Source organism: Thunnus thynnus, chromosome 9, assembly GCF_963924715.1.
Source record: "Thunnus thynnus chromosome 9, fThuThy2.1, whole genome shotgun sequence".
Taxonomy (NCBI): Eukaryota; Metazoa; Chordata; class Actinopteri; order Scombriformes; family Scombridae; genus Thunnus; species Thunnus thynnus.
In genome coordinates this window covers 6,363,803-6,435,891 of record NC_089525.1, presented here as the reverse complement: position 1 = coordinate 6,435,891, position 72,089 = coordinate 6,363,803, and the positions used below count along the sequence as shown (strand labels likewise).

Here is a 72,089-nt window from a genome sequence, read left to right as displayed (position 1 = left end):
AACTCCTGCTCCATGCACAATGAATTGACTGATATCGTGCCTTTCATCTCATGCTTTGAACAAAAACGATTAAGCCTTTTCACCAAAAGGTTGAACTATAGGTACTTTACCCACACTAGAAGAAGAGGCTGCTGGTAGAAATCCATACCTTTTAGGACTACAAAAGTTTCTACAACATTCTTGCACACCAAGAAGTCTTATCGACAGGTGCTCCAGATCAAAACTATGACTGTGAAGAAGAGAAAAAAAAATTCTGCACACTGGTGATCACTTGTACTCTTTTTATTTATACCATTTCAGTCCTTAGATCATCATCAGATAGTTCTTTCACAAGACCAAGAAAATGGGGCCAGTAAAGAACTGGAAAACATGCCTTCAGTAACGTGCATCACAAAATCTCATTTTTATTTGTCCTAGCAGGAAAGGAACAGGCATTAGTAATAACATGTAAGCCGGAGCAGTGTGACAGTGAGCCAGCATGCACAATAGCAGGACCCTTAAACTCAAGCAGAGTTAGATAGAATAGAATTCAGCCCTCATCCATTTCATTATTGACACCTGTGCTTTTCCTAGTGCAATACATATAGAGCCTACTCCACACCACAGCTGCTGAATGTATGCACATTGATGATGGAAACCTAATCGTCCTTTTATCACCTCATAAGCCTGATCATCTATTGTCCCGTCTGTGCCATACATGAGACAATATATGCAGCGGCATCTGTGTATACTGACACTTCTAACAGCACAACATTCCAATAATTACCATTTGGCTCTTACAAGATAAATGAGTTATGTGAATGACATTATGGAGCTGTGCCATATGTCACTGTGATGCATATTGGAATTTCCTTTATTATCTCATGGAATTTCTGCCCATGCATTGCTGGTGATTTACAGCAGTGCAGCCTCATACATTACCATCAGCAAGTGGGTTTTGAAGCTGCTGTAATTGCAGCACAGACTAACCTCCCGGGTGTTATTTCATTATATAGCTCATATACAACAATTATCAAAGCATATGTGCTGTGTCAAAAGTTTTCTCCATAACTGTTGCCTGCTTCAGCTCCAGCACAGGGTAGAAAAACTAAAAAAGATTAATTAGGTTTAACAGTGGATTTATTAGTCATCTTGTTTCTTGTATTAACTTTTTATTCACACAGTGGATTTCAATTTGAGGCTGCTTTTAGGCACTTTTGAATAAACTTTATGGTAATTTCTGGCTGAACATAATCATCATCATGAGTCACTTATTTTCTTTGAATTTGGGATGTATTGCTGACGCACAGCGTTGCAAACAACAGAAGGTCCCTCACTTTAGTTTATGACTGGTATGACTTGTGTGTGTGTGCGCACGTGTTGCTTATGGTTCCCGACGGATTGTCTACGCGCAGATATATAGACTTTGCTGAGTGCTATGTGGGCGCATATTCTGTGAGGAACAACATATCAGACCCTGCGTTCTGTGTGAAAAGCTGTTTATTCAGACAGAAGCAGCCACCGTGACTCCTTCCATTGGGGACCTTTTTTTTTTCAAATCTTCACAGCATCTTCAGGTGTATTTCACTTAATGAAAGAAAGTGCAAGGAACAAAACAACAGATGTGCTTGTGTTAATATGAAAATATTAACAAGCCAATGGCTTTTTAAACTTCATTCAACCCACTGTGTATTTACAACCAATGCCCTTCTGCCACCTCCCAGTGTAACAAGGCAGAAAAGATCACAGATGGAGTAATTGTTTTAATTGTTGTCTCGTGACCACTAATTTAGTGTTCTAATATAATTCCAATTTGATGAAACAGAAAAAAATAGAAACTGAGCTATATTTTTAATTTGCCTCTGAATCACATCCCTCTTTAAGCATTACCACTGCTGAAGCTTTGCGTGGCATACATCAACTGAGATACCGAATCCTCTTTTTTTTTTTTTTTTTTTTTTTTTTTTAAAAACCTCTGAATGTAAATCTTGCAGTAATGTGTATGCAACATGATTTCTCATTGATGGACTTGCCATATTCCCCCGATCTTGACGGTGACACTAATAGAATTCACACCTCTTTTGTAGGTCTTTCATTTCCATACTAATGCATTACCATGTCTCACACTGATTCGTGCTATTCCTTTGGTGATACTGACATTACAAAACTGCTCCGACATCTCACACGACAATGGAAAGACCTGCTTATAAAGTTGTATTACTCAAATCAAGTCCTTTAAATGGAGTCACATCAAGACATTCCTTTTTTTGCATTCCCTCTTCAAGTTTTTCTGGAACTTTTAATTGATTTTCATACTTTTTCTCAAATATTGGGCTATTTTGGAACAGGAGTTGGTCCCAGGATCTTCTAACATCTTGTAGAGATGTGGTCTACCCCAGCAGGTCGCTACAAAACTGACAGATACAGGTAGCAATGGGGCCATATCTCCCTCAGACACAAGTTGATCTTAGTTTGGGCCTCACTCAGGGGCCATGCTTGTGACACAGTATCAGTCAGAATTTGATATAATACTATGATTAGAGCCTATGATCCACTGGGGGTAGTTTTATTGGTGTGTGTAAAAGAAAGAGATCGAGAGGCTGTGAACTTTTTCTGCACTCAGTCCTCTGAGAGAGAAATTGAGATATAAAAAGAAACAGGGGGAGATAGAAAAGTTGATAGAAGGAATCAGAGGAGGTTAGATGATTGACAGAAAGAGAGAGAAGAAAGGAAAGGAGGTTTGAGAGATGAAATGACATTTCCTAATCCACACTGATAAGTTTCCTCTGCTGCAAACCTGTGCAATCTTTCACTTCGCTTGCTTGTGTGTGAGACTTTTGTGTCCAAAAGTGTGTGTAAGAGAGTCCATGTCAATTTGTCCTTTTCTCTCTTGTTAATCAGGTCTGGTTGGCACTCTAAATGCCCTTTCACACACGCAGTCTATCCCTGAAATGTTCAGAAACATTTCCTGCATGGGGTCATGTGTGAATGGGAGCAGGGATCAATATTCAGGGAAATCTGTACTGCCAATTTCCCACCTCACGACCTAGTAACATTTCAGGGAAAATGCCAGTAAGGCTGTGTTGTGAATGAAAGCAGTAACATTGCAGGGACAAGCACGTAAAGGGTTACGTCTGTCTCACGAAAGAGCGAAGCGTGAGCGAAGCAATCTCAAGAATTATGATGAATCCGCGTCTTGCTTACAGTTGCCTTGCCAATGCTTTCGTAGGTGATTTGTCTCACAAACTTGTTGAATATTAAATACATTACAAGAACACCGGCACCAGACAAAAACAACTCCTCGCCTGCCATGTTCCTGATAATAATCAGAGACGTCTTCTGCCGTGTACATGTACATGTGGCCTTGCCCCATCTGCTTTTTCAACTATTGGATGAGTTGCCATGAAGTTTTGTACAGACATTGATGCTCCACAGAGGATGAATAAGTGAATTATCTAGGCAATATTGGATAGACAGACATGGAATTTGGTAGACATTCATGTCCCCCACAAGATTAATTGTAATAACACTGCTGATCTCTGAACCTTTCCTCTGGATTCACCATCTGGTCAAAATTCACATTGTTCTATTACTTTGGTCAAATACTAGCAAAACAAAACTGATGGGACATTCCCATCAGCCTCAGCTGTACTTTGTGTTTGGTACTAGTTAGTAACTGTTAGCATGCTAACACGCTAAACTTAAGTGTTGAACATGGTAAACTGTACACTTGCTGTACATCAGCATGTTAACATTGTCATTGTGAGCATGTTAGATGGCTGATGTTACCATTTAGCTCAACCCACAGCTGTGCCTTTTCTATGCCTACGCCATTCTCTTAGTAAATTTGGCCCTGAGTCTTGTTTTTCATCCATGACAAAAAACTTTTTTTTCTGATAATTATCCATAAATCTTTAACCTAACCTTAAAAGCTATATTCAGACCAACAACAGAGCTGCAATCATTAATTTCAACAAGACTACTGGCGCTGACGGCTCCAGCAAAAACATGCTGATTTTCCGTCAAAAAAGGCTGAATCTCAACACCAGCGACATCTTCTGGCAAGGCACAGCATTGGTCAATCAAATACGTGCAAGCTAATGGCGTACTTCTATGGTTTACCTCGATCATCAAGACACACACACGACTGTCATCATGATAACTTTGACAACAAAGTTGTAAAATCCTGACTCATTATTTTAAATTGCTATGCAGTGTTCAAACTCAGTGAAGTGTTACTCAATGAGGATTTCCTGATAAGTATAATCACACTAACCCCTGTACAGTTGCCTAAACCCAGTCCTCACCATAACTAGAGCTGTGTAAGTACCCTGAACTTAACCCTCATCTCAACATTGACATGTAAATTTGATTCTGTCTTTTGCAACATTTGTGATAAAGGAGCATAATTTTTACATCATTTGGAGTGCATTATCTGCTTCTCAGATGGTGCTAATTTTTGAGAATATGTTTTTCCAATTTAAAGCCCCTGATTTGAAAAGACTCCTACCATTAGTACCCAAAACTGTGGGTCACTGAGATAAATGTACTGAAAGGAATGCATACACATAATGCACATAGTTTTCACTGGCATTTTTTTTTTACAAACATTCATGCAAAAGATGTTATAATCACAAAACCTGCACATAGTGAATTTCAATAAAATGACATTCACATCCTCTCAGTAAGTTTAGCTTAGTACAGTGGCTACAATCTAGCCAATTAACTTTGTCACTAATGCACAAAATGCATCTGCATGACTTCATGCACGACTACAAGTTAGTATAAGTGTAAGACCAAGATAAGGTACGTATACCATGTTTCTACTAAATAATAGAAACTAATCTGCTACATACTGTATGCATCTTTGCCCCGATCAGTATTTGACAACGCCTGCCTGCTCACAGCTACCCCCCATCACTGTACAATAACCATTATTTATCAAAAGCATTTTAAATATAATCAATTATTCACCATCACATGATATATTTAACACATGATATCGACACTTCTGCAACATTTAAATGCTCTTATGTCCCAATGAGCACCTGTAATCATGCATGAGCATATGTGTAATTGGATCGTGTTCTTGTGAATTTTATGTCTTGAGGGCATAAAAATAATCTATGATGTAACACTGCACAAGGTGTAATGGTGGTTCTCTTGCTTGAGACGTAACACTGTATAGATCCCATGGACTGCAGATTAATCTTTATTATTGAGTACTTAATGTGCTATGAATGTGTGGGTGTAAGAGAGGGAAACAAATGTCTGCTCCTATACCTGACAGACTCATCATGCTGATTACACAGATTATTCCACTGTGCCATTAAACAAAGTAATGGTATGTTTCATTAGACTGCTTTAAGTGACGAGAAAGAGGAGAGCAAGTTTATCTTTGCACATGTGGCATACTGTCACTGTCATTGCCATTAATGTTGTAGCGTTGAGAACCACACACTTCACTTCTCTCCTGCACTGTTTACTGGACTGTTGTGAACACCACACATTTTGTCTGATGTAGATAATGCATCAGTGTTAATGTAGTCCAGTAAATATGTTTTCAGGAGAGAAATGTGTGATCCTTAACACTTTAATTTGATTTCATGGACCATTGGCTCGCACTGAACTACTGAGTGCGTTCACATTTTATTTTAATTAATTTTACATTTCAAATGAGCACTTTGGTCGAGTCTGGCTTGCTTTTTTTTTTAATCAAAGTTCATCTTGACATCTAGAAAACAATTACAAATATTTACTTTTTACTGAGTTTAATATAATTTAAGCAAAGCAAAATTCAACTATTAACCATGATTCTTAGCACCTTATACTATATGTCAGTAAACAGACATATACCAATAACTCTTCTTTGACCATTAAAGTGAACTACAACCCTGTCTGACATTAATTTTGGCAAACAGCATTTTAGTTTTATGTTTCAAATAATATCTTAAATCGTTTTTGACTAGAATAACAGATTCATAATCATGTATGAAACCAATTTAAATAAATGTATCTGCCAGCTCAAAAATATGTTTTTTCTTCCTGTTACTTCACTCTGACATTTGAGATTCACTGTGCAGAATGATGTATGAGTTTTTTTCACATTCATTTACCGAAAGTGGAAAGTTTATTTGTGCTCACTGAAAATCTGATTTCAAGGCGCTTACTTACGAGCATGATATGTGACATCACAACTACTTTGGAGCCAATCGTGGTCCAATATGCAACTAACACAAGTGTGATGTGGAAACTTGAAGCCTCCAGTGCACAAACAGTGAGAATGGATTTTACAGTAAGTCAGAGACATCTTGTGTCCAACAGTTGAACTTTTGAAATTAAATATATTTGCATATTCATATTTTCTGTAATTGTTAATGAGGGAGGAGGCATTTTAAGGATTCTAACGTGGTTATTATACTTTTTTGTGGAAAAAAACATATCAGACACACATTTTTATTGTAAGTCTCAACACATATCTGGAGGGGATCTTTAATAATATATACTTCTGTGAAACTCTTGCCAGAGTTCCAGAGAGCATTCAAATGTGTACACCAATGATCACCTGACCTTTTCTTCACATCAGCATGTTTCTGTGCCTGATTATCATTTCTGCTTGTGGAGCGTCTGCACATACATAATACAAGTTAATTAGTAATCAGTTCATACTTTGATTCTAAGTGACCTTAATTGACCATTTAACAGTAAAAAATGTCATCCTATCACAACAAGTTCACAAAGATCAAAGCAGACAAAATCAAACAAGCCCTTGGTCTTTCAGATCAAACCAGGATCACGTCCAACATGGAATGTTAATGCTCCCCTGGAGTTATTTTCAATCTGTCTGGTCCCGCCCCAGCCCCGTACGAAATGAAATGTTATTCTGAATAATAACTCCCTTCAACCAAGACCCCCTAAGGGTCACTGTGGGTTGTTTCCTGCAGTCAATCATCTGGAAAGGCCCCTCAGGCATCCTGCTAGCCTCGTGGTCTAAGACACACACCACATAACCACAACATTCCTGGTTTAGATCTGGCTGGGGACCTTTGTTGCATGTCATCCCCCTTTCTATTTCCTCACATTTCCTATGTGCCTCTTGATTACATACTGTGACACAAAGGCACAAAAATGCCCCCAAAATAATTATCTTTAGAAAAGGCCTCCCGAAAATGTGAAATTCTCCTGATTCATTAGCAAACCAACCTTAAAAATAACATCAACATTCTTCCTGCTCCTAACCACCGGTGACATCCTGCCAATATAGTTACTGGCACTGAATAACAGCCAGTAACAGTCTTTCTTCTAGAAATGATCAATCAGCACTATTTCAGTCACTGGCACTAGAGTGCCAGATAACCCAGTACCTATTTTCTCCAACTGCAAACTAACAGCTAAATATGGACTCCACCTGGAGACAAGAAAAGACACAAGGCAGTCATGTTCCAGGATGCCAAAATGTCTGCAGTAAGTAGGTAGAAAACACCTTTCCACTTCGATTAATACACCCACATCTAATTCTAAGAATTTCTCCATTGGATTGTGTTAGCTCAAGCAAAAACTTTCCATTTGCAATAGTTTATAACTTATTGACAGTGCTGCTATGACATTAAGAGAGAAGCTGTACTGGATTGAAGCTGGGACAATCAGCAAAAAGGCAGTTTAAAGAATGATGATAAGCAAGCACTGTCAATATCTTGTTGCTTTGAACGGACTACTTACCACCTCTGTGTTCCTGAAACTCATTAACAACTGCTTACCTTAACTGTAATGGTTTGTTCCTTACAGATGTAGTTCCACACTTGGAAATACACTTTTTCACTTTTTTCCCGAGAGCTTGATGTGAAGAATGATAACACTCTCATGTCTTTGTGTTAAGTTTGGAGCTGGAGTCACAAGACAGTTAGCTTAGCTTAGCATAACAACTGAAAGCAGGGAGAAACAGAATTACATGCTGGATCTAGGCTACTCCTTGATGAACAACAGTTTGTCCATCCACCCAGAACTTCTTGGCAACAAGACTCCCAGGCTAATTGTTTCTCTGTGCTTCCAAACATTATGCTAAGGTAAGCTAATTGTGCCCTGACTCTACAGTGGTGATGATGTCATCTCACTCTGTGAAAGAAAGTGAGATCATTTCCCAAAATGATGGACTGTTCCCTTATTCAGAAATGATATAGTTGGACTCCTTGAACAGAGTTACTGTAAAAGCTATGTGAGAGTGCAGACCGAAAAAATACTACAATTGTATGACTGATGAAAATACAATTGTCATGGAAATTGTCTGAAAACACTAAACACACATATAAAATAATACACAAAACACTGCTGGGTTGAAGATTAAAAATATCATTGTACAATAAGGTGATAGAACACACAAAGATTTGCATCAGTTCATCTTAGCAAACAAAAAGAAAACCTAATCTTTTATAGTTACAGAAGGAACAAAGATATGATCTGTGATTGGTCAAATTTCACTCATTTAAATGGTGGTCTGCAGTGTGAACACACTACATCCATACACTTTCCGACATACAGCCATCATAATGTGTGACGTCATCTGTAAACCGATCTGGTACTTAAACTGGCAGGCAGCCTGTCCAAGGGACACATGGCTCTGGTCTGCTGTGGGAGCTGGTCTGACGCCGGACCAGACTCTCTAATCAGTTCTCTTGACCATCTGCCGGTCTGACTGACTGTTGAGACAGTGGTGCAGTATGATTTGTGTATTGCATTAATTAAACAAATGTCTCATTGTTGTAGCCTCAATATTATTAGGTACTTCTGTTGGTATAAACTTGTAATGTAGCTTGCAACATTCGTCAAAACGGTATTAAGGGTTTTTTCACAGCACCTCAGCTGAACGAACAGGGAAAAAACAATGCTGAGAGTTCTCAACCACATTTTAGTGTAATTTCTGGTTGTCTCTTCCTTCTCTCCTCTCCTCTCCTCTCCTCTCTGTTTCTGAGTTTGATCGAGGCGGGGCTCAGCTCCTCCCCACACACATACACATATGGAGTGGACAGCACAACAAAGAGGCTGCAGTGGAGACAGTGAACCAGGTGAAGTGAGACAAAATGTTTTACTGGAGTTGATGACAACTTAACACTTATTACTGAAAGTGCAACAAAAGCTTCGCCAGTAAAAAGTCAATAAGAGTACTTTATCAAACCACCTGTTCAACAAGCATAAACATGTAGAAAAGCAATATTTTCAACTGCTTCATCTGCAGTGTCTCATCCACCGCTTGTTAGGTTAATAGTGAATTGTTATAAACAAGCTAAAACCAAAGCTGTCTGTAAGTAGCCTAACTGTTTATCTTAGTTTGGCATATATCTGCTGTTCTTGAAGAGGTCCTTGCAAAACATAACACTGAAACTGAGGAAGATGTTGCTCAGGAGATAGGTAACATTGTGTTTCAAACAAATCCAATACTTAATGCCTTGTCAGAAAAAGGTATATTATCAACTGATTACAGGAGAAATAGATATTCCAGGGAGCATTTTTTCTCTATCATTGAGCCAACTGAGTTGTTGTATGACAGGACTTCAAGAAAAGCCTTTGTTTATGTTTCTGTGAAACATAATTGAGCTTTTACTGGATAGAGCAGAGTTTCTGGAAAAATTTGCTTTCAATAAAGAGACTGCACCAGACCATTACAAGTCTTTTCAAGATGGTCATTTTAAACAAAATCAATGTTTTGGAGAACAAGGGCTGCAAATTGCATTAGGGCTACATATAATATAGATGATTCTGAATTGTGTAACTCATTAGGCACATCAAAGAAAATTCAATTCACTTTCAATTCAGTTTTATTTATATAGCACCAAATCACAACAGAAGTTAACTCTGGGCACTTTTTACATAGAGCAGGTCTAGACTGTACTCTTTAATTTACCGAGACCCAATGATTCCTCTATGAGCAAGAACTTTGCGACAGCGGCAAGGAAAAACTCCCATTTGGGTGGCCATCTGCCTTGACCAGTTGGGTTGAGAGAGAAAGGAGGAGGAGAGGGGAGAGACAGACACAGAGAAGCATAATAACAACAGTAATGACAATAACAACAACAACAATAATATAAATATGACTAATAATAATAATAGTAGGCGTGGTCATCAAGCAGGTCCTCGGAAGCCCACCATCCATAATTCATAAGATTACTGTAGTTTATTGGATGATTCTTAATCTACCTTCAAAGTTTCATTCCAGTTTACATTTAATTCATCTAGCTCTCCTTGGAAAGACCTCTGATATTAAGCAGTTTGGTTATGAGAAGTTTCTCAGTCCACTACTTAAGGATATAAAGTCATTGGAACAAGCAGGTGTTGTTCAAGGTCTTATAGTATTTTGTGTGCTGATCATTTAGGAGCTTATGGTCTTGCAGGCTTTCAGTGTAAACTTCTGTAGATTTTGTTTGACAAGTCAAGGTGAAATAGCAACCACTGCAATTTCTGATTTCCAGCTACAGTCCAGAGAACAGCACAATACATTTCTGGTGCAACTGAATAAAAAATGTTCCACATGTAATGGGGTTAAAAGTGAATGTGTGCTGTCATATTTTCAACTCTCTCTTTTCTCCACACATATTACACTACCTTTTTAAAGTTGTTTTCCAGCAGAACTGTCTTTGTGTCTAAAGAAGTTGATTTCAAAAGGCTTTATTACTTTGGACCGACTGAATAGCATAATAACTTAATTTCCTTACAAATACTCAGACAAGGTGGATAAACCAAAGGCAATTTCTAAAGCAAGTTTTGAAAAAGGCAATACAGGTGGCAATGGCCATGAAATTGGACCATGTTATGATTCCTCCCTCTTTTCATTGGAAAGAACATACCAGAACAAGATGGGAGATATTGATGGACCTTAAAGAAATATTTGAGATTGTTGTCTCACCTGTTTTTTTTCAGAGGAAATATTGCACTACATGGAGATCAATTTGTCTGATCATTGCAATGGACTGCCAGAATTCTACAAAATAGTGACTGTAGTAGTTAACCTTAAAAAGTGGCCTTTGTTGGCAGAAAGCTCATATCTTGGTACCTGGAACATTTTAGGTCATTCAAGCTTGTGGAGAACATCTATGCAGACACTGAGATTTCTGATCCTGAGGCTGTCAACAGCCATCATCCATTGGCTGCATACACAGCGGGAGGTAAGGTGCTGGTGACTCAAAAAGTGTGCCTGCTTCAATGAAGGGACGCATCTATCCTAATGCCCACAGTGTCTTCAAGAGTTGTACTTTGCTGGCTATTACTTGATGTAATTGGTGTCATATATATGAGGGTTAATTTTTTGGTTGCAGAGTATGAGATGGAAATCTTTAATGTGTCAAACATAAATAATTCAAGGTGGAAAAAATTGGTTTATGCAATATTTGGAATAATTTCCATCATTGCTTATTCTGAGCCACAGTATTTTAATGACAAATGTCTTTCAGTTTGATTTACTATTCATGTGTTGGTCATTTCATGTCTGTCATCAGAAGGACACTGACCCAGAAGAGGAGCAGATGAAGAGCCTCATTATGGGTATCCTCACTGTGTTGGAGGATGATGATAGTTCAGCTCCTGCAAGAGTCATGAACGTCACTGTTATTTTAAAAGAAAACATCGTCCTTCAGTATCTCCCTGACCTGCCAACGGCTTTTGCTTACATCTTTGGGCTGATCTATGCTTTAAACCTCCAGTACCCATAAGAACTGGGATACATGTTTGAAACCATTCAGAAGGTTTTCATGGTACTCAGAAGGGATCGATGTGCAAGGGTCAGATCCCTCAAAAACAAACTCCTTCAGGGAATCCAGTAAGTTAGCTGATAATGTTGGGTCTGGGACAGTTTTGAATTGCAGAAGTTCCTGTTGCTCCTTGTAGAATGATGTACATCTCAGTTGCCTGAGATGGATCATCCTCTACCTCTTCTGCTTTTACACTCTCTCCCCTTTTTCTCTCTTCTTTTTCTCAAGTTTCCTCTGTCCACCTCTCCTCTCTAACACTCTTCTCTCCCCCTTTTTTTTACCCTTTTCTCCATTTCCCTCTATCTCATATCTCTCTTGTTTCACCATCTTCTCTCCTGTCTGTCACTCTTACTTGTCTGACTTACTTACTTCACATATTCTACCTTTCTCACTCAAAGTCTGACCTCTAAAATTCTCCCCTTCTGTCCAGCCAACACCATGTTAATTTAACTCTGTCTCTCTGCTACTCGCAACCTCTTATCTACCTCTAAGTCCTTTTCTTTCTTTGTCTTCCTACCTGCCCATTTCTCACGCTGAGATGTGCCTTATTGGATTCTCTTATGTTAAGATTTAATTGTGTGTAAATTGATGACACAAACCTTTGGGCAATATTCTGATACATAAAGCATTTGCTGATCATTTTCAGACTGAAAGTTCTGAATCTAAGTAGTCTTGTTACTTTAACAGTTTTGTTAGATTGACAATTTCAGGATCACACTAGTTATGTATGCAATTTTATTTCAACCCACGAGCTACCTCTTGTGGTAACTCTGAATCTTCTTAGTAGTCTCACTGTCAAAGTCCTAACTTTTCCCTTTAACTCCATCTTGCCATGCTCACAACTCCCACAAAACTCTTCTCAGCGCTCCCTAAATGCTACCTAATTGTATTTTGGTGATCAAGATGTGATGCATAGTACTATACAATGTTACAACACAAGTGCTGAGACTTGGACAGTTATGTGACTCAGCATTTCCCATTTACTTGTTGCAAAGGATTTGACACATGTTTTGATTAATTAAAAAAAAAAGAAAAAAGTTTTGAATGTTAATGTTGCATCTGTAACTATTTGTATTATTTATAAGTTGTTACAATGTGAAATTACAAACTACTGCAAATTGGAGTTGAGTTAACAGAAAGGAGGATTGAAAGTTGAACAAACTCAAAAGCAAAACTTAAAGGTTATGCTAAATTGCATAGCTTACAATTTTGCTGAAGTTTGTTGCCTTAAAATTTTGAGTTTTCCCAACTTTTTCTTTTTTAACAGAGTATATGGATGCACTGAGCTGCAGAATAGATCAGTTGAGGCTCCTCTTCTTAGGTTATTTTTCATTGAGAACACACTATGCCCCAGGGCCAAACCCGCTGAGCTGAAATGACTCTGGAGTGCAAATTGTTCTGAGAAAAAGTTTCATTTCATTTCAGTTTAAACGCATTTATGCCTTGTTGTTTAATATCGGAATATGATTGATGGGGATAAAGAGGGAGTAGATCAGAATATAAAGCTGTGGTGATATCATGTTGTCCTAAGTTTTTGTTGTTGTTGTCAGTTTTGTCTTCGCCAAATCCTATCAGCTCCCACCAAACACGCAGATGTGTTATGACATAAAAAGGCCGAGTGACAAAGCAAAAAGTAAACTTCAGAGATCCAATTAAAGTGTATCGTGTTTGTAACTGATAAATTAATTGGTTCATTAGAGCTGTACTCCCCTGCTGTGAGTCTCTGTATGGCTTAGAGGTGAAGGGGGATAAATACGCTGTGATCGACTCAAAGTAACTTTTACTAAGTGAAAAGTGTTTCTTCTAATGAGTGCAGAGAAAATGAGAAGCCTGCCGCCTGCAAACACAGCGGTGAACGGGATTAGGAGTTGGGTTTAGTGCAAGTTTCAAGTCTTTTTGAAAACCAAATAATTGGATAACAGTTGGGGGTGGAACACAAACCTATGGTATCAGATGAAAGTAGAACTGAAAAAAAAGGAAATGCCTTTGATTGTGTCACTTTGCACCCTCTTGTTTTTGTTCTTTGTCAGCTTTTACATAACTGTGAATGGATGAAATTCACACCTTTACGAGCATTTTACTTCTTTGAGTGAGACCAGTGTTCATTTTGACCCCTGAACCCTCTATTAAGGTTTAGGTTTGAGGATTAAATGTAAATAAATGTACATTTTAGTTTAGTTTTCATCAGGGAAATATTATTCTCATTTTGGCTTTGCCGCTACCCAGCTATCCAGGTGTACAATCCCCAGACTCTCCTGTTCATCAGAGCGTCTTCCTGGATCATGGTGCTTCCACTCCAAGGATTAGTTTCCCCCAATTCACGTCACCCCTGTTTCTGCCAGTGGCCAACATTCTCCATACTGGTTTGCAGCACCAGAGTTAATACGGGCAGAGGAGGGGGAGAAGGGAAGGGGTCCAGATGAAGCTGAGACAGCCCTGGAGATGAGGTGTTGTCAGAAAATGGTGCAGCTCACTTCTGATGAGCTTTGGCTTTGGTGTATCCTGTTATTCCTTGGAATGACTTCCCCTTATCCATGGCTGGGAATGTCAGACTCTCCTTTCTCTGACCTGTCTTCCCTGACTGTCCTGGTGCGGTGGAGAGAGTCCCCATCATCTGTGTCATCTACGCACTCTGCCCCGGGGTTCCCCTGTTGACAGCCGGGTCTCTACACCTCTCAGAATGGAGCTGCTGAATGCCTACTCTATAGAAAACAAGTCGTCTGTGCTAAATGATCTGGTCTTGTCTAAGAAATTAGACTCTCTGTTCCTGACTGAAACCTGGCTGAGGAATATGGAGCTTGGCCCTCTCATCAAGCTCTGCTTGAAGGATTATACTTTTATAAGCTTGCCCAGACTTTCTGGCTGTGGTGGAGGAGTTGCTGCGGTGTTCAGGAGCCACTTCATATGTCATTTGGTGAGCACTGGGTCATTCTCTTCTTTCGAACTTCAAAAGATTAAAGTTGGACATACTAATTATTTTAACTTAATTTTAATCTACCGTCCACCTGGCCCAAACGGATCATTTTTAAATGAATTCACTGACTTTTTGTCCTCTATCCTTAAGCTATCCAGTTTTATCATTACCAGTGATTTTAGCATTCGTGTTGAAGATGATATTAATATCACAGAGTCTTTTAATCTCACTCAACATGTATCTGGCCCTACACACAACAGAGGGCATACTCTGGACCTTGTTTTTACTCTTGGTTTGAATATTGATTCTTTATTTTCTGAGGATCTTTTTATGACCGATCACAACTGTGTTTTATTTGATTTGTCATTTAATCTAGATTCCTTACCTTGCTGCAGTATCATTAGCTCTCGCATCTTTAACCACCTTTCTGCTGCAAAGTTTTCTGCCACTTTCCATTTTAACTCTGATATGCACAGTGATATTGACTACTTGGTGCAATCTTTTAATGAACACTGTCTTTCAGCATTGGATAAAGTGGCCCCTATTAAAACTAGATTGGCTGCTTTGAGCAAATCCTCCCCTTGGATAAATGACAACATTCACTCTTTAAAGAGAGACTGTAGGAGATTGGAACACCTGCTGTTCTGATTTTTTCAACCAAGAAATGTAACAATTTTTTTTTCTTTCTTTGTAGGCAAGATTAATGACATCAGGTTGAACATTTTCCCCTCAACTTTCCCCCTTATCTTGTGCTTCTCTCAGCCTACAGTCCTGGATAGGTTTTGTCTAATAACACTCCAAGATCTTACTAACTTGGTAAACTGTATGAAAACTTCCTCTTGCCCTCATCTCTGCTTAAAAATGTCATTGGCTCTATTGGTCCTGCTGTGCTTTCCATAATCAACAGCTCTCTGTTATCTGGCCATGTCCCTGCTCAATTCAAACTATGCTGCTATTGAACCACTTCTCAAAAAATCAAACCTTGATCCATTTCTACCCCAAAATTACAGGCCCATCTCGAAGGTACCCTTTGTTGCCATGTGGTTGCTAAGCAGCTCACAACTGCAATTGATGAACATAATTTCTTTGATAAGTTTCAGTCTGGCTTCTTCAGGGTTTGCTGGTTGCTCCTAGAACTAGGCTTTAAACTAAAGGAGACTGTGCTTTTGAGGTTGTGGCTCCTAAACTTTGCAATTCTCTCCCTTTGGATTTAAGAACTGTGGACACTGTGGACACCTCTAAAAACAGCTTAAGATTTGTACAGACTTGCCTTTGTGTAATTTTTCTATTTTCTATTTATTCTGTTTTTTATTGTGTTTTATGTCTGTATGTATGTTTTTGCTTTATCTCCTCTATGAAGCACGTTGTGACTTCTCTGCTCTTGAAAGGTGCTATATAAATAAAGTTACCTATATACTTATGCATTTTTATCTCTTTTATGTCTTCTAAGTATTCTGAGGCTACAACTGTTCTACACATTTCATGTGTAGTGTTATCATTGTTACAGGTGTTGTTCTCGTCTGTCACTAGGTTAATGTAAAAGGCAATGTTCATTTTCATTACTGACAACTAAGCAACTTTCTTGCTAGATTTAGTGACTTTTGAGACCCCTTTACCTACTTTTTGACTTTGGACTTTTTGCAGACCTTAACTCCTCTCCCATGAAGAAAGTCAGCAATAGTTCTCTGGACTAACTCAGGTTAGCAAACAGGAGAGAGCAGCAGTACATTTAGTGGACCAATCAGCAGCCAGACAGAAACATGAAAGAGCTATGAATGTCTTGCTAACAACTAGATTTTTTTAACCTGTACTTTATTTGATCTGGTCTGAATCAGCAGATGAGTTGACAAACTTGAAAGCTCTATAAGTCACATGAGAAAATTCACTTTGCTCATTGTCTTGAAAAAGGTTCTATCTGCCAAAATATCAAGAAGGCAACATACATTGTTGCTAGTCCAGATCAGACTTTGATTGCTAGCTGCTAGCATCTGTTGACTTCTGAATCCCAGTATCCAAAGCACACCTGGAAGCTGTTTAGCTCAAACTTACAGAGTATGTCTGTATTTGGGTCAGAATTTGTCATTGGGTCAAGAACACTTCCTTAAACAGTCTTGGTGTGGTTGTTTTAGTCCACACCTGAGTACGATTGCTGAGTTCAGATCTGCCCATCCATAAAACTGTTCACTTTGTCCTTTTGAGAACCACTACTGTTTGCTCACTTTTTTCCTTTAAGAACAGGTAATGTTAGCTCATGTTAAATATTTTTCCAGCCAAGAAGTGGTAACATTAGCTAACTTTCTTCCACAGGCATCAACTGGGGTACTACAATTGGGGTACTACAAACGAGTCTGCAGCTACTGCTAGCCGAACAACAGCAACAGCAGTCCAGGTCAGTGACATATCAAGGCATATTGAGAGAGAGAGAGAGAAAGAGAGAGAGAGTAGTTGGCTAACATTATGTACTAGCAAGCATTGTGGTGATGATGAGGAGCAGTATTAAATTGTAACTGATTGCTGTGTGTAGCCTATGTTGTGCGGGTATCTGCTAGATGGATTTGTATTGTCGTGTTGGGAGAGAGAGGCGGGGGAGAGAGAGCTACATAAGTGGAGCCACTAAGTTGCGTAACAAGCTAAATCAGCTGGGGAGAGATAGACAATGTTCATATTACCGTTATTGTGTACTGTCCAAATATTTGAACAAACTGTATTTTAATGCTTTGGTAACATTGTTCTTGAAACGTTCATGCCAATCAAGCCCTTTGAATTGAATTGGATTTAGAGAGAGATAATGGATATATGTCTCACTGCTGTGTTTCTGAGTTTTGCTCATTACTGACATGAATTATTGCAATAGATGATAAAAATAAAAACAAAACTGCATCCATGGTAACCACAAGAACAATTCATTTAGACATGGCTTCTAATTGAGACTAGCCTTTATTTATCAAAACATGTAGATATACCTGGCCAATAAAAGGGACTTGGCTTTTAAATAAAGTTTTGGGTATTTCTATGACATCATGCCACATTTCCATACCTTGGCATTCCCTGAAAAAATGCTCCTGCTTTATTCCAAGAACAGATAATCTTGATATTTCTAGTTACAACGAGAAAATGTATTTACTTATATTATAAATACTTATACTTATATTAGGTGCCTTTACTGTGACAAACAGACAAAGCAAAGCAGACCAACCACAGCACTTTTAATAACAGTTATTACAATTCAAAAATGTATCCAAAGACTACTAATGCACCTTCTGGACATGAATGGTCAAGGAAATGATCTGTATAGGCAACATATAAATGTAACCATGGTAACACACACATGTGCGTCAACAAGTAAATTGTATGAATTTTCCCCAATCAGAAAGTGGAAAGCAGTAAAAATAGTGCTTTGCTGTCCTTGTATGTGTTTCTCATTAACAGTGAGTGAAACATAGTGACCACACATTAATTATCTCCCCTGGAATATTACAACCCTGTTTCTGTCATTATCCCTAACATGGTACAGGTCCAGTTTTGACTGATAATATCAGAATGAATAATTTCCTCATGAGCTCTTTTTGAACACCAGAGAAGCAATCAGCACATAAGTATCAGCAATGTGCTGCATAACATAGTAATATAGCATGTTGTTTTTCTTGTTATAATGAGAAAAATGATCTTGTTATAACGAGAAAGTTACATCTTATATCGAGAAACTGAGCAAATATATTTTTGTAATGGATAATTAAGTCTAGTTTAAGTCTTGTTTCCATCTTGGAAGACTGCGTTTGTCAAGGAAATAGAATATAACAGAAAAAGAGTCAAAAGATGAAGAGACTGTGAAACAACAAGAAGTGAAAGAAATGAACAGAGTGTGGTTCATGAAGCAGCAAGACAGATGAAGACAAAGATGAACACAGCGACAAAAGCACATCTGTTATCAGAAGTGCAGCTGGACAGCATAGTGAAGGCATAATAATACAGTCCAGCAGTTCTGACACCGGAGTGCCTCAATCACATCCATCCACTACAGGCCACACACACAAACACCTATAAACTGTCTGTGTCCTCCCTCCACCATTTAAAAAGACATGACAGTTGTGTTCTCCGGATGACTGGGCAGTGTGCGGATGTGACAGTTCACACTTCCCTCCAACCAGTCACAGCAGAGACATGACACAGCACAGCGGACGGCTGGCTGTAGTCATGGACTGTACCGTGTTATTTATTGAGATGTCCACTATAGTGGCTTTGCTGTTGCATCACAGTGTCCTAGCAACCGCAGCCAGCATTGTCATGGAGGTTCATTAGAGAATAATGGCTGAGCAGATAAACAGGGGAAAGGAAGAGGAGACATATAAAAGCGACTGTTGACGTGCAGATGTCCATCAGTTTAGTCATTTTTAAAGTAACAGTGAGTAAACTGATGAGGTGAATTATTTTCTAAATTTAGGTTTCTGTGACAGATAATAAGGGTATTTTGTTCTGCTTTCTACAAAAATATACCAGAAGATTAAGCTGCTGAAGGATCAGCTCTGTTACAGCACTGTTGTAAATATGACAAGAGGTTAAATTGTTTGAACTGACTTGATATGAATAAGCTCTGTTACTCCCTCCTTTCCCTGTGAAATTTTCTTCCAATTGAAATAATGTCAAAATTTGTATTCAGAAAGGTCACAGATGCCTTGAGATTTGGATTTATTGCTTAATTTGTGTTATCTTTGTGAATACAGGAGCCACAGTAGTATTCATATTTGAGTGAATATGATGCAGCTTAATGGAGCTAAGATGGAATCAGAAAGTGTAAACACTATGAGTCACACAGTCAATCAAGCAAACTAGCTTGATTTCCCCTTAGATTCCTGCTATGAAAACAAAGATTCATGACACATGTGCACTGGCCAATTTTTTTCTTATCACTGTGTGTATGTTAGTGAATCAGTATCATTCTAAACTGACAGGCCCGTGCCTGCTATTGGTAATTAGCATACTACCACACCCAAATTTCGTCTATTGAGGCAAAGCTCTGTTGGAGCGATGCAACAGTGGAGAGAGCTGTCACTCATTGCAAACAGGGAGGTAATGGTAAAAATATAAAAACATTTTACTGCTAGTGAAATGCAAACAATAGTCTCAGAAGTAGAAGTCAGAAAATTCAGATTTGGCTGGTAAACATGTCGTTGGCACAACCATTTGGAGCCTGAATACAGCCTGCAGACCTGTTGCACCACCACCATACAGTACATCTGTAACAAAATAAAAAATTGTAAATGTGTAGATCTGTGGAATTGATCTAAATAAATCTCTACTGCTGCACCAGATGTGCATCATGTTTCGTCTCTGTCCTCAACAGGCTGTGATGTAGAGAAAGCAGAGTGTCCTTCCCTGTGCCTCTACGGAACTGTCAGGCTGTGAGGACACTGAACAGGCTGCTGGTTAACCAGCTGCATATATCACAACCAAATCTGATGCTGTCACATTCCAATATGGAAACACCCATATATATATAATGTCATCTAAAAGTGGGAAAAGGACAGTTTTAATATATTAATCATTTCATAACATTTATGATGATGATTTATGGATTACAAAGTCTTAGCTTTTAATTTTATAATTAGTAAATACATTGTGTATCATTAGCAATTTCACACTTTTACATGTTGTATATTTAGGCCCAATCATTTTTTAAATGATTGTGGTTGTATTATACTGTTTACATTTAATAAATATTGATTATGTCATTTTTTAAGACCATGGGATGTTTATGATTTGTGTGAACACATGGTCTAAGGCAGTTCTAAATGTGTTTGCAGAGTAAGAACAAATTCAAGTAAGAACATTTTGATGAATCCTGGATTTGTGCTTAAAACGTTTGTATGCATGGTTTAAGCATGCACACTGTTTGTGAATGAGGCCCAATGTCTGGGAATTAGAGTCATTTCATCTTGATGCATTTAGGACAACAAAAGTCCCTTCGGCATGCACTCTGGCTGTTGTGCTAGTCAGTTTGGTTGGACATTAATATTCACTTTTTCTTATGTATGTCTTACACATGCTACAATAAATGTGTACAATACATTGTGTAGTTTAGTTAGGTTTGCATATCCATATTTGAAGAGGTTCATCATTCAACCACCTATACAGTACAACTACTGAATTAGCTAAGCTTGGCTAAGATAAACTTAATGTTTTTATTATCTGGTAATCGTTCTGTGTACCTGCCCGGGGACTGCAAATGGAAATGAGCTAATAGTTAAATCTGGCCTAAATCCTCTCTTTTCATTTTGAGATTAATGTTTTGGGGGTTTTTTGTGCATGGTCTTTGTTTAATAAAGACTAGTGACCTGCACCTCTGAAGCTCAGTAATTAACATGTCATACCTTAATTAAATCTGTACAAAAACCAAAGTGTAAAAACGACAAGTGATTGTTTTTATGGGGGCAAATGTAAGCACCGTAATAGTTCATTAATTAAATAAACATGCAATCTTCTCGCTTTTCTTAGAAATGTTTTTAATGAAAAATGCCTCCTGGATCAGCACCTCCAGCTTACTGTACCTAGACTTCTTCGTCTGAATCCGGTGTGTGCTACAGGAGTCAAATGACCCACATCAGTTGCGCTAAAATGGTGGAGTTTCACCATTGCAAAGAGGTCGAGGAAAAAAAAGTGACAAGACACACATGGCTCAGCAGTCACAAGAAGAATTTGAAATCCTGGTTCAGACCAAAAGAGAAAAGGAAATGAATTCAGTTGGACACAATGAACAAACATACCTCCACTATATCTTTTTACTCCCTGCACCAGAATGCTTCATTTAAATTAGTAAAAATGTAGTAAATCCATTCTTTCAATTTACACTTAATCCCTTCTTACATTTGTCTTTACCTTCTGTCCTCCCTCTATTATCTTCCCCCTCCTCGTCATTCTTGTTTTCCCTTTTTCCTCCTGCCTCCTGTCATGACTTGGCCCCATCACTCACCACCATCTCAGACCCCTCCTCCAGCCACCCATCTGTCTAGTCTGTAGTAATTATATGTCAGCCATAATATTTACTGTACTTAAACCCTGACTGTGCTTTTCCAGCGCCTGCCCTGCCATTATTGCCCTCCGAGACACAGATAGTTATCCCCATCAATCCAAACCCATCACGCACCACTGAGAATTTTCACTGCTCATTTTCTGCAAAGCAAATAGCTCCTGTGTTATTTTCTGACACTATCTCTGATAATTGGCAGTAGGTTTTTGAATAAGTCACTGAGTCAAAGAAAAATAGTGGGAGGAAAATTAAAACAGATACAACAGGGAGAGAGATGATAGACAAGGAAAAGGATTAGAGCGTACTAACACTGATGCAAAAATCAGGATAATATCGCCTGTGTCAGAAGGGAGATTTGTCAAATCCTTCACAAGTCAAATCTCTGTGGAAAGAAGTTTAATACCTCCACTGGGTTCTTTGTAATAAATCACCGAGTTCTGTGTTTGACTCTCTAAGAGTAAATAAGAAGTAGAACTAGTTAGAGACTACATGTGTGTGGCTCACAAATTAAACTAAATGAAGTATCTACAATACTACCAGACAAGGACACAATCAGTTCACTATATTTACATATTTTTGTAAATATGAGGGGTGAATAATTGGATCATTTAACATCTTCAGGCCTCAAAAACGTACTTAAAACAATTTTAAAAAATACACTTTTTGGTTGAAAAAGTCACAAAATGCTGGGGTCACAAACAAACATTGATTTATTTAAGGATGCACCAATAAAAAGGGAACCACTGCTCTACATAACTCACCAAACAGTTCAGGAAAGGAACACACAGCAGGGAAAAACATGTATAGGTACAGTTAAAGGGACTTTACTTGGAATCATTGTTTGTTAGACAAGCTTATATTTGGCAGCATGAACGCAGTCATAGCAGGCAAACAAGTCAAGTAGGGTAGAGCAGGTAGGCAGGTAGGCAGGTTAGGACGGGCAGCAAGTTTTAACATAACGTGATAACTGGAACAGGAACAGGGAACTGAAAACAGACAGGCAAAATGTCTAGAATTTAAAAGCATCTAAGTAACAGTGATGATCCGGCAAGGAACAATGCTACAGGAAGGAATATATACTAATAAGACAGCAGGTGTGGGTGGAAGTCTGACAGACAGTCCCATGAGAAAGGGATATGTGGAAAGAAAAGCCATGTGTCCACCAAAAGAACCTTCCACAGGGACTAAGAACCTTTTGAAGAACTCATTTCCTCTGCCTACGTTTCCACCGGAGGAATCTGGGTGTGAATTAAGTTCTGGGGAGATTGTTTTACCCCTCAAAAAGTACTTTCCAAAAGCACAGGAAGTTTGGGGGGGTTTGCAGTGATGACCGTCGCTGATTGGTCAAACAAAATTCCATGGCTGCTTCAGCTTGTGTACCACTTCATAAACAAGGAAGTACTCCAGTATCAATTTAGGACCAGTTTGCGATGAGGAGAGGTCATTTATCTTCGTTTGTTAATGTTAAAAGTAAAGTTACACTTTGTTGTCAGCTTCCTGACTCGTTTTAAAAAAGGGTGAGAGAAAAAGAGGGAGCAGCATGGTAGGAGCTGAGAGCACAAGTGAGAGAGAGAGTGGTGGAGCGAGCTAGAGAGTGAATGAAGAAAGGGGGAGGAAGTGGAAACAAAGTCAGTGAATGAGAGAAATAAAATGTTATTTCCTGATTGTTTCATGGTGGTTACCTTCTAAAGCAGAAATAAATAACCATCAAACACTCAGCAGATATTTTACTGTTACACTCTTAGTTTCAGTTTCATTTTCCATTATCCAACTCATGCAGCAGTAAATACAAAGAACAACAGAACAAATCTGTGTTTTCATCATGTGTGAATGCTACGTTTCAAGCACCGCTGTCAGTTTTGGATTCTTCAATGATACCTGGTTCCTCACATGTGGTGAAACGCAAACAGGACTGCATTACAAGCACTTTTAGTTCCAAGTTTAGTTTCTGAGATTAGTTCCTCTGATTCCAAAGTACCTGGAACTTTTGGTTAAAATGGGGATAAAGATGGACCGAAGGACAGAGAAACTGACCTAATGACATGTTTTCATAGGGACTAGAAGTAGTTCTGATGAAAACTGTTGAAAATGAGGATTATGGTTTATTCGGAGTAAGAGGGACACTGTCTACATCGCTAAATACCAATAGGGATGATGTTTTTTTTTTAAAAATTGGCATGAATTGACCCTTTAACATACTTTACTGTGCATATACTTTCCTGAGACATATCTACATAAAACATTTTGTGCATCCTCAGACCTCAGCGTCATTTTTCAGACGTTGGATTGCACAAAACAGCAAAAACCTCAAATGTTGGATGAGGCACTTCTGGATGAAATGGTCTCACACAAAGCAATTCAAACCCTAAATTGTTAAGGACAAGAAATAATGATAGGTGTGATAGTATGGATGCATCATTACAGTAATTGCAGCTTTAAATGTAACCCCACTAATCCAACAGTGGTATATCTTCTTAATTGTTTCCAGAAGGTGGAAGTGACACTGAGTAATCTAGCGGACAGTCACACCCGGCAAGTCTCCAGCAGTGAGCGTGATAACAGTCATCACTTGGCCTGATCATGTGTACACAAGGTCAGTACACATGGCTGTCAAACACTAGATATTAAAGAACTGTGCCACTGTTACTGCACTGATTTTCAGAATGACTGTAGATGTTTTATGTGGACAGTAGCAGAGTGTCAGTGTGCTACTGTAGTGTGAAATAAGTTCAAACTTGACAGTAAGGGTAGATTCCTCTGCTGAAATTCAGCATAGGTGTTAGCAGCTGTGAACCAACATTAATAAACAGAAGGAAGTTTTATGTCTACAGGGATCGATGGGGGAAAGGAAGGTACAGTGCTTGTCATGGCAAAGTGAAACCAAGTTGCAGCCTGTAGATTTAATCATTAGCTGAGTGGGGATATAAGATATTTGATGGATTGCCATGAACTTTGGTAGAAACATTCATGGTCCCCAGAGGATCGACCCAACTAATGTTGAAGATTCCTTGACTTTTTGGTTTTTTTTTTTGGTTCTGAGTGAAATATTGTAGCTCAACACTGTTGGAAATTTGAAATTTGGCGTTTCTCTTGGCATCAATTGTAATAACTTTGGTGATCCCCTGAGTTTTACCACCTGGTCACATTCTCATCAGCCTCAACTGTACTTTGTGCTTAGTGCCAATTAGAAAATATTAAAGGTGCTCTCTGCAGTTTTTAATTACTTTGATCCATGTCTTTATGAGTGTGTCCCTGTTTTCTTTGTACATGTGCATGAAGATGCTTATGTGAGCATGTGGGTGACACAGTTCACATTTTGCTGTTGGTTTCACGCTATTCCACTGACTGACAGTTGGTGGTGGTAACTTACCAAGAAACGTTGCACTAACACAAGACAGCTAGCTAGTAAACATGTACGCAAACAATGTATGATTATAAAAATCAGCTTTGCAAGTGTTTTATGAGAAAGGAAATGCATTCAACTTCAAGGATACATGCTAAACATTTTAGTGAGTAAAACTCAATGTAAACATAACTTTATGCTGTTTACAAGAAAACTCCACAGGACACCTTTTTCATGCTAAAGAAAGATGATAAACATGGTAAACATTAAACAATCAAAACATCAGCATGTATTCATTGTCGATGTGACAATGCACACCACTGTGACTAAGCACAGCCTCGTACACGTACATTTAGTATGAAGTTTAAACTGTAAGGCAGCATTCAGACTGTAGCACTGCTTCAAGAAAAGTCTCAGCCTCTTCATTCTTTTAAATGGAACCCAAATGTTTTGATGCAGTGGGGCTCATTTTTTTGCTGCAACGCAGTGTAATGTCATCTGGCGACACACTGTGTTGGCCAATCAGGTACATGCAAACACACATTCTTATTACCTCCTAATGAGCATGATTTTAATTGCCTCCCGCTTTTTGTGATGGAAGAGAAAATGACTGCTTCTCTTTTCAGTTATAAAATCCAGTTCCACAGTATTATTGCACACTGTGCGCTGCTTGATGTTATGATCCTTAGTTTGTTCCCGCTCCGATTTAAGTTTTTAGTGCTGTGCTAAAAAGCAAAAGCTGCTGCAGTCCTTCAGCTTTATTGATCTACTAAATTTAAGTCCTCTGGCTGGTTTTGACTTCCATAGCTTTAGTTTGACACAGTGAAAAGACAGTTAAGACTCTGTTGTTATAGATTTCTTGTTGCAGTTGGTGTGACCTTAAACAAGACTTATTCTGGTTCATCTGAGATTATTAGCAGTCGTGCACTGCTTTGAAACTAACTGACCAATCGCTGCAGAGCCTTTACCACCCTCAGCAACCAATCAGATGTGAGACAAGTGAACTCAGTTTGGCATCTTGTCAGACAGTCTCCCCCACAGTCTGGAACCACTGGAGATCGTGTAGGTGGATGGAGAGTGAATGTGTGTTGCCCGAATACCTTCAGGGAGCGTGGTGCACCAGGATGAACCGGAGCAATGTGTGTGTGTAGTTTGTGCAGTGTGCGTAGCGTGTTTGCTCTCGCATCGATGACTAAGGGCAATCAAGAATAAATGTGTGAGCGTGATTTTCTTGCTCCGGTAGGAATTTCTCAGCTTGCCGTCTGATGGTCAGCGTGGCTCTTTCTCTGGATACCTGTGAATTGGCAGTGAATTGCTTTGAAATAAACCCAATATCTTTCCACACCGATCCATCTTCCGCGCCATGCTGGTTTGTCAGAGCTCGGAGGCTTTATTGTCATACGGGCCATGAGTTCAGGTCGAGTGGAATCCTTTACTTTTGTATATTCTGTGTATTTGTCTTTCAGACCCTGTCTTTTTCTACCACAAGAAAATGCTTTGTTTCTACCATAAGAGAGCAGATGGCTTGAAAACAGAAGCCAGACTGATGAAAACTACATGGCCAAAAATAGACATGAGTGGAAAAAAAACAAAAAAAACCTAAAAAAGCAAATTAAGCCACTGGATATTTACTTTTGTGTGGTTAGGTCTTGTGCTTTTAGTCTTTTTCAGCTTGTATTGTTGTCATGTTGATGTGGGGGTGTACTGATTACAAGATTATTCCAGTTCCAGTGAATGATTGATATTCAATGGAAAAACACAAGATGTCACTTTATTTATGTGCCTGCTGCCTCCCTGCATCCCCACCCACAGTTTCCTCTTACACTCTCATTGGACACTGCTCATGTCCCATCTCTGAATTTTAGACACAACAGCTACAAGCACATCTTGCTTTTAGCTACAGTTGTATTAAAAATGTCTGAAACTGTTGTGGAGTCAGATACAGCTCACTGCAAGGTCAAGACGCATCTCGCAACCACTGGAACTAGACAACCTTTGGCAAAAGATTGTCAGGGACATGTGAATTGTGGCAAAGGTCTTATAGTCTGCACTAGACTTTAGACTGTCAGAGGACAGGAATTTGCATTATTATCACTATATATATCACAAAGTTACTGTTTTCATGCATACACAGACGCACAGACATTTCTAAAAAACTAGGAAAACAGGAAACAAGAAGTAAGATGATCAGACAGATTGTAAACTGCTGAACTACAGCAACGATGGTAGGAAGTCAGTCTGCAGACAGAAGAACATACAGTTTGGGAAAAAAATGTCACCGTTTATCTTCATTCTATCTTCCAAATAAGTTTGACTAACCTGGAGGATTTTTTTCCAACTTGATTGATCATCTGACAGCTCGTGTTTGTAGCCCTGGTGGACCTGTTTTCTACTTTTTTTACTTGTGTGAGGGCAATATTCATACCCCATAAAACCGATGGCTGGAGGGGCAGAAATAAAACCCAACATGTAATAAACTGTACTTCTCCTTTAACATACTACACTTCTCATATTGGTTTAAGGAAAACCACGAAAACACCAAAACAAGACAAAGCGATACACGTCAGTGTGCACTGAAATGTTTCAAAGGACACAAGGTCCCCACATGTACTGACAGGCAGAGAGATGCTGTTAAATAGAAAATTAAAGAGATGGACGAGAGATACAAGACAGACTTGCCAAAGCCCACAGAGCAAATTATCTTTTATTGGTAGAAAAAGCCAAGGACACTTAAGAGTTTAAATTTCTTTTGGAAATGACAGAAAGGGTTTATATCTGCTCTACTGATTTGTACACGAGCAGCAAAAATTCCAGTAGATGCTCTCTGATACAATAATATAATAATGAAACAGTGACTGTAGGGCGAGTGCTTTTAAATAATGAAACAATAGGTGTGCATTACACTGATTTGAGTGATAAAAGTGAAAATACTATGTCTCTGATGAAAAGTTTTTCATATTATATAACACAATTTACATACTCTTACTTAATGCATGACGCACACAGCATATACTTTATAATCAATGCAGAATGACACAGCGGTGTGACACATGTTTGTTTCACTTTATGTAACCACACTAACCTTTGGAGCTAGTATTTACATATATAACTCAGAGGACTGTTATGAAACTGCCTTCATCTCATTAGAGTGTAATTATGTCACATGCTACTCATCATTAGCCATAACTGATGTAACACAAACAGCTTTATTAGTGATATAACTTGTGCTATTGTGGGCTTTGCGTTGTTCAGAGTTGTGCTGATGCTGAAAAGGTCTTGATTACTGTGATGAGAGGATCTGACAGTATGAGTGCTGCCAAACTCATCTCTCTTCTGGTGATTCTTGTTTTTGCTCCTCTCAAGAACTCTTTTTCTTCTTCTCTTTTCATCTTTTATCATGTATCATATCATGTATATTTAATGTATTTCCACCCCTGACCTTTGTACAATCACCCATACACACCAAGAATCTCTGCTTGACCAGACTGTGCACTGTGTTTGATGCATATTCTTTCTTGGTGATGCTGCACCTGGGAACAAGTCTAGAGTTTGTTGCTTTATTAGTTCTGACAGCTGACAGTTAAAGCAATATGTACTCAAGTGACAGGTAGAAAATGTATTTCTGGCATCGGTTGGTGAGTTCTGGAAAGTGCAAAATGACCCGAGTAACTTTGAATTTAGCATGAGAGTTGATGTTAGGCACGCTTCCAAACTGCTGTCATGTTGGACCTGTCAAACAGAGGGTTTATCAAGAATGGTGCGAAAAGCAAACTACCAGGGGCTGGTGATCTTGCAGGTGAACACAGCTTGTGAATCAGATGAGGAATGGTGAGAAACCAGCAAAGGGACAGATGGGCCTCAACCAATATCATCTATCATCTTCTCGAATGCGTTAAAACAGCCAAAGATCATGACACTGGGTGAAGAATTCTGAGCATGGTCAGACTAACCAGGGTTTGTATCAGAATAAGATTTATGTTAGGCTAAGGCTTTGGGTTCATGTTAGCTTTAAAGGGAAACATAGGTATTTTTCAACCTGGACCCTATTTTCCCATCTTTTTGTGTCTAAGTGACTAATGGGGACAATGATTTTTGAAAGTGGTCCAAGTATTGAGTGAGAGCACTTCAGCCGGCAGCCACGAAATGAGCTGCAATGTAATCCGACAGGGCGATAGTGTCCCGTCAGTGTACGTCCACTAAAAGTGCTTGTTTTTGCCACTGACAGGTTCAGATTGTTATAACAATTGTCTGACAACATTATGGAAAGGATCATACAGAGAAATAAGATGTTCTTCTTTACCTTTCGCATGATTGTTGTTTTCAAAATCACCTAAAAAAACTGTCTTGTGTCAGCATCAGTCTGGAAAGAGTCCAGATCAGTCATTTATATAACTCACACTTCAAATATTACTGAGTTACATTGTTTATTTACTGAGTTACACTGTGCAGACCTGTGGCTCCTGTTTATCTGACAAGGCCTGGCTGGCTTTGTTTATCTGAATCAGTTTATCTGACATCATCAGAGACAATAATGTTACAGCTGTTTACTGTCAGTCAGGAGACAGAAGTACGTTCATTTGTTATTGTTATTACCAATTAATACCAATGTTATTATGTGGAGAGATTATCAATAACGTTATGTTATGAATATGACAAAATTCAGATATAAAACAACATTGTATCTTCCTGCTCATCTGGTTCCACAGCACAGAAACAGCTGAATAAATGTCAGGAACAAACTTACTGAAGGTCAGCAGATGAACATCAGCTCCAACAAAGAAAAGTCTTGTGAGTTTTTTCACTACAAACATAAGATACGAATATCTCATATTGTGGCAAAAGTTTTCACCCAAAGTTAGTCTTTGAATCGTTGCTTCTGCATCTTCACTTCCCACAGAGTCAACGGACAGCACCACTCTGCCACTGCAACCCACTTTGTTTTCGGAGGGGGGTTTACATCATTGTCTGCAGCCCGCAACCAGACCCTTTTATACAAAAAATGAACTTGCTTGACATTATTATATATGAGACTGCCAATCAGATTTATTTACTTATTAACTGAAAGTGCTGGAATGCTGTTCCAGATCGTTCCAGCCCAATTTAGCCCCTGCTGACACCAAACATACTGTAGAAATAGAGCGTGAATGAGGGAATTTCTCAGCTTTAACATAGAGAGAGACTTACAGAAAGATCACCAGGTACCAACAGGATCTCAGGATTGCAGAGGGAGAAGTAACATTAAGTTGAGTTTAACAAATATTATGGCTGAAATATTATTTCAAAAAAGGAGGTGAGAAGGAGGAAGTGGCAGAATAGGCGGGGGATTACAAGACATTGTTCAAGAGTGAAGTTTTGGGAGTGATGAAGAGATAGAGGATGGGGAGTGACAGGAGAAAAAAGGGTAGTAAAAGGGAGAGATGTATCAGTCAGAATGTGAGTGAATATTATGCTGCCTTCACGCGCACTTAAAAATATTGTGATCAGGATTGACTCAAATTAATGTCTCAACAAGGTCGTAAAAAAAAAGAAAAATTAAGGTACCTGATTTGTCACAATGTTGCGCAGATGTATGTACACGTTTCAAGAATTCCCTTCACCAAGCGTGTAAAATAAGACTGGAAATTCAATAAAAAACAACACTCTAACAACACAATGTTAGAAGCAAAGCGCAGTGAGGTGAAGTATGCCTGCCTGGAAGCTCTAATATTCGAACACTGAAATTTGCAAGGCTGTCCTTTAAAATGTCATAATGCAGCTGCAGCTTTGTTTTCCTCCACTTGTGTCCTGCCCTGCGGTGTATCCTTTTAAGCTTTGCAATCTCCCTATTTTTCATCGGGGCTCTTGATTTATTTGTGACTTTTATTACATTCTGTAGAGCAACAGAGTCAATCGCTTTTAGCTTTAAGCTATGCTCTTAGTCGGTGCGTCGGAAGGGAGTAGAAGTGTGGTGGTCTAAAAAAGGAAGACTCATCATTTTATGATAAAGGTATGACTGTGTTTCTATACTTGCTTATTCCTTCAATCAGCATGACATATGAAGAGTGAAGCTGAAGAGAAAGTAAGACAGGAAGACAAAGAATTTAAAAATAGAAGAAAAGAAGGGAAGTTAGAAAGGAAAAAGAAAAGAAAGGAAGGAAAAGAGAAAGAACAAAAAAAGAAAGTCAGTTATTAAAGTTAAGTTAAAAGTTAACAGCTCAAAGTAAAGAAAAAAGAGCTGCAGAGAGGTTTTTACATGCCTATCACTGCCACAAGCAAGAGCTATTCATGTGATTTCATATCAAAAATAGTGTTCGGATTCGATCAGAGGAAGGACCTGAAAGTAGTAATACACAGGAGACAACACCACTGACAAGCACGTTTTATGAAGTCACGTTTCAAGGTTTTGAATCGTGCAAACTGAAAATATCTGACATTTGTGTACTCACTCAAAGGGGAAGAAAAAGTAGGAGAAAAATAAAAGAGTTTCAGTTGTTGCTAAGTAGTGTTCAGGAGGCGGGAAGAGTGAGCAGTAAGTGTGATGTTACGAAGGTACATGGGGAGTGGAGGTGTACAGGCTTCCTTTGAAAAACTATTGAGATTCAGTTACTTTATGTCCTGCTTTATGCTAACTTTTCATGCACTACAACACAGAACATAAACTGCAACTTAAACATGAACTTTTTTATCATGATTTATTATATGCACTTATCTTATCAGACAGGAAATCACAAAGTTTCATGTTTTTATTTTACATTTAACAGTTTAACTTGAACCTTTTTTGCTAAGATACTTAAACTGAGGAAAGAAGGAGCAGAAGTGAAATACCATTCTTATGTTGGTATGTACTGTACAGTATAACGAGTGGTTATTTCCTTTAACACTCAGTCTCAGCATCACATTTGAGTTTGTTACTGCATCAGGTTGGACTGCAGGCTTAAATCATCTGTAGTTGTCCTAATAAAATTGGGCATAGTGTGATTTGAGTGTAATATAAGATCACAAGGAACCTGGGATGGTTGGTAAGTGTGAACGCTCTCCATTAGATTTATTCCTAATTTGACTTTATGTCAGTACACCCTTTATGACTCCTCAAGATATGTCTCACTGCTCAGGCTAACTACCCATGTCTTCTGTTCCTTCTCCCAGACATTTTTCCAATAAAGATGTGTTGGACTTCCTGTATTTCCTGCAACTCAAAATTTCATTGGGAAGAACATTTTCACCATAAACCAATTTTACTTATTGAGATGACCCTTGGCAAAGTTTGTCAGTGTTAGCTAGCCAGCTAGTAAAATTAATTTCTATTATAGTACTAATTCTGTTTTTGCCAGACTTATTAGAAACTCAAAACCCTGCACACAAGTCTTCAGGATTCACATGATGGCTCTATACCATGCTAACTCACTACCACAACTATGCAAAAAAGACTGAGGCTTAAACTTACAAGTCTCAAGTTAAAAGTTTGTATCCTCACCAGCATATGATCCATGTCGAAGACACAAAAATAAAGAACCATGTTCTTGTATTGAAGCTAGAGCTAGTATTGTTAGGACAATGTGCACCAGATCACACTTTCATTTAAATGAATATCTAATAAGATCAAGATATAGCGTCCTCTTGATGGCTGTGTCTTGTGTCTTCTACCATAGAAATGCAAGGTGACATTTGACATGTAATTAGTTGTAACACTATGATTGTTGTTAGGACTGATGACCCTCCAGACATGTCCCACACCTCCAATCATTTTTGGAAGGAGCAACAGTGATGGATGACCTTGAAAATCTTCTGCATGCCATGTGCCTACTCTTTGGACTTATTTACACCTTGAATTTGGAGTACCCTCAACAACTGAAGAACACATTTGACTTTAGAGTGCTTCTCTCACTTAGACATAAATCCCTAAAAACAAAAATACAATCACTCAAAACTCTTCTGATGCAGAGTGAATGTCTTCACAATGTGAATGGGATGTGACATCCTTCTATCTCTAATGGGACTCTTTACTTGTATTGGAAAAGTGATGTTTTTTTCATCCTTTGGTCCAACTGACTGAGTTTGTTTTTCTATAGTTTGTTACACACCATAGTCAGTGGAGATGTTAAGAACATTAGAGAGATGATAACCATTTTTCATCAGTGTGATGAAAGCCATTTTGATTTTCTAAAAGTTGAGGAAGTTCATGCCAAGATTAAGATATACTGTGAGTAACATATGTTGTTTTTCTGTAATTAATAGCTAAGTTGGCAGCAGTGTCAGTTCATTCAGGATTTGTGTACAAAAACCTGACAAAAACCCAAAAGAAAGTTATTGTCTTGTCTATGTAAAGGGAAAAAGCTTTTCCATTTATACTGTTACACGCTATTGTTAAAAAAAATCTTAAGACTAACAATAGTGTATGTTCATCATTCTTGAAGTACTCTACAACCCAACAAAATGCATTTTTAAGACTAATAGTTCAGATCTTTTGCACTATAATTTGATAATTTAATTTGGCAGCATGTCAAACATTTTGAGTGCCAAGTTTGAAGTTTGATAACATGCCTGAAAAGAGAACCAAAACTGAAACAGAAACTTGTTTTTCTTTTCTTACAGAACAAATAAACTCTTTCAGTTTTCCCTTCAAACTGTTGTCTCTCTTTGTTTCAACAGCTTACTTTTAGTTTGCCTTATTTGAAAATGTTAAGGCAATCAGTTTCCTGGTATTTTCCTATTAATGTGAATGCTTAGACTTGTAAGGATTAGGGAGTGCAGAGAGCACAGTATTTGTATTTGTTGAGGCAGCAAACTTATTTGTATTTGTGTTTGAATAAAAGTGGAAACAAGCTTAAAAATCCTGTTTTTGTTTTGTTTTTATTATGCTTTTAATTTTGGAGAATTTAAGTGTTACAATAAGTGTTCATGAGTAAATTACCTTACAAAGGAGGTCCCCACATCAGGTCTCGAACTGGAGTCTCCCAGATCATAGATGACTGCGCTGATAAAACTTAACTCATCACCTCATTGCAGACAGACCTTTACCTATTTATACACCCATAACACAGAGACAGCACACCATGTAACATGTAGGGAAGAACTTCAAAGGTGATTATTGCTTTGCACTGTTCATTTACTGCCTTTTTTTACAACCTAATTTTGTGGAAAGGAGAACAGGAACAACAGGTTATGGAGAGTCCATTGAGAACACTTCAAGTGTCTCAGTAGCTCAGCTTTATCTCTGGGGAACACCCACAACTCCAGGAGTGATGTCCAAATTAGGAAATGTGTGTCATGTAGCAGGTGGATGTGACTCCCCTCGTTAAGACCTGCTGATAGACATAACAGCAGAGCAGAGGAGAGAGACTGAGATAGCGATGTAACCAACCTGTACGCTGGTATTTGACATGTTTGCTTACTTACTTCCCGAAAACAAATAATTTTTTAAAATACTTGTATGAAACAAATATTCATAAAAAACCCCACTATTTGTGCTTTGCCGAATAACATGTTTGTATTTGGGCACACCCCTAGTAAGAATAAGTTTTTACTTACTCTTTTAGTTCTCTTTACATAACATAACTCAGATCTTTAAGTTGTCTGAAGTGACATTTTATAGTCAACCCCATTAATGATTTTGAGTTTACTGTTCTGAACTTTACTGCCATGACACGATTGCCTAAATACAGTTCTTTTATACTTTAACAACTTAAAATTAATGATACACCAATGGCCTCAAAACCTGAAATTTTGAGGCCATTGGTTTCCTGACTTTTATTAAGTCAACTTATTACAATTCACAGTGTATGCATCCTAGCATGTCAGCCAAGAGGTTAAAGATGATATTTTTGTACCATGCACTTCTGACATGTAAACCCTACAAGTTGTGATATATGAATTTTTAAGAAGTTGTGCTGTCACGCAGCAGAGAACCCAGCAAAGAACCCAGCATTTATGGCAGATCCAGGGTCAGTTTTCCATAATACATTATTTAAATACTTAACCTACAGGTATTCAGGATGGTTCCAAATTAACACTGCACTATTATGGCTGAAGATGAAACTATGACATGTTGAAATTATTATATATATTAAGGTGTTTAGGGTTAAGGGCTAAATTATTGCACAAATACTGTAATTGTGGTATACATGTCAATGCTGCTTGACAGACCTGCCGTCCCTACTTATAGCTGTAAAGCTATGATTTGACAGTCGATGTTCTGGGGAGGGGTTGGCAAATGTTCAATTGAAGACTGGTTCATTATACAATTGTTTACAGTAAAACATTATCTATATGAAAATGTGAAGTCTGGCGCCAGAAGAGCTTTGTTGGTGCCAAACAGAAGGGCTGTGTCACTTTAGATATACGTCACAGCTTCTGCAACTGGGATTCATATAGACACTCAGATTCATTTCAATGAGAACTGTGTTCCTGTTTGGAGGGAAAGTTTCAATCCAAACTGCAAAACAGAAATGTTCTTCAGAAACAATGTGCTGATGCAGGAAGATTTGGTTAGGTTTGTAAGTGTGTGTGTGTGTGTGTGTATGCATGTAGTGTTGTAGCCTCTCCGACCTATCTGCAGAGCAGTAATTTTATCTTAGTGCATACGTTCTTATCTCTACAACCGAATAGCACACACACACACACACACACACACACACACACACACACATGAATGCACGCACCTGACTGCCACTAACAGTCTCCTGTGATTACACTGTGTTTCTCTCCTAGGACTTGCACACACACACACACCAACACACACCTGCATGCCACCAAGTAATCGCCTCCTGTGATTACATTGTGTGTTCCCTCGGGACCTATACACACATGCTCCAACACACTCACACACACAAAAATGCGCACGCTGCCATTTTACCCAGAGGAATAATCTCTGTGGCTGGTATTTAGAGTGAGTGAGTTTCCTCTAACTGGATTACTGCGGCCACTCCTGCTGCTGTCACAGGGGAGATAGAGTAGCTATAGGGCTGGAAAGCTTTCTAGTGATGGGAGAACGTCTAGAAGAGGTGGGGCAGCTGTGGTCAAATCCAACCTTGATCTGAAGTCACAAATTTGAACGATCTTATTTTAGATATGTTGGATTTAAGTCTCTCAGGGCATGTCCACAACATTCTACTTTTTTGCCATAAGAGTGAAAGAAAAAGCTGTTTCAATCACATTTTGTGCTGATCATGAAAACAGTTAGCCAGACACTTTCTTTGTATATGAGGACAACTGTAGCTGCAGTACCTGCAACAATCAGCAAACAGTTATAATGTGCAACTCCTTAACTCTCCTAAACTCTGCAGCAACTTATTGACCCTGTAGCCGGAGTAAAAACTCTTAAAGAGGACATGTCATGCTCATTTCCTGTATTTATATTCTGGGCTCAACTGGAATATTTTTGCATGATTTACAGTTCAAAAAAATCCTTATTTATCTTATACTGACCCCTCTCCTGATGAGCCCACTCTGTTCTGATTGGTTAGCTTCCAGAAGTTGCTCCTCAGCAGACTTCAAGCAGTTCCAGAAGCTACGTAAGCAAACAGTAGTGGAAAGATTTTGCTTATTTTTCTCATTCTTTACTTGAAGAATCATCTAAAATACATCTGTACATATTCAAGCACAGATCTGATCCGAAAGTATGAGAACAGACAACATGAGCAGCCCATGGAACAACCTTAGCAACAATCCTAGCAACAAAGGCTACTGAATGGATGGCTGTTTGTGGGCATGTGCCAACAATCTGTCGTCATCACAAGGATGAAGTAGAGGTAACATTGTACACGAAGCATTTAGATCAAGCTGAAATCCTTTCTTTTGACTTGCAGGGAGCATTTTTGTTCACCTCATGTTTTTGAACTGACATCATAACTGTATAAAACAACAGATAATATGTCCCCTTTAAGAACTTCATTAGAGCTGTGGTTTTCATATAATCACTTGAAATTCATCAACACTGATCAGTCTGTGACAAATGCTGATTCGAGCTCCTGCAGTACACAATGTGTTTACTGCAGTGTGTTTTTCATTGTACATTTTAAAGCACTTCATTATAAGTGTTGCTTTATCAGTATTGGACAGATTGCCATAAATGTTGCTGTGGGTATTCATAGTCTCCAGGAGATGATTCTTAATTGTTTTGGTGAACCCACAATCTTTACTCTTGCACAACTGTAACATCAAAATTTCTACTTACACAACAAGTATCTCATCTCTATACAATCACATAATGGCCAGACATACATGAATGAGTTCCTTTACGATTACCAGAGGAAGAACCCTCTTCATTATAGATACTACATGAAGTTTCCTTCCTTTGGTGCGACCCTCGTGAGAGAATATCAACTTTGCACACAAGAAATCTCACTATATAATATACAGATTGCCTTGAAAGCAAAAAGCAAAATCAGCAGTTCCATCCAGTGGTTTGGAACATAGAACACTGCAGCCTCAACTAGCAGTTGTTTTCTAGTCTTGTTAATTTCAATAATAGCATAGAAAGCATCTTTGAAGATATGAAATACAAGCAATAAAGGATACATACAACAGTGCAGAAGAAGCCTTTCACACATGCCTTTTTTTAACAAGAACTTCTTTCCTTTGACCTTACAACTTTATGATAACCAGCATAAAAAATGAAACACATAATGAAATGTGAATGCTGTAAAATAAGCATTAAAAATAACAACAACAGTGTGAACATGACCTTGAGTCTCATTTTTTTTTTTTACTAAACAAACAGGATCTGATGAAAAATGGCAGCACACGATGTCTTCATTTAGAGGCATTTTATGTGGACCAAGGATGTTTCAGCATGACGTCCTTTCTTGTATAGTCAGACATACCATTGTAGTGCTGGAAGAAATTTTCAAAGTGAAAAAATGGGGACAAACCAACATAAAGTCACTTTGTACCAGCTGTGTAATGAAAGAAGAATCTGTATTCCCTCATGAACAAGACAACACATTGTGATTTCTGTCGGATGGTTAAACAACTACATGTAAAATTACAAGCTGACAAGATGATATGATGGTTTAAATGTTACCTCGTTGACTGAAAACTACCAGGACCTTCTCTCCCTCTGTAACCCATTTTCCCATTGTCAGCTTACCTGCCTCAAAATATACAAAAATAAATAAATGAATCGAGGAAGGTGCACCCTGCTGTGCCCTCCTTTTTTTTATTTGCATAATTCTACATTGATAAACATGGTTTAAATGAGCTTTGTTTTTACTGTGTCCATGTAACCAGTACATGTATCTGGCAGCATACATGTCATATAAGCATTTTTTATTCATTACTTCTGTCAGAAAAGCTCTTCTGTGATGTTAAAATAATTGTTATACTAATGGTTATACAGTTGTTTGTGGTGGTATGGATTCTGTGTATGGAATGCGTATGCAGCATGCTGAAGATTCAGCTAGGAGAGCAATCAAACCCCCAGGGATGTACAGAACAAGAGAAGCAGACATTAATCACTGAGATATAAAAAATACATCATTTCAAGAGACAAGCCTACAGAAACATATGGTAGATATTGACAGATAAGGAACTGAAGAGAAGTGAAGGAGGAGGGGGTAAACAACATACAGTTGACAGCATTGAGCAGGCAGGGGTGAGGCACCTGCGGCTTAAATAAACCACATGTTTCAATGATATGAATCATCATTCCATGTTGTGTATGGTTTCTGTGTGCTTGCTCTCCTCAGCAGTACATTTTACCCATTGTCCACGGCAACAGCAGCATTCTGCAGGTGACTTTGGTCCATGTTTGTCATCTTGATTTAAGCAGCAAGGATGATGTAACCACATTCATGCTTGGTGGCGTGTTTGACTAAGATTCAAAAGCAATGCCAGCAACTCTGTGAAGGTGTACTTTAGAGTAAAAGGCTTACTTGCTAACATGCTCACAATAAAAATGCTAACATGTTGATGTTTAGCAGGAATAATGCCAAATTCGTGAACACATCTTTTCCAGAACGGCCTCCACAATGTGAAAATCTGAAAATGCTGGCTTGGCATTGTAGTGTGTACTAGGGGTGGGACAAAAAAAATTGATACAGTGACATATTGCAATATTTATACTTGCAATATGTTATTGATACACTGGTGCCAAGTATCAATAAAAAAAAAACATAGGACTGCTCAAAATTGATTCAGCTATTTTGACTTACCACTATCAGAGCGCCACTACCCTCCGCCTCCATATGGAGGCACTGAACAGACTGGTGACGATCAGATGAACAGCAATTGTAGGTGACAGCAAAGAAGAAATGCAAGCAAAATAACCAGCCATGAGCTGCTGCTGTCAGACTAGTGATGGGCAAAGCAGTTCTTTTCCAAAAGATTCGTTCAATAGGTTTGTTCGCCAAATTGCTCACTGAATCATTCAGTGCTTGACCGGAGCTCCGGCTGCGTAGTCGTACTCACTGATCTGAAACACGGCCGAACATTCAGTTCAGCTCACGCACTAGTGAACTGAGAATGGTTGTTCCTGAAGGATAAGCCAGTGAGAATTTAGCTGGATAAATAAAGATACTGTTTGTAAACTGAAAGCTGCTATAACAAAGTCCCACCCTATTATGTATATAAATAAAATAAAATATGTATATATGTATATTTTCACAACACTTAATTATTACATAAAATATTTGGTACTACTTCCTACTTCGAGACTTCAAGACATGAGAGGGAGGGAGAGGAGCGGGCTTGAGTGACTCAGCGACTGTCTATCACTCACTGTGCACGTTCAGTGAACAAATCACTGAACATGCACCGTTCCCTCGCAGAGGAAGGATCTAAGACAGTCTCAGCCATCCGTTAATTCATATTGCTGGTTTCACCACGCATTGTAAACTACGAAAGGTGGTGAGATTTAAAAAAAAAAAAAAAAAAAAATCATGGATTGTCAAACATAACCTAGCTCATTTTAAATTTATTTGAAATCTAATGAGTACAGATGTAGCAATTTTGTTTATGCACTCTATGATACTATCCCATCTCTCATATTATGTCACATCTTGGTCTCAGGCAATCAACACAACTCCATAAACTCTATAAACAAACACTGAAGGTACTGGATAATCTATCCAGTATTGTTAAGAAGCCTGTAAACAAGACTAGCTCAAAACCTGGTGTATGGCTGGACCTTGTTTTATTTAGAAAAGACACATGTAGTGTGTGGAAATTGACAGTAAGACAGCACACAGATCCTCTTCTCACGTACATGTCACATGACACAAACAGGTGTTATTTGGATAAACTGACCACATCTTGGAATCTAAATGGTTACCTTCTCAACTGGAAAAATATTAAAACTTAATGAGGTGACATATTAACATTCCTACAGCACCCTGTTTACCAGTGTGCACGTGTGAAACGTGACTGTGTCTGCGGACCCTCTGTGGGTTGGTGCTCCTGTCAGTGTCGGAGCCTCCATGTGAGATGCTTCGGTCAGTAAATGTGCTTTACTCAGTCTCACTGAGAGGCTGAGGACTGTGGAAGCACTGTACACTGTTTGCCCAGAATCATTTTGAAAGAGCGATGGCCAATTGAAAAACTCCATTGGAAAACACTTGGGCGTCCAACCAATGATGTTACCTCATCACTCAGTCAGTGACTCAGTAACTCAGTGATGAACAGACATTGGGAGTTATAGGGCTGGTCTGTGGCTGGTCCAGCCAACAATTTGTAACACACTGTAACAGTGGCACAAGGTTAACAAGAGCCTCCACTAGATGGGACAGTTACATTAAATTTCAGTTTACAAAGTTTAGCCAGACTGCTTTTTCAGTCAGGACGACCAGGTTGTGGAACACCTTGCTGATTAGTATCAGAGAATGCAGTACTTTGGATTTTGCATAAAAAAATGGCTAAAAGAAAACCAGTCATACATGGCCTTTGTTTATTCATTTATTTATTATTTTTAACACAGTGCTATGCACTGTATTGGATTTTAGATTATGTATTGCCTTGTAATGTGATGTAATTTTACTATGCTTATCTCCCACCGAGAGACTGCAGATGGAAATATCTGGTGAAATATACAGTATGTAATGTTTATTCCCTGTCAAATAAACTAAAAAGTGTATGCAACTAATTTTCAGGTTTGATTTTCATTTTCATTTTGATCCAAGCAGAGCCTTCATGAGGATAGAAAGGAGAGGGAGGTTGCCCTGTGTATACTGTAATCCCTTGGATGGGCGGGTCAGCTGACGTTGGCCAGGTGAGCAATATTATTGCAAACAATAGAGAAATTATTTGACGAAAATCAGTGAAGATGAAGATCTTCATTGATTTTCTTCAATGAAGATGAAGAGCTTAATTGAAAATTTACTGCAGGTTTCCAGCTGACGAACCTTTGATGAACTGAGCTGATTTCTCCTCTCTGAAATGATCTGCCCCGTTTAGCTGAAGACTCTCTCTGAAGTGACAGATGTGGCCACAATGCAGAGTCTCTTCTTCATAACCTCACACAGCTGGGGATAAACCACTCCTTGACTTTGCCAGCACATGAGGGGGTTTGAGGACCTGGGCACTAGAGGCTCCTCCACAAATGCACAGATCTCCAGCACAGAATCTGCTGGTGGATTGCGAGTGTTGGTCACAAGCCCAGAGACCTGATCATTGAGGTCTCTCCAGATGACACTCCTGTGTAGAGCTCCCTTCTTGAGCTGCTGCTCCCTCTTCTTCTCCCTCAGACTGTTGGTTGGGGAATGTCACCCTCGCTGCAGCATTGCAGAGGCGTTGATAGGTCATATCAGTGGTGTCCTCCTGAAGGCCTTTCTTTTGAACCTGGGGTCCATTGCTGTGGAATCTGTGTGACATCTGTGAGCAAATGTTGTCCACTATTTCCCTCACAGGCTCTCTGGGGTTTCTAGCAGCTCATTAGGGATTTGCAGTTCACTTATGCAGACCTTTTGCCAGAAGAATCACCTTTGAAGCAGTCACATAAGTGAGAGAAAGAGAAAGAAAGATTAGGCCTCTTAATAATAATAATAGTAATACTAATGATATAAATAATAACATGAATATTGGTATTGTAATTACTATTAATAATATTAGTGCTACTAGTAGTAATAGTTATATAATAAGCATATTCATAACCATTAATTTGAAAAATAGCAATGCACAAGTTCAAGTTAGTTTTTTTATTTTGATTACCGTGACAAAGATATCACATCTTAGCTAGGAACCAGTAAGCTTAAGCCTTTGAAGCTCCTCTGAAGTCAAGTTCCCATGGTAACGACCTAGGTCAAGCCAGACAAGCAGTAGTCTAAAAGCTTGATTGACAAGTTCAAGACTTTGTTTTGATGTGACTGTGCAAGTGAAAATTAGGCCGTCAAAATCAAAGTATTATCAAGTGACAATGTAGTAATAACATTAAGATATATCTGCAAACGGCAGTGATCGGGATCATATTGAGAGCATTTGACTTAATATGATCTCAATAAGCATTTAAAAACATACCACATACATGAATTGCTACATTGTTGAGAAGATGACTTACTGACTGCACCACTGAGGACATATGGTTCTCCACACACCTCACAAGTTCAGGCAAAGACATCACATGTGCAAAACTGGCATTGTCAAATACTTTGGTGAAATTTGTTTAAAAATTGGATGAAACAGAAAATGTTGTGCATACAGTACATATTACAGCAAGATATTGAATACTTAATGTTACTCACTTCTCTGCTGAAAAGTCCTTGGTGGCTTCATTGTGGCCGTCACCCTTGGAGCAGTTGCTTCTCACACTGTGCTTTTTGGTGAAGGGCTGCACAGCAAATGCTCTCCCTCTGGCCGGTGCATAGAGAATGGAGAATAGATCAACATGCAACTTGGTAACAATAGCACAACTATTAAACGTTGATACTCAGCAGTGGTGGAAGCATTGGACTACAGTTTGGGCAGCTTGGACTACAGATTCCAGCATTGATGGTGAAGCGTTCACTTGCCTCCAGGAGAGAGAGAGGATAGTATCACTTCTAAGTATCACATTAGAAGACCGTGGCAACAGTGTAAAAATCAGTATTCTGCTGCTTGACTGCATGACAGTGTGACATCTGGATGTTATAATGGCTCTCAGGGTTGAAGTTATAAAAGTTTGGTCTCTCACTCTTAGCGGGTGTGACAGCAACAGTGGCAGCAGCAGAATCAGCAAGACCACAGTTCTTTGCCTTGACGGAGCCTTCCCGATACGGAAGGAGAGACCTTTTATTTACCAGACGGGAGCTGTAGAAGCAGATTTTTCATTTACCAAGGTACCCAAAATAACTTCTTCTGCTGCGGAACAGTCTACGTCTGGCTCGAAGCAAGACGTCCGGAGAACAAGAGAGAGCTGAAGGCGCCGCAAACGACAGCTTCTGTGACATCTAATGAACAAATGCTGATTTGCGTCGAAATCCAAGTGTTGACAACAAGCAAAACAAGCAGTCAAAAGCGGCACAGCGGGAGCAGAAGAGGTGAATGTGGAACTGACAACATCAATGAAGCGCTTTGTTTGAAGTGCCAAACATGATTGGTGTTTATATGGATCATATAAGCTGACACGCTGCAAAGGAAAAGGAATTAGGTTTTGCTTTTTTTTGTTTTCCAGAACAAGGAACAAAGGATGCTTCAGTTGAATAAACATGAATAACCAATCTTGGAAATGCCTTATTTTTCTAGTCAAGGAAGGTAGTTTTAAGAGTTGGAAAGGTTTTTTTTTATTAAATGTATAACATTATACAGTATTTGTATGTATGTGAGTCCTTACACCTGGATGATATCTGAAGCAGCTACAAAAAAGACACAGGGTCTGTCCATCACCAATAAAACTACTTTTATGCCATTCAACATGTCATACGCTGAGGAATTCATGTTGTTGAATGCATCGACACAGAGATAATACACACAATGGTTCCCTAGTCTGAGGTCTCAGACAGCAAAAAATGAATGTGTATTCATTCAACCTGTCTGTGTCTGGTTGGGGTATTAGGACTGTGTGTGTGTGTGTTTGTATGTGTGAAGCACATACAGACAATGAAAAGAAAAAAGGGAAGAACAAAAAAGACAAATGTGAGGAAGCGACGGCAAGCCACACTGGGAGAAGAAGTAACAGAAAAATGACAGACAGTGAGACTGGAGGGAGAGGAAAATGAATGTGATTGTGACAACACTGAACAAGACGCTGGATATATTTTGAAGATTATGATGGTCTCTATTCCAGACCTCATTTATTTTTGTTTAGGGTGTCACATCCCTTCTCTAAGCACCTTTCATTGGTACCTTCTTTATCGATTTGTTTCTTACTCTCCCTGACCGTCTCATTGCCCTCAAATCCTTTTCTTTACAGTCTTGCAATGGCCAGCCTCTCTTTATTAGATTCTTTCTATTCCCCATCACAATGCCCAATCCTTCACTGTCACTCTTGTCGTTTTGTCTGCCGGCCTCTTTGCTGATAAATCACTGAGTGCAACCTCAGAAAAATGCTTCATTTTGATTAAGTCATGTCACATTTTGGCCCCTGAATTTCTGCCAAATTATATATAATTTTCATCAACACTGACCAGCAGTGCACCAACGATAATATTCAGCGCTATGTACTGAGAGCAGAAGACAGACTTTTGATTTTTTTTTTTAGATACTGAGTCTCATTTTTCTTGGTTTGGACATATTTTTTCATCAGTTTTCATAACTGTTGTCACAGTTAATTGCTGAAACGTGAGAACATGGCAACATCTACTTATGGCAGTTGTGTGCATAGTTTTCCTCCGCAATGATGAATAATTACGCACAGTTAAGAAAATCAATTATAATGAACCTTAATCATTCTTCAAGGATGTGGTACGTATGTTATTTTCTAGCAAATACATTATGATTAAATTGGTTATCATGATTTCCATAACAATGGTAGTGTACTGAAAAGAAAAAATCCTAGAAAGCCCTACAATCTTCTACAATTTCCCTCATACACTACGATTGAGAAAAAAAATTTCTCCTCTCCCTTTTCACTAGGCCCTGGTTCCCAACATTGCTAGCGTTTGATGTATTAGATAATTAATTTCAGTCCAATTTCTGTTAATTTATCAGTCATGTTACACAAATAATGAAATGCAGGTTGTTCAGTTGAGTGTTTTGGTGAAAGGCCTCAGTCCAGGCAGTTTTGTGATGGTGGGCAAATCATCTGCTTAATCAGTGATAGTGACAACAGGTGTGCGTCATTGGCTGCACTACGCAGTGAGTCACTGCTCTGTCAAGTTGAGGTAGGAGGGATAAAACTGTTCTGTATAATTTGGTGCACTCATGGTTGTGTGTGTGTGACCACTGGACATTGTGATTGTCAGCAGCAATAGAGAAGGTCTACATCAGTGTTGAGAGTGTTGAGTACATATGTTTTGAGAGCTTGGTATCAGTCTAGCTCATCCTGTGATAACCTGTGTAGATGGTACGTTCCAGTTAAGTGAGGCTGCTTTCCTTTTGCTTTGGCTTATGTTATTTTTGCTGAATTTCACGGGTTCATTTTTGCCTGTTTCGTTAAAGTTTTTGTTAATAAACATCACCTTTTTATGATTTGATCCTTATTTTTTCCTTTGAAAGTCAAAAAAACTGTAAAAGTGGGGGGACTTAAATAGGATTTCAAAAGTGAAGGAGACATACACCCACCCATCCTTAGTTTAAGTGACTTTGGCTTTCATAAGGGAGGACAAACACAGTGCTTGACATTGGATACTTCATGAACAAGTAGGAGGTAGGAGATGTCTGATCTTTTCACATAATATCTGCTGTCTGCACTAACCTAATCTACACACACAAATAAGTCAACCCATATATTCACAAAACATCAATATCAAATCAGCCCACACCCACGACTCATGAAAACATACTGCCACTGTTGATCAATCATGTTACATGCATTGTTTACAGCAGATAAAGTCACACACACACATTTAAATGCCTTAACTGACAGGATATTGGATTTTACATCATTCATTATAGAATTTCAAATATAATGGTTGATTATTCGTTAATGTTATTGATCCCCTTAACTTAGCCTTCAGAGGTCAGGGGTCAGATTCAACTTTGTATAAAAACTCTACTAAAACTGTGTGTATGCACAAAGTCACAAATACGCAGACACATCTGTGATCTCTGTCACTATAAAACTAGGCACACATGCATGAGCCTTACTTCCACTCTCACAGTACTGTAAATGAATGCAGACACAATTTTAACCATTTTCATATCAATATGCAATATCAGCCTAAGCAGATATAATGTAGATAAAAGGCTGGTTCAAGCTGCTGGATGTCTGCTGTTTCCTTCAGTGAGATTAAGATTGAAAGGCACCTCAAAGGTATGTTAGGTCAGGTCACAAGGCCCAGTGCGGGGCCTCTTGATAGGTCAAAACATCATTTAAGATGAATACCGGGCTTCCGGCCCACAGTTGTAAAATTACAACAACCACTTTTAGCTCTCCTAAAAAACAATCTGTAAATTTTTTTTTTTTTTAAAGACCCCATTTACATAGTCAATGGGTCCTATTGTTTATCCTCGCAATGCGATTAGATAGTAAATGTGTTTATAGGTCTGGGTATCTGGCCATGAACTCACACTACCTGGAAACTTTCCTTGAAGCTCATCTCTTGGTTTTACTGGACTGGATTTCTCAAGATTCAAGTAAGTAAAATGCTTTATTTTGTGATTATTACAATGTCTAGAACATGTAGATACTTAGTGATTGTGGAGCACATTCATCAAATTTGATTTGGAGCTTGTTATGTCTATGTTATAATTCTACAACGCTGGGTTAGAGTGGTAGTCAAAATAGCATGTGCACCTTACACATGACATAGGGACATTGCACTTCTCACATGTTCACATATGGAAGAAAAAATACTAATAGAAATATAAGGTATTTGATGAATTACTATAACTAAGTTCAAGATGTGTTTTTTCTGATAATATTTTGAGTTTAGACCACAATTTAATAAATGAATGAATAATTTCTGGTTGCAGTATTTGAAACTGTATCTGTATCTTATCAGTTACAAAAAATACATTTAACTGATCCTGGGCTTTTTTGGGCTTTGTTTGTGCCCAAATAACTACTTGTGGCATTAGGCAGAAACAGGTTCTGAATGTTTTGGGGGACGGTTGCTGCATTGTTCAGGAACAGGTGAGAATGGTCCTGAGTGAGGGGATGTAAATGTTGTGGGGGGATGCGAGTAGTCCGTTAGGTATGATAAGTGGGGAGCTTAATAGGCTGGTCAGACAGTATTGTGTGAATTTAGTGGAATGTGTAAATGAATTAGGATTAATTTTCACTGAAATTATTTAGCCTGGAAAATACTTAGCTCTCTATCCTGAACACTTGGTCCACCTGCCTATTCCTTCGGGTTATCTACTACAATATAACACTCATATGCATTATCTATACTGTACTTATTTATTTATTTTTTTACTGTTTCCATTTCAGAATGCAACCAGCAAAGAGAGGTTTATTCTTCAGTGTGCAGGATGTGATTGTTGCCATCCAAGAATCTGAGATAGAATCTGATGACACTGATGCAAGTGATGGAGAGGCAGATGGAGATGCCGGTGAAATGGACAAAGAAAACCAGAAACCTACTGACTGCCCAGCTAGTGATCATGTGGACATCAAGCCCCAACCGAGTAAACAGACCATGCCCCGTGACCGGTATCGCTGGCTAAAAAAGGATTTCATCAGTCCCAATACTGATTTTTCTGGTCTGGATGTCACCAATTATGCCGTTTCCCTCCACACACCACAGGAGTACTTCCAGAAGTTTGTGTCAGAAGACATGATTGAGGCTCTGACAAGAAACACAAATGAGTACAGCTTTCAAATGAAATGAAATGTCTATAAACACCAATACAAAGGAGATTGAGAAACTGACTGGCATGTACCTGAAGATGGGCCTAACGCACATGTCTGGAGTCCGTATGTATTGGGAGACAGACACACGGTACCCCCCCTGTTGCTGATGTGATGCCATGCAACAATCTCATGATTCCAATCTCCGCTGACATCATTACATTTTGTAAACAACTTGACAGTGTCGGAGACGGAAAAGAAAGACAAACTCTGGAAACTCAGACCGTGGCTTGATTCATTCAGAGAGAAATGCCTGAAGGTGGTACCAGAAGAGCACAACTCCATGGATGAGATGATGATTCCTTTCAAGAGGAAATTCAGCAACATCAAGCAATATATGCGAGGCAAGCCACACCCATGGGGATTCAAACTGTGGGTAAGAACTGGAATCTCTGGCATGCTCTGTGACTTCGATGTATACCAAGGCAGTGTCAACGGAATACAAGCAAAATCTGAATTTGGATTGTCAGGTGATGTTGTGATGAAACTTGCCTCTACATTTCCAGAAGGGCAGAACTACAAGATCTATGCAGACAACTACTTCACTTGTGTCCCATTGATAGGCAAGCTCCTTGATCATGGAATTCATTATGTGGGAACAGCCAGGAAGGTACGCCTACCCAACTGTAACCTTGAAGATGAGAACAGCTTAAAGAAAAAGGGGAGAGGAAGCTTTGACATCAGAGTGGAGGGGAACCACAACATCTGTCCTGTCAAATGGTATGACAACAGGGCGGTCACACTTGTGTCGTCCTGTGCTGGACCAGAACCTGTGCAGAAGATTCAATGCTGGGACAAAGTCACCAAAACCTACACTGAAGTTGAGAGGCCTTACATTGTGGGTACCTACAACAAATACATGGGAGGTGTAGATTTGCTGGACTCATTTGCAGCCAAGCACAAGTTCCCCATGAAATCCTACCACTGGTACATCTACATCTTCTGGCACACCATTATCCTCGCTGTGATCAATGCCTGGCTCCTCCACAAGTGGGACTGCAAAGCTCTCAAGATTTCTAAGAAAGAGATGCTGAACAGGAGACAGTTTCAGGCACAACTAGCATCCTCTCTCATCCTGGTGAGAATATTTACCATTTGTAATGTTTTCAATATTTCACTGTTTATATTATTTTTGACTTGACTTGTATTTTTGACATGTATCTTAGTTGATTCTGTTCTACTCCAATTCAGGTGAACACAACTCTCAACACACCAAAGAAAGGGAGACCATCTTCAAGCAATGGGAGCCCAGTAACACAGACAGTGACATCAAGGAGCCCTTTCAATGCTCAGAAGAGACCGCTCCCAGGTCATTGGAGTCCGCAAAATGGGGCCCCAGCCAAGAGGTCATCTGTACACCCCCCACTGGATGTACGCAAGGAGGACCTAATTCTTTTCAGTTTTGTAAATACAATTTTATCATTTTTTTATTAATAAATTAATATTCATACACAATATGACTGTTGTGTGATTATTATTCTTGATATTATATTGTTATGGGGCTAAATAAGCAATCAACCCTACAAATGAACCCTTAGTTGTTCTGTATATTTGTTCAGAGAATGTGAGTAAGAATCCAGAAATTCTGCTCCCAGCTAAGCTCAACGTTGTAATATTACAACATTTCCCTAAAAACTTACTAAAACGTAAATTTACTTAAATTTCTGCATCAGAGGCCTCGTACAACAACATCTGAAAGGTGAAAAACATTTTTGCTCATTTTTTTCTATATTTGGGCTTTACAGGGATAGGAATGCTGACCCATATTTTAGTGTGTATTGATAACAATTGATAAGACAAGGTATAAAAAAAACTTTTTGGCATTTTATACAAACTGCTTCATCAAATGGCTGCAACTAGTGATTATTTTCAGGAATGGTCAGTCTGTTTATTGTTTCTACAATTAACTGATTACTCATTTAATCTCAAATTTGAGAAAAAAAGTGAAGTGTCAGTTTTTTTGAGCCCTAAGTGATGTCTTCACATTGCCTGTTTTGTTTGTCTAATAGTTCAAACTCCAACTATATTAAGTTTACAATGATATAAAACAGAAGAGCAGCAAATCCTCACATTTAAACGGCAGTGACCAGATAATATTGGTATTTTTGACTGATAAATGACACAATATAAAGCAGTCTTTACATCTGTCAATGAAACAAATGAGAAAGAAGACACGCAATTCCACCAACTTGCATTGGTGAGGTTCTCAAACAGCACCAGAGCGGCTGTCATTACATTACTGTATGTTACCATTACAGTCGGCTGTGTTTGTTTATAGCACCCATATCATAAATTGACCACATGGACCTTGAAGCCATCACTTGCACTGATATCTGGCCACAGGTTTCACCATGCTCCCCCTGTTATCCAAACACTGGAATATACCTCCATTTGTTTCTATGTGTTAATTTCCAAAGCCTCTGGCAATGAATGGGTACAGCTGGTGCCTCCTTGCTGGCCTGTGGTGCTACAGATGCCTCCATGTGCTGCCAATCACAAACTGTGTCACTCACTCTACAGGGAGGGATTATTGACATATAAATTATGCTTTTTGGGTTAAGGATTCCTTTCAGCAACCTTAATCAGCAGTGATATGTTATCATTTAACTATATTCAACCTAATGACACAGAATATATAATAAAGCACTCCCGCTCTCCTCCTCTTTCCAAGCCTCTACTGGCGTCTTGACATGTGAGTGTAGTAAACCTCCCAGAACCTTTTTTTTTTTTTTCAGCCTCTTTCCATCTCTTGTGTTTCTCTCTTTCATTCTCTCTTGTCTCTATCAGTGTATGTGGTGACATATGGTCAGTGGTGGAGTGTAGGAAACCTCTTAGCTTTCTGCCACTTCACATTACAACTGTTACTGACAGATAGAAAGGGTTACACACACACACACACACACACACACACACACACACACCCCAGGAATGCAGAGATTTTTCTTCTTGTTGCCACTGCTGCCCCAACTAACATCAAACATTCAACAGCCATAAATATCTTGGTGGCTCTCCATCTTTAGAGCTTGTAACAAGGACTGCGGAGTCAGTTCACTTATATTTAAGTCAAAAATATATGTCAAATAAAAGCAGTTTTTCACTTGGCTCAATGCAGTTTCTCCACTTTTTGAAGGTTAAATCATCAATTGAAAACAATCTTGAAATAGCACAGTTGTTTTTTTGGGGGAAAAAGAATAAGGTGGATTTTTGAAGAAGCTTTTAACATCAATAAATCATTACCATGATAATGTCGAAACATTAGTGTAATTACAGTGAAAAGAACATTTCAGATGTTTGACAGCTTCTCCTGCTACACTGCTACAGCATTTCAGAGCATAATGCTCATGATAAAATCACTGTCATAATGTTTAAACATAGTTTACCGATCACATTTTTTATTGTGTAAAATATATAGAGTGGTTATGTAACATAGCACCTTTCAAATGATTACAATGATCTGTGCTTTTCTATATGGAAAATCTGGTGAAGTATGTGCCTTTGCTACCACAGGGGGTGCCAAAGTTGCAGATGTTTAAATTCAACACATAGTACCTTTAATTTTTTGTTTTGCATATTTGTTGTCAGCTTTTCAGCACCTTTTCCAGTTATATAGAATTGCAAATAAACATTTTTTTTTCTCAGAGACAAGATGGAAAACAAGGGCAAACCAATGATTTACTATATGATAGTTGATTATAGTTAAATATTAACCTATAATTATTATTTTTTACCATCTTATAATCACAGCCTTCAAATATGAAAAGGAATTATTCAATAATTTATCTTTTGAGGATAATCCACTACAGAAATTGATCAAGATAAAATAATATCACTGTGAAACAACATTTTGGGATCTCTCTTAGTTACATTTCCAGGTCAACATTTACAATCTGGGTCTCTACTGGCATATTTTTACATGATTAAAAAAACTGGCTCTTAATGCAGCCCCTCAGTTCAGCCTCTGTCTCAAACAGGCCGTTTTAGCTCCTGTCTCTTTAAGGCCCCCCTACTGAGGAGCCCACTCTGGTCTGATTGGTTTTCTTCTGGAAGCTACATCAACAAACAACAGTAGTAGGGTTTCACTTTTTTCCCCCTCGTTCTTTACTCGAAATGGCAACTTCTCAAATACATCTGTACATGTTTGAGCCCAACATCTCTGCTTTCACTGTCAGTGTAAATGTATTCAGATCACTCTGACATAAAAGTAATGACAGCAGCTGATTTATGTGCAAAACATAAAGCATAGATCATAGAGTGGTTGAACTGTTCAGTGATGAGATGTCACAAGAGTGACTGTAAACAAAAGTAAATATGAGGAAGATACTGAACACCTACCAGCTCACTCATTATATATTATCCTCATACAGTGTGGCTCTGGATTGCAACATCAGAAAATCATCCAAATAGTTAAATATACAGCAATATATGTAAAACTCTGTCTGCCAGTTTACCTTGGGAAATTTCATCCAATGCATGGGTGAGAGAGATAACCCTCTCTACTCTTGGAATAGATAAAGGCTCACTCTATCAAAAGCTGACAAGCAAGTATTTCCTTTTTCTTAAACCATACAGACTCTCTGAGGGCGCTGCTGGAAAAACTGCAGTGAACGAGAGAAGAGGAAGAGGTGAAGGAGAAGAAACCCGGAGAGAAAAAGAGATGCAGAAAATGAGAGATATAGCTGCAGAGAAAGATTTTCCATCATTGTGTTTAGCACCAAGGACACTACTGCAACACGTCATTATGCTGCTGTCACAACTCATCAACCTAAAATAGTCTCTCAACAAGGACAGGCAGAGAACTCTGGGTCTCATGCACATTCCAGCAATAGAAGAGGAGGTTAAATATGTTATTATTGATTAGTGTTTGGAAATGACTGCATTCTTTTATACTCACCCACAAAACACAGTGCTGAAAAACAAATAACTATTACAATTATTTCTGATAGAATATAATAAAGACAACATCTTCTAGAATTTTAAAAGATCTGAGGTTAAACCAAGATCTTGTAGCTCTCTTAAACTGATAACATATTTTTGATGTCCTCCATAATTCTCAGGTTTTTGATTTTTTTTATGAAGTTTTTCAGGTGGATAAATGCTTCCTAATTATTTTTGTAAACTTATTGGTATTGTCAAAGTCAACAGCCAAGCTAATCATAGCATACGTTTGTGCCTTTCAGGTATTATCATTTTATTTACATTCACAGAGCTGAGCATCTGCTTCTCTGATAGATAAATGCATGCTGATTAATTCTTTGGTCCTACTGCTGATCTGAAGATATTTCCAGAAAAAAAAGCAAGACGTACAACCCCTGATCTACTCACTGCGCACTGGACCTGCATGATAGAGCTATCTCAAATGTATCTCTGGTTGTTTTTTTCTGCAGTATAACTCCATACTCATCATGATAAACTAGAGAATTATCTAGTCTAGAATCTTTCTTTTTGGGGAGATATGCCAGTTTGCCAAAGCTGGTCCAACCCTGGTCGAGAGGAAGGTTATGAAAGAGTGTCGACTGACATGTTGACCGATTCAGATAGGCCACCATCACTGTGTCGGTTTGAATGGGGTATAGTTTTTGATTTCAAAGTAGAGTAGACAAGAACGATACAACACATAATGGAAGTTCTCTCTGTGTACATGGTTAAGTGTCTGTTTAATCTCTGGGGTCAGTGTTTTACCTTTGTGTTTGTTTCATGCTGTGTTCCATATTATTTGGTATTTCAGAAGCTGAGACAGAGTTGTTGTATTATTTTTGAATGTGAAGCTAAATGGGTATTAAATAATAAGAAATCATGGTCCATACTTGTATGGTCTCATTTTGTTTAGACATTAAGTGGTGAATTTGAAAAAGGACATAAACACGTTGGAGAAAATATGCTGATGTCTTGAAGTGAACTGTATGAACTTTATAAAAGGTAATGGACAGTATAGTTCCAGTGAGTCGGTATAGTTTACTTGCATAAACATAGTTTTCAGTGGTAGCAACATGAATATGACAAGGGTCAGAAAGAGAATATAATTGGATATTGTGTCCTCACAGCGTTTGTGTGTGTTGCCAGCAGATGTCCGCTATCACTTGGCTACACTGAGCTAATAAAAATAGATACAGCTTTGGTCGAACATATGTGTGCACAGACAAACAGAGAGTCACGCAGCAATATTTATGCTGTTAACCCTCCCTTTAACCTCATCTCTGACCTTTTTCCAAAGTAAGAGCCAATAATCACCATGGAGGATTTCTCTAATCTCTCAGCCTTCACTTCACACAAAGTGCCTTCAATTTTACCCCATATATTGAAATATTTTGAGTGGAGATTTCAAGGAGCTTAGAAGATGGGGGATATTTTTGGAATAACGGTAATTCCATGGCAGCATCCAACATAATGAAAAGAGCACAAACGCATAAAATCCAGACAAATAATCAGAAAGAATATTAGCAGCCAGTATCTCATGTTACCTGCTGCCTGAATCAACTGTAAAATAAAGGTCAAATGTGTTTTTATTTGTACTGGCACTCGATAACCATGGAGGAAGTCATGTGTGTTATTAGCAATTCTTCAAAACTGTACCTTGTAAGGGTAACAGGGTTGTCACTTTAATGGGTTATTTAAGTGTATTTTGAATGAGGCTGCTGCTGTACAAGCCTGAGGGAACTGACGAATCTTTGGAAGAGTGGGGAGATGAAACATCCAATTTCCTGCCTTAAAGCAAGCCTATGTAGCTTTAGTTGAGCAGCAGCCACTTTTATCATAAATGGTGAATATGGGATAATGGTAAAATGTACTGTAATAGTATAACACAAGCTGAGAAGAGTCAGAAAGCAAGCAGTAATGTAACAACGGTATCTATCTGTTTGTAGATATCAGCTAATATTAACAACCATGAGCTACTGGTCATACCAGACCATGAAATGCAGCAGCAGCGAAACCTCAAACCTCACCCGAGTGTACTGAATTGAGCAAGACTGTGTTTTATTGCTTATGTATAACACATTTTATTTGAATCAGGAAAAAAAAAAAGTTCTGTTTCTTCTTTCAAAGGTGAAATAGTCTCACTTTAACCTCATTTTGCATGAAGGGGTCATATTATGATTTTGTAATTTTCTGTTAATAAAACACAGTTATCTATGCTCCCTGCAAGTCAAAAGCCAGTGCTTCAACCTGCTCTGAACAGTCTGTTTGCAACGTTTTTTTTTTTACTTTGCCGCGCATGGCCATAAACATCCGTCTGCTCTGTAGACTTGGTTGCTAAGGTTGTTGCTAAGGTTTTTCCATGTGTTGTCTGCGTTGTCCACTCGGATATTTCAGATTGGATTTCGGCCCAAATGCTCAAATTTTTAGAAGTTGACGGAAAAAAAGTGGTGAAATACTACTACTATAGTTTGGTTTTTGGTTTGTTTACGTAGCCTCCCGAGTGATGCAGCTTCCACAACCTGACCAATCAGAACAGAGTGGACAGGAAGGCCTTACAGAGACAAGAGCTAAAATGGCCTTTTTTCGGAAAGAGGCTAAACTGAGGGGCTGTGTAAAGTGTCAGTATAAGATAAATACAGAGTTTTGTGAACTGTAAATCATGCAAAGATATTCCAGTAGAGACCCTGAATATAAATATAGACCTGGAAATGTGCATAATATGTCCTCTTTTATAACCTATTCATACACACATTCAGTGATGCCTCTCTAAAACAGCACCTGTACCACACTGTGACGACCCCTTCGCTCCACTCGGTGATCCTGTGTTTTTTGGTTCGTTTGCTGGTTTCTCTTTGCTTTGCAGGATCTGGGGCAGGGTGGAGGGTCGTCATCAGCTTCATGAGCCACACGTGTGGTCTCTTGTATACAGCATGGCTTTCCACGGAGCTTCCCTCTCTCCTCTTCCTCTCCCAGCGTGGCGCAGCACAGCTGTTTTGTCTTCTGTTGCTGACACACACACACACACACATCCATACATGCATACACCTCTGATTACTGACTTCCACGGTTTTTCCGTTTTCATTTATTAGTTGTAAATAAAAATACTTGTCCACACTGGCAAACTCGTCTGGTCTCACATATTTGTCGCAACTTATGAGCCGGGCTGTGACAACATATAATATTCACTAGTTTTGTAAAATTGGGTCTGATTAAAATCCAGCAATAATTAGGATGGTATTACTATCTCAGTAAATACATGGAAACATTTGTCAGTAATTACATGTAATGTAACAAAAACAACCACTTAGTGCTCCCAATTAGTATTTTATCTACTTTAGCCACTCTAAAATAGAAAAATAACACTTTATTAATAAGGAGTGTATTTATACATGAACTGTGCAATTAATAAAACATTGTATATATGATTTTAATATAACAAAATAATACATATTTTATCATTTTTACCATATTTTGGATCATAAAAATGCACCAACTACCTGTAAAAAGGTCTTGCAAGCCAAATATTGGGAGTAAAAATATATTCATGCAAACCAAAACTTAGTTTGATAGAAATTGTGAGTGGTGGAGGAAGTCATACATCACTTTCAGGGATGAACTTTACACAAGAGTTTGACATTTGAATAGGGTTATGAGGTCACAAACGCTGGACTTAAACATTATTTAAAGCTCTCTCATAATCACCTTCCTCTATGAGAAAGTGTGTTCCAGGCAGCCGACTACAAGATGTGTATTGAAACCCAAAAACAATTAAATACTGCCAGTAATTATCAAACAGGCATACAACTTATAGTAGGTGCTTGGATTTGGATCAGATTCCACCCTGTTAAGAGAAAACCAAGATGTGGCATTGGTTGACAGTCATGGAGAGGTGGTTGCTGCCAGGGTTCTGTGTCAATATTTCAAAATATTCCTCTAGATAAACTTTCCCCATCCTCTGACATACATTCTGGGGCATGACAGAAATGCCCTGTAGACTGTATTTCTGCCAAGTTTCTGTTATGCTTGGAGTGACTCTGTGGGTGTGATTTACATAAAAAGTCCAGGACTCAAATGTATAATGGTTTGTGTAGATTAAAGTCTAAGATGTGCATAAGAGTTCAATTTGAATTGTGCATTTATAAAACACCATGATTACCTCCTTGTACTTGATCACAACATAAAATAGTCAACATAGAATTATACAAATGTAAACACAGTTTATGTTTACTTCTACAATTAGGCATACATGAATGTTGAAACACCCTTAATCAACCTGAGTGGCATTAATATCACCTTTAGCTCATTTATCCTATAAGTCACAACCTTATTGTAGGTTAAGTTGAAACCCCAGTAGAGGACCAAAGGTTTGGCTAGCAGTAAAAACTGAAGCAAGGCCTTTTGTTTTCAGTTGCTGCCACTTGGAATTTTGCTGTTGAGCTAAGCATTAATCCCCTGTCCATACATACAGACTCAAACACCAGTGGTGCAACAGGCTGTCATTTGTTGTGAATGGAACCTTCAAATAACATCCAGGCAGACATCAGACATCCTCTGAATTTTCCCTGAGACGTAGAAGTTAAGAAAGGTTTGACTTTATGCTACAATCCGGAAACAGTCAATCGTGCCTGTTTTGATTCCCTTTGGAAACATTGTCACAACTGTTTTCTACTCCAAGACTACAGTGCAAAAGTACAAAATGAAGGAAAAGCCATTAATCGCGGTCAATGACTTCCTCAATCAGTGACATAACTTAAATAAGCTACTGTCACATGATTAAGAAAAATGATGCACAGAAACATGTTGCTTGGGAAATTAACTACTTTGTTGTGTGCCACATGCAAGAAAATATGTAAATTATGCAAAATATGTCAACTATGTGCTTAATAGACCCTTTTCCCAGCAGACAGTTTGACTTGTCAATGCAGGGAAAGAACAGATGAGCATGGAATAGATGAGCCAGTTCCAGAGTCTTTATTAATGTTATTATTTACACCTGCACTTTACTTGCTTTTGCAGACTTCAAGCTCCTGAGAAGCAAGAAAGAGTCCGTATTTTTGAACAGGGGGTAACATTATTTGTCAAAATGAACCGAATGTTGAAGTGAGATAACTTTAGTTTTGTTTGGCACAGAGGTTTGCTTGGGGTGAAAACCCACTGAAGGTGATACAACGCCAAAGTGAATTCCATCCAAATGTATTTTCCATGGGACAGCCACAAATTTACAATTTACATTGTAGTTGGCAGCATTGCAACGCACATCAACTCTCAGGTTCTGTACAAGCGGAGACCTCTGGGGCAGAAAAATGAAGCCAATGCGGAAGTGCCAATAACCTGCTGCCTTCTATCTAATGGCCATCATGGGGTGACTCCATTGGCTGCAAAAAGAAGTCAGATTGTATGGAAGTGAAAATGACCCTACTTCTCTCTTTATTTATTACCTCAGTAAACTGTTTCCTAATGAGTTTATGGTCTCAATTGCTAATTTTAAGTCTTCTTCAATACAGCATGATGTTCATTTTGTAAATTATGGCCCCATTTACAGTAAAATAGATGATAAAGCAACGTATGCTTTAGGGCGTGGCTATGTTGTGATTGACAAGTTGCTACAATGTTGCTTACATAATGTAACCATTGCATATAGATGCAGCTGCTGCTATTTCACAGTGTGTTTTCAGTTCACTAAAGTTGTAACATTGTGGTCGCCTAAAAACAGTCTTGTTCAGCATTTGGTTGTAATAAAAGACCAATCAGTGAGTCGGATGATCACTTTTTCTGGTGAGTACATTTTGTTTTAACAGTTTTAGGCCTGTTTGTCACTAGCAAAAATTAGCATTAGCATTAGCATTATCACTGTTAACCATAGATTGTAAATGCACCGTGCTAACCAAGCTAGCAGCTAGCACTGTGGTCAGTTCCACCCTCTCGTCCAAATATGGTCACATCTGGCTCCAAAAATCAAATACCATCTTGATTTTGGCGATGGTGATGGTCAAATATCTACACTCGAGGCTTAAAACGGCAGTTCGCAAACCAATGGGTGACGTCACAGTGACTACGTCCATATTTCTTTACAGTCTATGGTTCTGTACCTTGACTACTTCTGTGCGGTGTGTCTGGTGTGTTCTATGAACGCCAAATGATGCAGCGCTACACAGTGAGATCAATCTGTGTTGCACTGAAAAGATGAGGTTTCACCACCAGCCATTCTGATGTGCAGCTGTGGTCGAGGATGTAAAACGTGACAAAATAGGCACATGGCTAAGCCACTCTTAAGTTCTTGGAAAATGTAAAGGAAATGGTATAATAACAAAAACACAGGTTCAAATATGCTAAAAGAAGAGCCAATGGTGGAAAGAGAAGGAACTGCAATCCTCTGTCTGTTTACTTTGCCATTATCTTATAGCCAAGCAGCTGTCCAATGCATGGTCATTTTGCACAGAATTAATTGTATGCCCAAAGTAAATATAATAAACTAATGACATCATCTGATATTGTTAAGAACACAATAGAGCCTATTTGCACTTTTTAAAATTCAGTTTAATTAACAGGTTTAGGTGAATAGGGTCACTTGGGTGCTGGTCAGGGTGAAGTAGGTGTCAGCAACAGTTCAGTGAACCTGCTCTGTTGGCTGCCAGTGGAGGTATTAGGTCATACGGGCATGTCATAACAGAGGCTGTTATGGAGGGGCAGAGGGACAGTTTGAAAGGTGTTGTGGTGAAAGAAGTACAAGATATGTCTTGCACTAGAGTGTGTGACTTAATAAAGACTCTGTAGAAGCAATAAAGCATCAAGAACAAGCCTGTCCTTCACTGTTTTACTTTCACTTAGCTTTTTTAATTTTTGCCATGCCAGGCTTTTAAAGCTGCTGCATTGCAGTAAGGCACAGATGGATAGCTGCTGCTGTTGGATGGCGCAAGCGTTGGAGCTCATGGGGGTCATCCAGCCTTTGGTCCTCACCAGGAAAGGGAAATCCATTTCTAAATCACAAGACTGTGTAGGACTGCACGTCCTTATACTGCAGTCTCCCCCCTGTGGCACTGAGGCAAAGCTATTTCCCCTTCAGTGAGCCAGTGGTTTGCTCTAACCTAGAGGGAGCCCAGCACTGCTGTGTATTAGTCTCCCTGTTGTGTGCTCTGGGGTTTTACAAAGAAGGTGAGTGACCATGTTTTCAACAGGTATCTGCCATTACCTGAAGGTCTGAAGCATTTCAGCTGGGGTTGGTCTAGTTGACTATGAGATATTGTATAAGACTGAAACATGGATAGCACAGCTACTCTCACAAGGAGATATCTCACATCTTCTCCCTATACACTCCAGTGTGTATAATAGACACTGCCTTTATGTCACGCAAGTGAGGAGAACTCATAAAGTTTGAACAATTTATTCAACACACATATACATATATATAGCGTATACATACTTTCAATGACATGAATAAATGTAATAAAATTATGAATAAACACAAGCTACCAATACTATGAATAACCATAAATTAACAAGCTATAGCTGTAGAACATCGACTTGGAAGCTAAAAGGTAAGGACATTTTACAAGGTCCTCAAGACCCACAGGCCTGTAGAAAGTCCAAAAACGTCCAACAGTATGCTTACATCTGGGCACTGCAAACGAAAACCAGCTAAAGTTAAAAAGCAAATAACAAGACTACTTGGCATGTGGCCTCCTTAATTTCTAATTGTGTCCCTCAAAGCATTGATCACCTCCTCCATCCCTCTTATTTTAAAGAGACTGTCTGAAAAAGCTTCATCTTTGTAAATGTTGATACCTAATCATCAGTCAGGGCAACAGTGATGACTTTGTTAGCGCAGGCATACTGGCCGAGGTCCCACAGGGCTTGCTTTTGTTGCTGGCAGCTCTTCTGTGTTGAGAGCTTCAACTTTTTCAAGGGTTTTGCCATCTATGTGACTGCCATCTATGTGATCCTACAGTGGATATGCAGTTCAGACAATACAGTCTTGGCTTCACTTGCCAAAATTTAAGCAAGTCATGAATATGTAGCTGAACGGCCACACTGTATATTGACGACTGTGTTTCATATCTACATTTCAGGTTGTAATGACCTATTTAACATCATTTCATCATCATCATCAACAATGACTCAAAAACAAGGCAACACATTTTAGTTTCACACTCATCCCTTTTCCACAAAAATGGTTTTTCATTTAACCTGTTAATGTGTATTCAGCATAGTTACCATTATTTCATGTGACTGACGTATGATTATGACTTCTTAATTTTATTGTCAAACACTAGCATTACTAGATTGTTGGTGACTAGAGATGTCTCTATTAATTTGCTTGTGTTGTCACTTGTGGTGTTCAAAAGGGCTCAGTGACTTGAAATTAGACATTTAGATGTACATGGGGAGACTCCAGTCTGTGTATTGAAAATGTCACTCTTCAGAGCCTATTGTGGCAGAAGAACTGAGTCTTCCATTCATAAATAGGTAGAGGCTTGGAAACACACTATGCTTGTTACCTTGTCCTCCTCCACTTCTGCCTCATCAGCTCCTGGTAGGCACAGAAGGTAGGAGGTCAACAATTTTTTGTGCATTTTGCCTCCAAAACCCTGGACCTAGAGAAGATAATGGAGTTAAAATTGAACTTTCCAATTCAATTGCAGTATTTTTGGTCAATTTTAACATTCTTTTTGAAGAATGATGTGGTTCAGATGAAAGGAACATCTAGCTCCCTTTTTACATAATGAAGAAGGGAAGAAATCTTGGTAAAGACCACAGAGAGAGGGGGCCCCTTCCTGGCAGCCAGGAGTGCAATAGGTTCCAACCAAGTCAAATCACAGAGGTTATAAAATAAAAAGTCAAATAAATCAATAAAGTAGCTAATTAGACAAGATCAGGAGAAGAAGTGATGTAAATTATATTAACTAAACTTAAGTAGGAATTAAGTTTTTAAATAACATACCAGTTATCTTGGTCCGTTCTATAAGGTGGTTCCCCTGTCCATTGCAGAAGACCACATCTACCTCTGTGCCCAGGTCATTTTTCTCCTTTTGGGCAATTGTGAACACAGTTGTCTCACGCTCCATAAAGTCAACATAAACTGTAGTGCCATCCACCTGAAGGATTCCACCCTCCACCCTTGCTATTGATATGCTCCTTTTGAGAGAGACAAACAGCGATAGAGAGAGATATATTAAGATGTTTTTGTCAGTCAGCCTTTTTAACATACACTGGTTTTATGTTTGCCCTCAGTGCATTGTAATAATGCAGGTTTGGCTCAATTTTCCCCCCATAAATATTTGGTTTAGATTAGAAGAGACCTTGAAAAGCTTCTTGTTTGGGATGCAGGTGCAGGTCCTGGACAGCCAGCAGAAGCCACAGGCTGGTTACTGAACAGGAAGGGGTTGGATGGTGGGTTGACAGGCTTGCTTACAGGTGAGAAGTGTTCTCACAGTATATAGCACAGTGGTAAATCATTCTTTAGACCAAATAGCCTATATTATGACATTTCTGATTCTGATTGATCTGAGTTTGTTGTCAGAGCTGCTAAGAGGGTGACAGCAGAGTTAGAACAGAAGGACATACAGGTTTGACTCTGAGCTGAGGGTGAATTATGATGGTGATGATGATACAGTGATGAATGTGCAATGATGATGATGATGATGATGATGATGGTGATACAGTGATGAAGTGGTGGTATGACTGGATGGTAAGTTAAGACAGGTCCACTGAAGGGTGTCCAATAAGAACAAACTAATTATTTTTCAATTGTCCTTTATTTATTGCCACATGATCAACAGATGTTCACTCTTCCATATAGGTATGTGTGGTTCTGAAATGATATAAAATACAAAGTAAATACATGCTGTATATAACTAGGTTACAAATTAACTGTAAAAAATCAAATACCAAGTGAAATGAAGAGCATTAAATACATCTGTATCAATACCCTGAATAATTGACCTATAGACCTATATTTGAAACTGGTATAATTAGATAAACCATCACATGTATTTAGTATGGCTAGTAGAAAACCTCATTGGATGAATCTTTGTAACAAATGTACTGTAAAATTCAGTGAACCTAATCTTTGAACAAGTACAACTGTTCCTCTTTAACATCGTCAGACTCCTGATGGACAGTTTATTTTATAAAAATTGATGCAGCAGAACCAGATATTGTCTTTTTTTATTCAATGCACCGACAGAGATTTGTGTGTCATGCTAGAAGCAGCTGATGTAGTTGTGAGCCACTAGCCTAAAGTTCAAGCTCAACCTTCACATCTGCAGATTTCTTTTCATTTTCAGACTCAGTCTTCAGCCCTAACCAACACTGACTCAAGTGACATCACTTGAGGCAATTCATTATTCTTAGTGCAGTTCCCTCTGGAGCCACAAGAGGCTTCATACAACTTTTTCACACATGCAGTTGTACTCCCCAAGACCTGAAAACTGACTTTGATGTGTAAAATCATTTTATGTTTAGATGAGGTTCATAAGTGAATTGACTCTGATCTGTAGGTCAACTCAGGTACAACCTCAAGCATCTGATCTACTGTATATCTCTTATGAGCACACACACACATGCAGATGGGCTCACTATACATATATTTATCTCTCTCTTTCTTCATTCCTCTCTCTCTCTCTTTCTCTCTCTCTCTCTCTTTGCTGTACCAGTGTAGTGAATATGAATAAAGCAGCAGTGCCATGCATATGAATGTGCTCTTAATAAATTATGAACCAGATGTAGAGAGAAAGCAAGAGAACAGGCCTGTGTCTCCCGCTGAGTGGCAGAGAATTCACTCCAGACAAAAAATATAACTTGAAACAATATAAAAATAAAAAAGCAATAGTCTTACAAAGCAAATGATTTGCAAGGTATGATTTTCAACATTTAAATTACCTATTTCAACACCCAAATCTGTACTTTTCTCCTCTTATCCCCCCTAACAAGCCCAATTTGAATATATTGACGCATCATTTGCACTCAAGTCATTTAATAGATTTCTAACATGGTTGCTAGGTTATTACTGGCATAAACTCTCTATTGACATTACTGTTGTACATCATAGGATGATTGCTCTGTTGATACCATGCTTTCAAACAGACTTACAATTGAAGAAGTTACAGAATGACTTAGGCAAACACCCTAGCAGTGACATGTATTTTAATGAGATGAACAATTCTACAGAAAACATTTGTGGTTCATTTGTGGTTTGTGTCAGTGTGATGACACATGACATACGAGGCCAAAGTGCAGTGCGTCTTTTGGGCTCCAGTTGTTCACTACTGAGTGACGTGTCTTGTTATACATTAATAATATTTGCCACCTTTCACAGTAACCTTTGACAAAACCAAGCTAAATTTAGCAAGGAAATACCATCGCACAAGTCCAGACAGCTGTAAATAAAAAAGTATAAAAAGCAGCTGTAATTTCTAGACTTTTTTTATCTAGACTTTTATGCTACAGATAGGAAACATGATGAAAGTTTCATATTGAGTATAAAAAAACTGACTTTTAAGACTACAGTTTAACAGTTAATGGAAAATAGATGAAGGAGAACACATCTGATGACAGACATTAAGAGTACAGCAAAACAAATTAAACCTAATTAATATCCATATGTAACACAATAAGGTCATAAGGATGAGTCAGACCCACCATGTGTCTCTATATGCACGAGTACATGCTAGCACAATCAAATCAGGCAAAATACATAAGAACATGTGTATGGGAAGACCATGGTGCTGGCTTTAAAGAGTAACACACGAGTAAAACCAGGCTGAAAAGCACTGATCACTGCACTTCCTGCTTAACCCTCCTGTTGTCTGCGGGTCAATTTTGACCCGTGAGGACGACAAGTGTCATTATGTGCTGTCATCAAAAAAATTGAAATGGTTTTAAAACAGTATCCTGACTTTAACAAATACTAGTCTGCCATAATCCAGCACATAATGACACCTGTTGTCCTCACGGGTCAAAATTGACCCAAGGAGTTAAAAGTTTGTAGCCTGTTTCACTTCTGATCACACCCACAATAATAATGGAAGTGTATGCCAAGCCATCGAGCCATTGTGCACATATGCACGTAAACATGTAGTTATGTTACTCTTACAGTTACACCATGTTAATGCGTCTACAGCTTGGAGCAACCATTTTCACCAATGATTTAGAGGGGGACCAGTCTAATAGTCTCATTGAGATGAGCTCAGAAGTTAGTTTTCCCCTTGGATACCCCTTCTCTGCTATGATGGACAGTTGTTAAATTCCTTGTTTAAAACAAAGAAAAAAAAATCTTTTTAATTCTTGTAGTTAGTATATTATGATACGTCAGATGTTTGCTTGTGTTCCTCTCTATAGTTTTTCCGAGTCACTGGGTTGCCAGTATGTGAAGAAGAGGTGGATTGAAATCTAAAACTGAAAGTTAACTTGTATTTAGACTAACTCATTATGCTGGAGTTTAACAAGACATCACTGAAAAACAAAAGTTGTATGATTCAAAACGAGGGAATTTGTGTGTTTTTCTGTGTGCAACAGCAACAGAGAAACTAAGGAACTGTGTGAAAGAGGGTAAAGGCTCAAAAGCACTGAAAGCATTTGACATGCTGACGTGTTTTGAAGTACACCTATTGTTTTAAATGACTGAATGTGCACTTACAGCGTTATGAAGCGCGTCAAACTGCTTTGATGCCCCTACTCCTTGTTTCAACTTTGGAGCATCAAATGAGGACCCAGAGACCAAAGCTGTTTTTTCTACAGCCTAAAAAGAGTGAGATAGCACGAGCAAAATGAGAGCACGAGGGAGCGAGAGAGAGAAAGTGCAACGGTGGTCGAGCAAAGAGAGTGAGCGGCAATAGAGTGAATGAGAGAAATAAAACATTAATTTCTGATTGATTGATGGCGGTTACATTCTAAAGCACAAATAAATAACCATCAAACACGCAACAGTGGATTGGAAAGAGATGCTCTTAGTTTCATTTTCCTCTTCTGCATTTCTCCTTTTCATTCTTTCATTACATTCAACTAATGCAGCAGTTAATACAAAGAACAACAGGACAAATCTGTGTTGGTTCTGTGGTGTTCTCGCTTCAAATCTGATGCCTGCAGTATGCCATAGGAGCATCGAATGAGGTGCCTCAATTATCGGTTTCAGTGTGTTTGGGCCATAAGAGGGGTCCGTGCAACATGTGAGGTCAATTTTCCACATAACAATTGACAATAAAAAATGAGAAAGCTAGCCTATGGCTGATTTTCATGCAGTGCAGTGCATCCATCCCTAATAAACAGATGCAGATTAAAGAAGTTAGCCTATCACTGAAAAATTGATTAATCTCCGTAAATGCCTAGTCGAAAAGTCCCTCCCTGGCTGAGATCAATATGTACTGTAAGTCAAAAGGAATCTGTGCTTTATATATACAGCAACATGTTTCTGTATAAATGCTCTAGCAGCCTACCAATGTATGATCTTAGCTGTTTAAATAAATCATATCCCTGACATGTCTCCTGTAGCAATGGATGCCAATGTAAGATTTGTCTGTATCGCCGCAGGTGAAACTACAGTATTAGGCAGACACAGCCAAGTTTTTCCCAATAAAAAAATGTAACTGAATGATGCCTCCAGTCTCATGTTTTTGCCTTCAGTTTCATTCTGAGAGTAATAGTTCTGTCTCCTAGAAATTATATTCATATACTACGAAATTGCATTCTCAATTATGTTGCATTGGCAAATGCAATTGCTGCCTACATCCAACCTCTCTTGAAAATAGTCTTGCTTGCCAACCTCTGGTGTGGGCTTTGTCGATCAGGTCCTGGTTCTGTGCTGTCTTGAGCTGGTGGGAGATGTCAAGCTTGTCCTCCTAAGAAACTGTGAGATCTCCTATGACATGTTTTGGTGCTCTTGGACAAAAGCACCATGTCTGGTTGGAGTGATGTCACTGCTACCTCTTCTGGAAAGACATCTTGTTCCTTTAGGTCTATTTGTATCTCCCCGTCTGATGCTCGATGAAAAATGGAGCGAGTGTACTTGGCGGTTGGTCTGTTGGATATCTGGTCCCCTTCTCCAACCAAAAAAAGAAAGAAAAAAAAAAAGTACTCTGATTTCCTGTTTTTCCATTTTCTATCAAACATTCCAAAAATAGAAAATTAGAAAAATGATTCTAAAATCTTAATTATACATTGATCTGACAAACAAAAACTGATAAACGTTACACGGACCAAGAGGGATCAAAGTGCTCTTTTTTTTATTTGACAGATACAAACAGACTTTGCAGCCCAAGAACTAAGCAGAAGGTTAGAGCTCGATCGACACACCTGCTAATATTACTGGACATATATCATGTATCTGCCTACATGCCAGCTGATAAATAACTGCTGTAAACATCAAATATATGTTTGTGATGTTCTGATTGACCAGCTCCCAGAAGCTGCCCCCTGGCAGACTCACAGCCCTTCCGGAGGCTACGTAAACAAACAGTAATAGTAGGATTTCAATTTTTTTCTTCAAAAACTCAAAATGGAAACATGTCAAGTACATGGGTACATGTTTGAAGCCGAATCTGATCCAAAATATGTGAGTGGACAATGCGACCAACCCATAGAACAACCTTAGCAATGTTGGCTATGAAATAGACGGTATCACAAGGAGGAAGTAGAAACAATGCTGCAAACGAAGCATTTGGAGCAACTGAATGAAGCCCTGGCTTTTGACTTACAGGGAACATTTTTACATACTGTACCTTTGACCATGTTTAACATAGACATCCAACATTTTAACAGTATAAAAATAACAGAAAATCAATACGCATGACATGACATGTCCCCTTTAATAACCAAATTTAAGGGATCCTTATTGAAAATGTCATTTATTTATTATTAATCATTTTATATTCTACGAATACTATACGAAAAAAGGCAGGAATACCATGAGTGAATAAAAAAAAGAGATCACAGACAAAATCAGCCTTAAAAATTGAGATTCGGATGAGCTTCTTATTTCTAATTACATAAGATCATCTGCATAGAATGTTTGAATATATTGTATAACATTTTCCAGTATTACCACACACCTGCTGCTAATAAAAGCATTTTACTTATAATTACTCATCAGATTGAAATATGGACAAAAGCAGGTGTGTGAATGAAGTTTCCAGTGAACTTTACTCTACTAATGTGACGGCCTCACCTGCCACCACTACCATTTAATCCAGAGCGATTGAACATGATAGGTCCAGCCCAGAGCCAGTGGATCAGATCCTTTTGTTATTTTTAGGTGAGTGTTTCTTGGCCTTTGCATCACCTGCTACAAGCTGAACACGATCCAACAACAAGAAACCCATAAGCTTTGATTAATTCATTAAATTATCATAAGGTTGTTTAGCAAAACCTCAAGCACAATTTCCACACGTTCACACCCTGGACGCAAGCTTGCATGAGTATACACATATACACACACGCAGACAAACATTAACACACATGCATGCATGCAGAAGCAGGTTTCACATACACACAGCAACGCACGCACACACATACACACACAAACAACACATGATCTGTCTGGCTGCTGTTTAATTGATAGTTGTTCTTTACAGTGGAAGTAGATCCAATAAGGAACTGAGCTGATCACCTACACTTCCTCTAACATCCTCTGATACTGTTGGGAGGGGTTGAGTGTGTGTGTGTGTGTGTGTCCTGCTGGACTTGTGTGCAGACCTCCATCTCATTAAGATGCCTCTGAACTTTCTAGAATGTCAGGGCCATGTTACCTGAAGCTACCATGGACACAGACTTTGAGGGTTTACTTTCTGCAGCTGGCTGGTAATTAGTTTCAGTTAGGAACATGTTTCACATCTGGACAGTCATATTTATTTCCCTGGTTCCCTGCTTTATTTATTTTTTCTTAAATTACATCAGCCATTTTTACAGCTAATTAGTATTTTGGGGTGGATGCTTTGAAGCGCTTCCACTTCATAATGCTGTAGATGTATTTTCTATGAAAATCTTGACCTTGACACTGTATTACATAAATTACATACTGTAGCTGGTTTTGTGTGGCAAGAGGGGTTACTCTGCTTTAGTTTTGATTGGCCAACATTTGCAAATACTGCTGAACTGTTTCTGGTTTTGCTGGGATCTCAACATGGATTTTTTCTGCTGAGAATTGAACTCTTGTAAGCTGTTAATTTGCTGAGAAAAGTATGGATTTGAACTGTGCACTTGGTCTACAAATACACTGTGATGAACTGCAGGTTTTTGTTTGTGTTTCTTGTTGGGTTGTATATTTGTGCTATTTGTTATTAGTTTCTGGTTATTCCAAGGGTATTGAATCAATTTGCAAGTATCCTTTGAAGAGTTGACTGGTATTGTTATAGATATTTTGTCAGGCTTTCCCACAATAAAGGAAAACAACCCCTCAAATTAGCTCTCCGCTGTGAAGGTAAGCTATTACTCTAAGCCCAGTTCATGACTTAGAAAGCACTGTTTCAACAATATTGTCTGTTTTTTAGCATGACATATTTTAAACCAATCAGCGTGTTAGTACAGCAATATGTTCTGCTTAAACATGTCCAACTAAAACTTTCAGCAGCCAGAACATACATATTTTCCACCTTTGTAGTTTAAAGGCACAGAGGCTGAGAATGACACATTTTCCACTTTTAACTGTCTAACATTGACAATAAACAAAACAACACCATCAAGATATTAGATTGTGTGCTGGGTTCTTATATCAACCATAAATTCATGATGCACAGTATATCCAATGCAACCAAGCAAATTCCATCTACTGAGGAAGATTGATGGGCTGGTGTGGAGTGCTGGAGTGCGTGGAGATCTGTGGAAATTTGCTGTTAAAAGGGTCAGATTGGCTGCAGAGCTACCAAAACAACCCTGACCAGGATGAAATACTCAGATGGCTGGATGGTGGACGGGTGGATAAATATGCAGAAGGGTGACAGGTGCTTACAGTTGGATCCACATGTAGGTCATGTGTGGAAATAGAAGCAGAGTGATTTAAAATCAGTTACCGGAAACACCTGTTGGCTGTCAGGTGTATTTTGGTCCTGATGTAGTTAGTTTTGTATTCACGCAAGAACAACCATGATGTAAAGTCCTAAAAAACAATAACTCTGTTGGAATATTTTATGTCTGGTATTTTCTTGATGTCAGCAGTGTTTTATTTGTAATTTTATGTCCAAGAACTCACACGTTTCTCCTTCCTCACACACAGTTTGGAAACCAGGAAACATTGATGCACAAGTACATATCAAATTTGTACGTATGAATTTGTCATTAATTGGGCCTACAATAATTGAAAATTGATGGCAAATTTTGTCAAAGATCCCCTCTAGACATGTTTTAAGATGTATATTATGATATATAATTTCAATTATCTTGTTAAAATCCTTAAGATGACATCTCCTCCTTCTCCCTTGTTAAAAATTCCAGAATCTATAAATATGCAAATATATTTCATTCCAAAAGTTTAACTGTTGGACACAAGATGTCTCTTTGTTCACAGTAAAGTTCATTCTCAGTGTTTGTGCACTAGAGGCTTCAAGTTTCCACATCACACTTATGTAAGTTCAATATTGCACCACAATTGGCTTTCAAACTATTTGTGACTATTTGTGTCACAAATCCTGCTGATGGGTCCACCCCTTAATGAGCACAGAGAAACTTTCCACTTTCAGCAGATAAATGTGAAAACAGACTGTCAAACTCTGCACATACATCATTCTGCACAGTGAAGCTCAAACATCCAACTGTAGAAAGAAAGAAGAAAAATATATTTTCGAGTGGAGGGGGAGTTTAACATTTGGTCATCTATCAATTGTTGTTGCCAACTAGTTCAGAGTCTGAATACATTTTGTTGAAGAGTTATCAGGTTGTTTCCTAACTTCAACCATGAATCAAGGTTCATAATACAACAGATTTTTGGAAATAGGGATGTGCTATTTAGAAGTTGTGACCAAGTTGTGTCTTTGTTGAGAAGATGATTTGTTGTGCTGCTTTTGCTGATAAGATGTAAGTTTTTCAAGTATGTTGCATTTTGCAGTTATCTCCAGCAGTTTCAGTATTGTTATACAAGTTATAAACAGGTTCAGAATTTGTGATAAATAGAGCTTGAACTCCTGGCTATGCACATGATAAATCTTAGTGCTTAGAAGAAGGAATGCTTTCTTTACAGTGCTGCTGTGGTCTTTTCATGTAAAATATAAGTACAGGGGGTGAAGGACAATGTTTTCAACTGAATTATTACCCAACTTTGTATTTACCTTCAGCCTAAAACCACTGTTGGGTTTCTCGGAATCTTTCAGTCAAAAGATACATTTTTCCTTCACTTTTCTTGTCAGGTTTCTTTGAGTGCCTACTCAGCTCAGTTTTGATATGCCAAAGCTGGACAAACAAATCTGTTGAGAGAGTTTAATGGCTTAGAAATGTAATTTATTCTGCACTTGTTGGAGTTAAATAATATTTAGAAAAACAACAAGGGGGCAGTAAAAGAAAGATGTTCACATACAACTCTTCCTCTGTTTTTTCTTTCCTGTGCCAAAGTATACTTTCTTACAGAGGAACCCATACAAAACCTGAACACAGTCCTGACAGCCTAGAATCATGCTGTAACCCTGCACTGACTAGATCAACTGACTCCTTCGTACACACACAGACAATTGCACGTTAGTTCACATGATAGTTGATTCAAGTGAACATATCACTTGTTGAAACACGAGTTGTGTGTATACATGTGTATGTGAACTGCATGTGTACATGTACTGTAAGCTCTAAATTAGAATTGTGACACAATTGTGTCATCTGTCTGTACTACTACTGCCTTGATTTTCTTTTTTTGTTTTCCTGTTTTAGACCAATTCACCAATTAGTAAAAGTGCAAACCTCTACAGATAGATCTAAAGTAAGTTTATATACAATACATATTACACAAAATAAATGACTGCATACATTTTAACCCCCTTTACTGTGATTGACTTACCAGTGTTCAAAAATGGTGCCCATTTATTCCTGTGAAAGTTGCTCAGTGGCACACAAAGCCAAAAATAGTCTGCCATGTGTCCGCCATGTTTGTTGCAGGCTTCCTCATATTTCCAGGTTTTTGGGCCCATAGAACATGCTCAGTAGAGTCCTTCTCTAACGTGTCCCAAACTTCTGCTGGCCGTGCTGGCTGGCATTCCGGTTAGCTCTTTGTTCACTTGAATGGGTATAAAATAATTTTACTCAAAAAAATTGTACTCACTGTTTTACAGCCACTCCTTTTCCAATTATTGTGTGCGGGAAAAATGCTTTTTGGGCCAGTGTGCATCACATGATGGATCCAGAAGTGGTAATTACACAATTTGACCAATATGTCACAG

The 72,089-nt window shown here is 38.6% G+C and overlaps 1 protein-coding gene and 1 long non-coding RNA gene across 2 annotated transcripts; both read left to right on the top strand.

The window, feature by feature from the left end:
* Positions 1-16,870: 16,870 nt before the first annotated feature.
* On the top strand, positions 16,871-33,598 carry LOC137188733 (uncharacterized). The gene is made up of 3 exons (XR_010929499.1): positions 16,871-17,017; positions 24,141-24,245; positions 32,679-33,598. It is a non-coding gene; the product is annotated as an uncharacterized lncRNA (long non-coding RNA).
* A 13,815-nt stretch (positions 33,599-47,413) lies between these two features.
* On the top strand, positions 47,414-49,266 carry LOC137188863 (piggyBac transposable element-derived protein 3-like). Its single transcript, XM_067598440.1, has 3 exons — positions 47,414-47,790; positions 48,076-48,910; positions 49,024-49,266. The coding sequence occupies exons 1-3, from the start codon at positions 47,414-47,416 to the stop codon at positions 49,264-49,266; spliced, it is 1,455 nt and encodes a 484-aa protein (XP_067454541.1).
* Positions 49,267-72,089: the final 22,823 nt, after the last annotated feature.

Bases quoted from the DNA above. Each gene is read 5' to 3' on its own strand.
- LOC137188863 (XM_067598440.1), top strand. From the start codon at position 47,414: ATGCAACCAGCAAAGAGAGGTTTATTCTTCAGTGTGCAGGATGTGATT. The intron at 47,791-48,075 runs GTACAGCTTTCA...TGATTCATTCAG, and splicing joins CTGACAAGAAACACAAATGA to AGAGAAATGCCTGAAGGTGG. The intron at 48,911-49,023 runs GTGAGAATATTT...ACTCCAATTCAG, and splicing joins TAGCATCCTCTCTCATCCTG to GTGAACACAACTCTCAACAC.